Below are 64,288 nucleotides of genomic sequence, written 5' to 3' on the forward strand. Positions count from 1 at the left end.
AGCTGGAAAGGGTCACTGGGCTCCTGGCAGGCTGAGCCAAAATGAGGACTTTGCTCCATAATCATGCTGGTCACTTCTGAAGCATACCAAAACCCATCTGTGGGTTTCATTATGCTCACTAGCTCCCCTGCTTGGGAAAACTGTCTGGAAGGCACAAACAGCACACACACTAAAGGTCAGAGACATTCTCAGATTGTGTCCTTACGGCTGTATGACTATTTGGCAGCCAAGGGAAGAGCTACTGTATCTTGTGTTATTTGAACTAAAACAAGTGATGGAGCTAAAGCTGAGCACAGATACAGCCAAGACCTGTGATCCTAAATCTACCTGAAAGCTTGCTTTAGGAGAGAAGCCTGACTTTTAAATGGGTTGGTTCCACTGAAGTCATTGGGAAGAAGTGGTGGATGAGCAGATTAGAAAATCAGATCTGTCTTTAGAGCAGGTATTTTAACCTGGGCTTATGTTTCTAGTTTTTGAAATTTTGGTAATTTGAACACCTTCTCTGTGAAGGTAAGCAATATTTTCATTATGCACATTTTAAATACATTTAGTGCAACTCAGGCCCTGATCCTGCAAGATGTGAACTAGGCTCTTCACTGACAGAAGTTGTCTCAATTTTTCTATTGAAATTGTCTTAAAATTTGGACATGAGTGTTCAGTTTCTGTTTGGCTGTAGAATGTTTCACTGAGTCACAGTGACCTCTTTGTGAGACCTTGAGCCAAATTCACCCAGATTCTTTGACGACAAAATCAACCATCCAGCCAGGAACTGAGGACAGACATGAAGAATGAGATGTTTCAAGAGGGCTGTAGGAGAAACCAAGATTAAAAACCATCGTGATTGCTAGGAGATAACCCTTGGAAATCTATTCCAGCTTTTTCGGTTTCAAGGTTTTTTCAAATGTCTCAGTACTTCCGCTAGAAGCAGCTTCTGCTAAAATACTTCCTTGTCTGAACTTCAGAAAACAGCATAGGAATAGTTCAGATAGACACAATTCTGTTCATTAAGGAAGTCTTGCTCTCTGGGACACCCTCTCAGTCTTCTTCCCAGGTGAGATATTTTCTTCTTTGTAAATGGTAATGGAAAGCTTTTTCTTTCTTCTCTCAGTTTGCTTTATCCCCTCCTCCAGGAGCTGTTTCTTCTTTCCAAAATGTTTTTGTGTTCCCACTACAGGTCCCTATTTGACACTATAGCTGGGAAAGACTAATGGTGGAAGGAATATTGTTTAGTCAAATACTTTCTGAATTTTTAGTAAATCGTTGTTTTTCTAGACAAGAGATTTTAGTGGTGCAAGTGCAGCAAACAGCACAATAAACACCATTTGCAGTGGTGACATGGTGAATGAAACCTTTGTGTGTAAATTTTTGACATTTGAGTGCCTGCCATAAATTTATGAAGTTGCAGCAGCAGGATGTATTATTTCTCTCTCCTCTGTTTTTCTTTTTTCCTCCTCACCAAAAAAATTCTGTTACCAAAAAGGACAAAGAGGTTCTTTCAGCTTTCAACTCCTCATCCTTTGCCATTTCAGCACAAATTTCCTGGTAATATATGGAGATGAATTTCACTCCAAAGTGCTTTCAACATCACTGCTACCAGTAACATCCTTCCTGGGAAGGACTAGATGGCTAAAACTTTGTTCTCTGGCACATCAGTGAAAAACTTCTTTTCCTTTCAAAGATAAGGAATGGGAAGCTCTCAACACTTTTTTTTTTTTTTTTTTTTTTTTTTTTTTTTTTTTTTTTTTTTTGTGAGGAAAAGCACAACTGGAACTTGGATGTTTGGATGGATTCTGTGAATGGAGTGTTTCTAGGACTCTTCTCACCTCTTGAATTCCACCACAGACCCCAGTGGTTCTGTACAGAGCAGCTCTCCACTGGCCTTAATGGCAGCTGGGACGTCCCAACAGCAACATTTCAGTGTCTGCAGTTTGGATCTGATTCCCAGACAGGAGGCCAGTAGCCGTGGACACGGATCCATGTCATACCTAGATCATGAGATGCCACCTAATGTGTGGCACTGCCACTTGCACCACGAACCAATGGGCAGCAACTCAAAGTGTGTGGGTGACTGCTCTGCCTCAGGGCTCCTTCATCCATCACTAAAATAGCAGTAATCACTTTCTGACCAACATATGGAGTTGTCTTAAAAAGATTTCCTCACCTGCCCAAAGGCTTTAATTTCTGCCCATGTGGAGGTAAATAGTTCAAGGGAGAATCTTGGAAAAGTGTTCTTGGAAAAGTTACTGTGCACAGGCCATCTGTTGCTGCTGCAAGTGCTCAGGTGTTTTTGGATTTGGTAAATAGGTATTTTTAGAGAAAATGAGATGGCAGGAGCTACAGAATCCCAAAATATCTTCACTGTCTTTGGCAAAACCCTGTATATGACATATATACCATGTGTTTTGTGGAAGGAACTTCGGGCACCTTCCAGTGATGAATCAAGCCAAGTTTTGGTTACAACTCCATTTTTTTAAGACTCAGCTGTAGCAAAAAAAAGGACATCCTGAGTTCTCAGGTTCCATGTCCTTCTTTCACAGTTGCTCCATTACACCATCACCTTACGAAAGCAGTAATATGATGGAGAGAGGTCTTTCCATGGCAGCCTTCTGACCCCTGCACACAACCCTCTCCACACTGTGTGGCCTCACTGCTCCAGAAATCATGAGAAATCATCTAACAAGCCTACTCCAAACACATCAATGCCAGCAGAAAAAACCCAAACCCTAACAACCAAACAACAAAAAACAAACAAAAAAAACAAGCCCCAAAGTAAGACCTTCAGTTGGTTAATTGAATGAATTGAAACTTAGAGCAACTGTAGATGATCTGATGTTTCAGACCAGTTTGTTCCAGGTCAAATAATGCATCTGGTAGTCCTCTCAGCCTAACAAAAGACATTTTCCATAGGTAATGAGAAGTCATTTCCTACCCTTGCTGCTCTGATGGTTTAGAAATCAGATTCTATTTAATGGCCCATTTATACTCACTTGATCTAAGTCTTTTATCGATTATTAGTTTGCATAAGCAATTCTTTATCCTTGGTATATTTAAATGGATTAGGTTTATGCCCTTAGTCTAAGCTAGCTGAACACTGCAGATTGAGCTAAAAAACCAGATTTGCCACACCTCTCTTTTTTAAATGATCTTTTTTAATGCCCTGGCAGCACTAATCCACCACTCCTCATGCTACCCCTGTGAGCCTTATGGCTCGTTTCAGTCAAAGAGGACTTAGGGAAGTGCTGCCCCAAGGAGACAGTGTGGAAACAAAAGACTCCATATGAATGGTGTTGCCATCTGATGTGCTCAATGCATGGAACATGCTGCTTCCCTATTTTTCCCAAGAGCTACGCTGGAGGCGCTCAGAGCCCACCCAATGTGCAAGTGAACATGACTTTTATCACTGTCCCCACCTCTGAGTGTAGCCTGATTGGAGGCATGCTAAGGTTGTGGAGGGGGAGCTGCAGCCCGCCGGGTGGGTCTGGGAACTTGCTGGCGCATCTACACACCACATGAGCACCTCCACACCTCCTGCTGGGACACTTGTCCTCCCCAGGTCTGTCCTGAGCCTGTGAGCACAGTGCCACCTGGTGAGACGTGTCTGCAGCCCAAATAAGCCTCGCTTCTCACTCACAAACCCCTTTGGATGGGGAAACCCAAACCTGAGCCTAAATGCCAGCACACCACTGAGACATAAATTCACCAGGAGAAGCAGCAATAGGCCTGGAATTTCACCAGAAATGGCTCATTTGCATGAGTCTTCTTGCTCAGGTATCAGCCAGAAGCTGGATTTGCTACAGCCCCAAGCTGAGCTGCTCCTAATCCAACCTTCATCCACTGCAACTAGGTCTAAAATTGAATCCTTTGGAACCTGATGCCCAGGATATGAAAAGTCCTTGAAAGTGATCCCAAAACATTGGATTTGACATACCATTGGATTTGTTATACTGTAACAGCTGCCTGGATAACTGCTCCCACAAAGCTCTCCTTGGCAGAGGAAGGTCTTGGGATCTCCAGGATATTGGTTCTTGCTCAAATAGAAACTGGCCTGGAGGGAAACGTCATTGTTGAATAATCTGACTTCTTTACAAAGTGCTTAGAGCCTGCTCCAGATGCCCTCTTGTCGAGCCATGAGATGTTCTGTGCATGGCAAGACACGGCTGAGAGAAGTCATGGCCTTGGCTGCCACCTACTCACAAGCATCCCCTGAGCACAAACTCCCACCTTGGGCCTCTCACCTGCAGCCTGTGGGCAGGCCTTGTGGGCAGGCAATGATGATCAGGAATCAATGGGGTAATTTCTAATTTATGGGACTTGGAGTGACTGCATAAAGAAGGATTTTACCTTTCAAAGTAGAGATTTTAATGCATTACCTAAATATACACATGTCCAGATGCACAGAGGGGAGGGTTGTTTCTCCCTTGTGCTAGGGACAGCACACCCCACCTCCCACCCCCAACACAGCCCTTTAGAAGAAAGAAACACAAACTTAACCAACTCCTGTCTTTCCTGCCTGCACAGATCACAGGGATGACTTTAGAATCCACGCTGCAGATAACTAAATGAGGCTGTCAGCAATATGGGCACCTACAGACGCTGCAGGTGTCCAGCCCCACGTCACAGTGCAGGTGGAGCCAGTGCTGTTTTACCTGAACTGTTCAGGTAAATACAGGCTCCTAGAACTGCTTGAGGTGCCCTCAATGACCCCTCTATCCAGGGCTAGCAAGACAAGACCTACATCCTTCTGTGTGGGCCAGGTGGGATGCACTCAGGGAACCATATCAGACCATGCCTCTCTGCACACCCTAACGGGAGTTCCTGTGTAAACACCTCTATTTGACTCTCAGTTGATCTGTTGGTGAGAGTGAACAAAATCCTGTTTCTCAGCTCAGCTGCACAGCAAGCTTTTTTTTTTTTTTTTTTCCCCAGAAATCACATATTCAGACAACTGCAATGAAGACTCTTCATTCGACATGTTGATACTGCACTGAACTCCAGCTCCTAGCTCACTTGTGGTCACTCATCTGTCCTATGGTATTCCTGCTTTTTCTCCTTATCATTCACCATAATTACTCTACAGCAAACACATGGTTCTGCTTCCCATGAATTAAGGCTACAAGTAGGGATTGTGCTCCTCCCTTTTGGAGGATTCGAATTTTCAGCTCTGTTGAACAGATACGGTGTTAAATATGGTTCACTATCCTCCAGCTGAGGAGGACAAATGCACTGAAAGGTGGCAAAAGGCATATTTCACGAGTGAGGAAATGAAATAACAAAAATGAAAACACACAATGTTATCTTCTGCTGTCAATGGAACAGCACTTTTCATTATGTCTGTATGCAATGGGAATATTAACTCGGATGTGCGGAAGTGCAAATTAAGCTGCAGATTTAGATTATCATATTTCAAGAATAGTAACTTTATAGGCTTTTTAAATTTTTCATTCCATGTAAAACCTCTGTGAGTTATAAGCCTTTTTTGTCAACTATATCTTATAAGTGAGAGGTTTATATTCCTGCTATTACATTAAAGGAAGCGTTTTGCTGCTAGGAGAGTTTAGCATTTTATAGAGTTGTGGTAACTTTCCCTTATACTCTAGCATGAAGCACAATTAAGACAGAAATGTTCAGTAGCTTTATTATGCCCCTGTGTGAGGAGCTAATCTTTTTATCCCCCACTTCATTTTTCAGGGACTCTCAAAGGGTTTTGCAAACTCTACACATTTGCCTAGTGCACTCTGTAGTGGCATAAACAAAGAATACATGGACTTCAATAGGGACTTTGGCTTTTACATTTTTAGTAATTCTACTTTCTCTTACTGCAAGTTTCAAGAGTACTGGAATTTCCCAGTTAATATTCTGGGCTTGTGGGTAAATTTTGCTCACATTAATTTGGGCTACTTGTTACTTTTGTGGATAAGCAGGGGAACAGAGGACTAGAATTTTTAAAGAAATGTATTTATTATTTAAAGGAAAATTTTCTTTACGCAGAACAATACACAGGTTCTCCTCCTGAACTACCAGTGGGAGACAATCTCTGATGAATGCCACTCAATAAAAATGAAATAAATGGTTTTTTTGTTTTATTTTTTTTTAATTTTTTTTCTATAGGAAACCAGCAAACATTCCTAAGGAAGTAACTCCATCATTACTATCTTTTTCGAGCACTGGATTTTTGATTTAGCCTGGCTTTCTATGGACACACACCATGTGCATTTGTTGCCCTGGGTTCTGCTGTCTGATTGTTCCTTCTAATATCTTGCAAATCTATTTGCCAATTTTGATTGAATTTGATAGAGTAATTGAAGACTCAGTGATACAAGCAAATGAGGTGAGGACATCTGGCTCATTACCATGCCTTGGATGGACAATGGCTATGGACCCAGGGAACCTGGGTAATAATTGTAATAGAAGTAATCTATTGTTACTCTCCCAGGATTATCCTCCGGCATCCAGGGCTGGAGGTTTGCAGGGATCCCAGGCCACAGCTGCTTCCTTTGTGTCTTCTAATCTTTCCTACAAAACCAAGGCAAATCTTGTCCTATTCTGCTTGTGTGGTACATATTTAAAGTAGAAAAAGAGACCCTCTGAATAACCTGAGTGAGTGAAAGCTGCAACACCAGCAGTTATCCCTTACGAGACTTTATTAAAGTTACTCTCCCTGGAGGTTATCCAGCATGCTTTGTCTTTTGTCTCTCTACTCCTTAGGCCTCAATTACATTGTGATAAATTGTCCTGAGTAAAGGAAAGTGTGAAGCAGACAGTCTGATATTTTCTTATTTTCTGCCTTAACTCTTGGGCATTGCCAAGTAAACTGCCATGGAGACCAGCACATAAACATCCCTTCCCCAGGACAGTCTTGTGGGAAGAAGCCAAGGAACTGAAACATCCACAGCAGTAGGCTTCACCTGGCGCTGTAATTTATAGTGACAGCCACACAAAACATTTTCTCAGTGATACACATGAGAGGAAAGTGCCTGGTCTGACCATGTGTGTGTCAGCAGGTGGAAGCATTTCACAGCTTCTGCCCTGCACCAAGCTCTGCAGCTTCCAGACCATCCCAGGGGATGGACATGGTCACCTGGTGGCTCTCAGAGCCTGGGGGAGTTTGGGCTGGGCCCACAGTGATTCACTGCATCAATAGCACTTCTAGTCCCAGTATCTTCTTAAGGCTGCCTTAAAATTTCCCTTCAAAAACACCAGAATCAAGCAATGTAATGGTACTACTAAATGTCACTGTCAACACTGGCTACACTTGCCACAGGAGCTCTTGGTCCCTGTTATTTTTTTCTATGATCTTCTTGTGATGATTGAATGTTATAATTTCCAGGATTCCCACAGGCGATCATTAAAATGCTGGCAAGTTGGTATTGATGATTGGTTCCCACTGCACAAGCAGAGTATTTCTCAGCAGATAAGTGCACATTTTTTGCCTTGAATGGTGAAATAAATGTACACTGAATTTCTTTCCCACTGGCTGTTTATATTTCAATACACGAGGATAATTTATACAAGAAAATATAACATTCGTGATTGCATCCAGCATTTACAAAAACAGCCAGGCTCTTCCAATTTGAAAAGAAAAAATTATGTAGGAGTTGGGGGACTATTTCTATGTTGATTTTGACTTCTGAGTCATCAAGTTAGGAGAAGGCCCTGTGGCAAAAGTGCTCACCCTATACGGAGGGTGGAAATGAACTGAACATGAACACAAACTGGAAAGGAGAGAGCATCTCTACACGGCCCTTTCCCTCTCCATGCTAACCATTTCGTACCCAGGAAATTCATGGTGAGGTGCAACCCCTTCCAAAAAGGCACCTGGTGAAAAAACCCCAAATGTGTATTATGTGGGGATGTAAAAATCCCTCCTGGTCTGAGAGGGCCTGCGTTTGAGGACAGCATTCTCTGGCTTGTGCCTTTGGTGGCAGCAGTACAGAGTCCCTTTGCTCAGCTCAGCCCAGGACCTCAGCAGTCACAAGAAGAGCAGCACAGAGGCTGGAACGCCCTGGGTTAGGATGTGTGACCCTGTGACATCACCTCAGCAACCCACACTTGCCTCAGAGCTTCATGGAGGGTGAGAAAAAGCACCCCAAAAGCAGGCAGTGATATTGAAACTGAAAATCCTTGCTGATGTCTAATGCCAGGCACTGGCCTGGGAATAACCACTGGGAAAAAAAGCTTTCTCTGCTGGAAGAAGAAGCTCTATTACACTGAAGGAAAGAAGAACTAGGAGCACAGAAAGCCCAGCTATCCAGTTTGGCCACTTGGATGGTGTGTCTCAGTTGCTTCCTGCTGTGCCTCTTCCAGCACCGGTGGAGAGCACCAGACTCTTCCCGAAGTGTCTCCCTGCTCCCTTCATTGCCATACAGAGTGCATGGCTTCCTTGTCTAAGTGCTCAAACAAACCCCTGCTCCAGTGCAATGGATAAAGGCCACAGTTTCTCCTTCTGCTTCACTGCCAAACTTGCTCCACCAAAATTTTCACTCTGCAAGGCTACAACAATCAGGCAGTCACACCACCATGAGGTCAGGGCTTTTGCCAGCATATTGGACCTTGCAGCAGGGCAAAGCACAGAGAGTGTAAGAACCAGCCTGTGGCTGTGGCTGTGCATGTGCTGGCCCAGCAGCATGCAAAGTCACCCATCAAACACCATCATTTTCTTTACCTCGTCTGACCCAGAGCAGACCCATTTTCTTAATGCAAAGCGTGTGGCAATGGGAGTTATATTGGTGATGAACTGTGCGAACCTGGCAGCTGAAAGCAGAATTCTTCCTTCTGAGCTGGAGCAGGCACTTTGTCAGCTCCCTGCTGCTGACTAATGAAGCAGGTAACCTTTTCTTTCTTGCAGGGCTTTCCTGAATGGACTCAAAATACACATCAATCTTTATTAACACTGTCACTCCTCCTGCAGAGATGCTCTCCCTCAAACCCACTTTTTCTTGTGCAGAAACAAGGGCTTTCCAGCAAATTACCCATACCTATAATTACACCTGAGATGCCAGATGGTCACCTGCTGATGGGAAGGCGACCTAACAGGTAACCACCTAAAAAATAGGTGATGCTCTGCCAGGGTGACACAGGACATAAATGAGACAACAGCTAAGGTGATACACGTGGCAGTTTGCAAAGAGCCCTGTCAGCTACATTGATGGGGAAGGGGGGGGAAATGCATGAAGAATGAACCAAGTACTTACCTCTCTCTACTGATTTCTGAAGAAATAATTTTTTCCCCTTCCAAAATGAAAGACTTAGAGAAATAAATTTGTTGGTGGTTTAGTTTTGGGTGGTCACAGTTGTGTAGGGTCCTTTGCTTCCCCCTGCTGTCACCCTGAAACGGCACAGGGTGGGCTGAGGCTGCAGCCAGCCGTGGGAGTGGGGGAACTGATGAGGATGGGCTCCGCCGGCAGGCGCTCCCGCATCCCACGGCTCCCACGGCGCTGCGGCCGAGAGCCGTGAGAGCGGGAGGCAGCAGCAATAAAAGCCTCCGTGCAGCGTCCCAGCGAGCCGAGCACAGCTCTGGGGTCCCACCGGAGAGGCTCTCCCAGCTGGCTTCCACTGAAGGTTGGATTTTGCCGTTCCTCTGCCCGGTCTCCCACACGAGCAGGTGAAGGGATTTGGCACCCACAGCGCTCTCAGGTAAGAGGGGTTTGCTGGGACGTGGACAGCGTGCTGGCTGAAAGCCAGTGTGGGGCTTTGTGGCTTGTTAGGAACCCGGATCTGGAAGAGGACTTTGCTCGGAATATTTCAGAAAAATAAAAAGCAATTGTTCCCTCTAGCAGTCCTTAGGGAAGAGCCCTTGCTCCGGAGGGGGTTGCTGGCCCATGTACACCTCCCGTGTCCCAGCAGGGATCCCCTGGCAGTCAGAAGCCATCAGGTGGCAACTGGGATCTTAGGAAGCCCCACCAATTCTGCCTGCTCTGGCTGCCAGCACTGAGTGGGGCAACCTGCATCTGGGAGAGAGAAGAGCTCAATTTGAAAACTCCGAACATCATAGTACAAATGTGGATGGACATGGCTCTTGTTTGGACTGACACATGGTGGGGTCAGCCTGAAGTTCTCTTTTGGCTTTGCTGTAGGTCAGGCACGCACCAGTCAGTGCTCACCCTCTTTTGACTCCTATTACCTAAACATTTAGGATGAAAAGAATGACCACAAAAATAGTTTAAAGCTAAAACTAGCTGAAATAAGGAAGGAAACAGGCTGGAGGGTCTGTGCCACACACACTTATCACACTGCTGCTTGTAAGGGACAAGGAACTGAGTTACACCAGGAGGCAGCAATGTGAGACACAGCATGTGTTCCGGGTGGGCAAACCTGGCTGCCCAACACCAGCAGTGAGAGCACTCAGTGAGGAGTATCAGACAGCCTGGAAGAGGCACAGGGGTGCTGTGACTCTAGTGTGGCTCAGCTGCAACCTGCCATCCTAAAAAGCAGCTGTATGGAAAGGCTCCAGCCTCCTGCAAGGGGTTCGGAGACTTCTCCCCACTGCTTGCTGACCCTTCTAATCCAAGGGCAGGTCCCTTTCCACCGGGGAAACAAACTCAGGGAAGGACTGATGGGAGGAGGTCCAGAACTTGGCTTTGGTCTTTAAGTTTTTTTTCCTGGCTGAGTTTTATGTTTTTCTTATGACTTTCCCAACTCACTATCAAACTGGGAGCAGGTACACTGGGGCAGGACACTTTCCTGCCCTTGTATGCCACCACTCTTTGTGCTGTGCCAATTTCAGTTTCCTGTGAGTCTCAGTGAAATTTCCCTGTTTCAGCTGTGACACAAAACCATTTTGCAGCTGCCTGGCTGTTGAATTGGCACAAAAGAAAATAATTCATCCTTAACACCCACAGCAGCTTCTGCAGACTCACCAAAGGTGTGCGGGAAAGGGCAGCACCTCTTTATCTGGCAAATAGAATTAATTCTCTGAGGGATTTGTCAGTCCCGGAGAAGTCCAAGCCAACATCTGAGGAAGGACTGAAACCATTACCTGGTAGTTATGTGTGTTGTGTTCTTGTGTGAACAGGCTTTGTGCACAGCCATCATGAAATTGCTTTCTTTTTCTCACCTGTTAGAACCGCGCACACAGAGCTCTGAAACACGGTCACTTCTGGGCTCTGTCACTAGGTGGTGACATGCTTCCAGATATCGAGTTCTCCTTCAGTTTGACTTTTTATTTTAGTGTAAAAGAGCAGTAAATAAAGACAAAACCCGTCCGTCTTACCCTCTGCTTATGGAAAAACAGCATTCCCAGCTACAAGAAATTCTGCTTCAGATAATTTGATATTTAATTGATTTTTAATATGGCATTGGATTGATTAATATTGTTTCTGTAAGAATTGCTGCTATAAAAGTAATTTTAGTCATAAACATTTACACAATGACTAATATTCCCAATCTATGCACAATTTAGAACACCTTTGTCAGCAGACATTGCCAGATGCAAAATGAATGCCTGTTTGTGCATCTTCTAGAAACAAATCTGCACCGAAAGCTTTAAAGTTAATATGTCATTTGGCTGGTAAAAGTACCAGTTTCCCTTCCTTCTTTCTGTTTTCCCTGAGCATGCAACAGTGCTTATTTTTTTTCCTTGAAATGCTCATCAATAGTTGCAGCCCACAGGCACAGTATTTGCTCTGCTGAAGAAAGTTTTGTGGCTGGTATGAGACACATGCACTCACCAGAGGTCAGGCACTCACATATAATTTCCACTCCAGTCCACCATTCAGTACTGATGGAGATATCCTCTGGGATATGAAAATGAGGGCTGGAGAAGGAGAGCTAAATTCCATGAGACATCTGATGAAAGCAGGCACACTAGAAAGCTGGATGTATGTGTTGGTGGCTGGCTGCTGCCTGCAAAGGTTACTGATCTGGTGGGATGTCTGTGAATGCCTCAGTCCCTGACTCTTGCTTGGTCATTCACCCACAGGTAAAACCACACCAGCCTCTATTAACTGCCAGCAAACAGAATCTGCAATGCCAGTGTGCAAGGATCAAACCCCATCCCCTTTCCCACAGCAGCAGAGGGTCCTGTCTGGGCTGTCTGAGACAGCCCCCTCTGCTCAGCCATGACTAGCAGGGCTTGGACAGACTTTGGAGGGGGGTATGGCCACGGATCAGGTGGATGAACAAGTCTGTCTCCATCTTCAATACATGCCTGGGACCCCGTGGTCCCTAGTAGGCTCTGGGCCAAGCTGGACACAGCATTGCACAAAAAAACCTAGGGTGGATCTCATGACAACTTAGTGAGGCTAAGCTTAAAATGCTGGTCTTTAATCATTAAGAAATCTAGAGGCTATTTTGAGGTAGGTGCAGGAATGCAGCTTCCCTTATCCTGGTCTCCTCCATACACACCTTCCTCTGTCACACAGCTGCTGGTGGTGGCAGACTTGTGGTGACCCTGGCCAGAATCCAAACCTTGGAGCATGTGTGTGTGTCTGTGTGTGTGTCTGTGTGTGTGTCTGTGTGTGTCTGTGTGTGTGTCTGTGTGTGTGTGTGTGAGCTTTCCACACTCCCATTGATGTGGAATGCTGCTTAACTGCCTGGTGCTGTCTGAGGCCCAAGCTTGGATGCCTGGCCGCTTGCTCATCCCTCACCCCACGTTGTAAAAATTCTTTTACAAGGAGCTACTTTCTAATCCAGCTACTTTTCTGTCAAAGGCATGTTGTTCTGGGCTCCCTGTCGTTTGCAGTTTTTATTCCATATTCTTCTTCAGAATCCTCCTTGACCTTAAAACTCTTTTCATCTTCTCTCCTCCTTTTTTTCTTTAATTCATTTTTGCTCACTAGTCAATACTTGCTGAGGTTTGTGTACCAAATCCCACCTGTTTCCCTGTGTTTTCTCCTAACAGTTAAATACTCTTTGTTCTGCCCAAAACCCAATCAAAGTGAAGATAGAACCTTTCATAGCTTTCAGGAAGATGGCATTAACACTTCTCCCCCAGCCTCCATGTGAGCCCAGGGCTCGAGCATCATCACCAGCAGGCAAACCTGGAGCTGCTGGAAGGCATGCCTGCCTCTGGGTGTGCCACGCTGCTGGCTGGGTTTGTGTGTGCTTGGGGCTTTTGAGGGTAGTGAAAGACTGCCAGCACGTGTGAGAGTACTCTGAGTCAAGATATTTAGTAAGGTAAAGACACTTCTCATAGCCATATTAATTTTTCTGTCTCCACAGGCACCCCAAAAGGCTCACCACCATGGCTGCTGGTCTGGAGAAAGCCTGTCACCGGTGCATATCGAAAATTGCCAGCAATGGTAAGGCACTTCTGGTAGCCATTGCCTCATGTATTTAAGCAGCCCTGTTGCTAAGCCAAGTATATAAAGGAATCACAATGGTACCAAGTCCCACCTGAATCTTCCACTGAAGTTTCTTTTCCTAGATAATTTTGGGAACCGATGGAGTGTCCAATAGTAACTCTACCCTAACAGCAGCTGCCTGCTGCAGTATTTGAAGTATAGCAACCAGCACAAAAGTTCAAACAAACACCACCATGAACCTAACTATGGGCAGCAACAGACAACCTAAGAAAAACAATGTGTTTGCCTCCTCTCTGAAGTGTTACCTTACACTAGAGCAGCAGAAGCATCCACAGAGAAAATCACCTCATGAAGAGCAGCACAGCAAGCCTGGGAACAAACTCTCCTAGGAGCGATTCCCACCAAGCAAAACTGCTGCCAGCCTGTGTGATGGCACAGGGGCACACATCTGGGGAAGGAATATGGTCAGGAATATCCCCCCTTTCACCCAGTGAGATCTGGGACAGGTTATTCTTCCCTCTGCTTGCCTGCTCCCTGGCACTGCAGGTGGGGGTATCCCCCAGAAGCAGCCCCTTGCTGGGGTTGGAAGCACCAGTTATCTGGACAGAGGCTCTTTTGCAGGACAGCCCGGGCTTGCTCTGGTTTTAAAGCAACTGGTTCTCCCCACCCAGGCTGGAGGACACAGAGGGCTGTAATGAGCTGACAGCTGGTTGAACAGGCTGGTTCCTGCTCTCCGAGGAGCAACGCAGCAGAAAGCTGACCTGGGCTAAGGCTGTGCAAGCTGCACAGAGGCACAGGAGAAATACACTTCAGAGGTGGGGTTTTGTAAGATCAGGGAAGCAGTGTCCTCAGCAGGAGGTTAAAATCCATGGGTTTTAAAGCAGCTTACTCCTGCTGACTGCATCTCCTTTTCACTCTTGAGTTGCAAGTGCCTTTTGCTTTCACTTCTAGGCAGTAGCAATTTCTAATTCCGCTCAAATACAAGAAGCAGCAAACCCCTTGACCACTCATCATAACTGATACTTTACCCACACTAATTGCTGCATTTGCCAGTCTAGGGTGTTAGACTTTGGAGTCTTCTCTATTCCTGATCTTTGCTTTGCTTGAAAGGCTCTCAAAGCAAAAGAACGAACTTTTATTAATGATTAAACCCCTCAATGCCTTGCTGTCTTACAACCTGGCAGAGAAAATCAGGCCAAAGGGACAGAAAACTCAATCCAGGCCTCCCTGCAGAAACCTGGCACAGATAGGGAAGGAGAGGATATTTTCTGGCCCAGTTTTTCATGCTCATCACTGCCCCAGGGGAAAGGAGGGCTGGGGAGTGATGGAAAACAAGGGGTGCAGAGCATGCACCCTCATTACACCCTGATGAGGGCCTGGGAGTGGAATTGGGACCCAACTGGTCCCAGTGGGATCCCTCACATCCTGCAGGAAAGACATGCAGGGAGGATCTGGACTTAAATTTAAAAGGTCAAAAGTGGTATTTTCTCTGATTTTGTTCCTAGAGTCTATAAGCAAAATGTTACCATTCCCTGTTATTAAATTACCACTGGAACTTCAATGATGAGAGAGAAAATAATTAATCCTTTAGAATTTTTTTTTTTTGTTTTAAGATTGGGATTAGTTCTGGTCTCACCTATGCTCTTCTACACCAGAAACACCCTCTTGGGCAGCTGAAAAGTTACCCATGAGTGAGGAACTCAGAAATACCATTCCAGAAAAGTATCTTCAATTCTTATCATGCTTAAGTTCAAAATAAGCTCAGCTTTAGCTACGGATCAGCTAATGCATCCAAAATTGATTTTAAGTTCATTAAAATGCAAGCCCCTCATGAAATGCAGTGATGCTTAATTTCACTCTTCCTCATCACACTGTATACACTTTTCAAAGAGCTTTTCAGCAAAACCCCACACTTGTACCTTTGGTCTCCTGGTATTTAAATAACTCCCAAGAGCCAACCCACCTGTGGAGCATCTTTTCATTCTTGGTGTGGCAATTTAAGTTCAGTTTTCAATTTACTGACCAAAATAAACAAGCCTAATCCACTACCCTGGGTCCACTGCAAAGCAAACTGAATGGATATATATATAATGCCTAAATATTGTTATAAAATTACTTCTGGAAATTATTCACAAAGGGCCAAATCCAGAATTTAGACCATGGCATAACTGTAGTTCAGTATCCAGAGGCATAATATAAAATCCAGGCTAGACACTCTGCAATATTGCTCAACCCCCAAGCACCTACACCTAGGACATAAATTTTAGGTGATGTGATGTTGATATCTGGGTAGCAAAGTTCTATATCACAGTAATGCAACCCTGCCTAAGCAAAGAGTGGTGGAACACAGCAAACAGCTGGTGGCCCTGAGCTGGGATTTGGTCAGTTCCCTTACACTTTCCCTGCCTCAAATGGTTTTGCACTGGAACTAGAGGCCTCCATGGGAATGGCTGTTTCTTATCCTGAATCCTCCAGCTTCTTAGTATCCAGTCTGGTCAAGGGATTAAATCACGCCAGGGATGGGATTCCTGCCATTCATCCCCAGAGACTGTTCCATCAATATATCTCCTTGCATGGCATTTAGCCTCATGAACAGAGCATTCCTTGGTTTTACTCAAGGATATCTCATGTGTTTACTCTTTGGATCACTCACAAGTCTGGTTTTCAGTACTCAAACCTTGCTGTTATTTTCTTATGTGGTGGTGGCCAGCCAAGCTGAACAGATTTAATTCCTTTCCTTCATGTTACTTCATTCAAGTCTTTTCTGCATATCCTATCTGAGATAGTGACATTTTCCTGTGACTTGAAAGCACAGAAAGACAGCCAGTAATCACAGCTACCAAAATCAGGGGGAGATTCATCCCTGGTCTGTAAAACATATGATCTTACTGGGGCTGGTTCCTCAGAAAGATCCATCAAGACTTTCTCTGCCACCACAACACCCCCACAGGCTGCATCTTTCTTTTCTCCAATTACCTGTCAGTACTGCAGGGGATGCCTGCAGATGCCATGAAGGAATAAAACATGGATGAAAATACCTGCTCCCCATCTGCACACCAGCCTGTTACACCACCCCTGCTGCAGTGCAGCACACTGTGACACTGCTTGCTGAGCTACTGCATTGCCATCTGTGTCTGCCTCAGGGCATCAGCAGGCATGGGGCCCTGCCAACTGAATTTGACACAAATTTCCTAACACCCAGACTGCTGGGAGTCAGGTCCCTTCAGAGCAGCATTCCCACAGGGTATTGTCCAAAGGGCATACTGTGAATTTTCACACAGAATTTTGCTCCTCAGCTTGTTCATGCAGATAAATCCTGGGGTAACTGCAGACTTTGTTTGGAAGCTAGTAGTATCTCATGTGAAAAAAAAAAAAAAAAAAAACTTGACAGCCTACAGAACAAACAACACCTGGGAGTGATGGCAATATAACCAACACTTCATTTATTACTGTATTTATTGTCAGAGAGCTTAGCTTGTCACTCTACTGAGCAGCTTGCACTACAGCTGTATTATCATACTACAGAGGAGAGTAGGTAGATTGAGATTTATATTTATAAATCGCTTCTGAAAATCCTGTGAAGACTCTTACCTTTTCTCTCTCCTCAAAGTAAATAGGGACAGCCTGAGCTAATCTGTAACTTTCAAGTGCTCAGAAAACTCGTGGCAGCAAAATAAAGTCTGAGGAGCCCACGGGTGAATTGGTGTCACCTCCAATACTGCCTCCAGATCCCAAGCAAATGCCAGAGGGCAACAGGCTGTGTGTCCTGAGGCCAGGACCAACAAGGGAGTGGCAGAGGACTGGGAGGAGAGCTGCAGTGCAGGGGCATGGCTGTGGAAAATGCAAAGGCTCAAGCACAAGACAGAAGAGAGACCATGACATACAGCCAAAATGTCAACAGTGATCTCAAGTGCATTTACTTCTGTGGGGAAATCCTGACAAGACGAGCTCAGCCAAACAGCAGATTTGTGTCAGCTGACTGTACTGCTGGGCAGGAGACACAAAACCTGCACCCACTGATCTAATCTTTGTGACCACAGATTTCAAGGAATGCGCAAGGTATTTAATCACCTGTTCTCTTCTGCCTCTGCTGTGATCCCAGACACGAGCTCTTCCCTCCATGCATTTCCCAGCAGGTTAGGATCCCACAGCAGGACTTCCCCAGTGCCCCAGCAGGCGCTGCCCTGCTGGTACAGAGCAGTGGGTTCAAAGGCACCAGATACCCTTTCGAGGCATGCCTGGAAACACTTCCCTAGTTGTGCTGTGTTTTTAGAGACTACCAGCCTTTTTTGCTACTTATTCCAGGAATGGGGCCAGGGTCTTCTCTGACCACTTGAGGCGATATCGCCGACATAAAAACACCACAAGCCCCACAGGTGGACCTGCCTGCAAAGCACAGCAGCGTCCTCTCTGCTGAGCCGTGCTATCTGCGGCAAGTGCCATTTTCTGAAGCGATTTGTCTTCGGACCAGAACGGGGCAGCACAGCCCAGACAAACCCAGGCAGAGGATGCGTGTATCCCGCCTGAGCAGCATTTCTGTGAAACCCCCACGCATTTAGGGAATATCAGTCTTTAGCGCTGCTAGAGACAGAGCGTGGCTGCAGAGCCCTGCCAGTTGTGTAGGCAATTGTTGAAGAGTCTCACTTTGTTAAACATGGATCTGGAAGCCTTCCCAGACTATGCATCTGCCCCTCCAATTCGAGACCTAAGAGGCTGTAGCTGAATGGGGAGATAATGAGTAAATACATTCCCAGCGACTGCTTTGGGAGCGGAATTAATGACCCATTATCTCTTTCTCTTGAGCTCTGAGTGGTCTCTGCCTCCCACTTCTCCCTTCCAAAAGCGGGCTGTTGGGCAGATGTCAGACACAAGCAAGCACGGACACCTGTGTGCCAGATGTGCAGCCTCGCATGCACATGAGCCCCCTGAGCTTTTTTTTCAGAGCTTACTGCAGCGTCCCTCCCCGGGGTCGGGCAGAACAGGCGCTGCACAACTAACAAATGACACGATGCCTCCTCCTCCTCCTTTTCCCGGGCTCCTGAGCACCTCCCGTGCAGGGGCAGGAGGCAGCTGCGAAAGCCCAGGCAGAGGGGTGACGTCGCTCCGAGGGCTGCGCTGCAGTGACAGCACATGTGGCCACACCAGGCAGTCGGTGCAATGCCTGCAGAGCGGAGCGGCACCCCTTTGGGCACCAGATAAACGAGTTGCCCAGCCTGTGGGCACTGTTTGCCCAAAAACGATGCTGGAAGGCCAACTCATTTACAACACCATCACTTCTTAATATGAAAGAACAGTCTAGATAACAGCAAGAGGAGCTAGCACAAAATGTGACATGTGGTGAAAAGGGAGGCTCTAGGCTGAGTTGTTCTAATGAGAGGTTGTCAGTGGTTGAAAAAGCTTAGTCAAGTGTAGGACACTATTCAAGCAGAGGAAGAATTTCTGTATTATGCAGCCCTCAAGAGATAGGAGTCTGAGCAAAAATGAGAGAGAGAGAGGGAGAGGGGGAGACTGGCCAACAGGGAAAGGAGGAGGGGGCGGCACAAAGGAACAGAACTGCTTTCTTCAGCTCAAAATACCCTCAGTCTCTCCCAGTTCATGGAGATAACAAACATGCTGCTTCTGAGAAAGATGTCTCTCAAGCACTTAAGTGTAAGATCCTGGTTCTCTGAGGAGAAAACCAGCGTGTGGGGGATGGTGTGTTCCCATGAAAAGTGTCTGCGAGTCAGAAAGCCTGGTGGATCTGCTCTGAATTTTGATGCTGCTCCTATATCCTCTCTGTTTCTCCTTCTGTAAAACAGAGGCAGTGATGCTGCCCTTTTTCTCTAAGGCAGCCTGAGGGTGGTATTTTGTCAGCGCTGCAGAATTTTCCAGAGCAGCACTGTCCGCAGGGTTCTGGCAGTGTCCCTGCTCCTGCACGGCCAGGGGGACACCATGCACCTTGCAGAGGTTGCGGTTCCCTGGCATGGGGAACTGCAGGACACAGTTTACCCGAGGAAAGGGCTGGTCCCAAGCCAACTCCAAATACTTGCTCCAAGACTTTTTTTGCAAGCCTCCAAGGAGACCTACTCCTTTTCTTATCTGTGGTCTTCTCGGCCCCTCTGCAATCTACGCTCACCTGCACTTTGGCACCCTTAGGCACCCACTTGAAGCCTGAGCCATTTCTGGAAGGGCTCTGAAGGGACACTTGCTACAGAATGTCCTCATATTTTACTCTCATTTGGCAGGGCAGCATTTCACTTTAATGTTGCCAAGTGTTCATAATTAGGCACAGAGGTGACAGCTCTTGTGCGACAGGCTGCTCACACTGTTCTAGACGCTAGTGTCCCTCACCCACTGTGAAGGTAAGCACTCATCCTCTGCAGCACCTGGCTGTGCAGGGGAAACACCAGGGCTCAGATACACCAGCAACTCTCTAGGGAGTAAGTAACCCCTCAGGTCCACTCACCTGCAGGGAGAGTCTGTGTGCACCCCTAAGAGCATCCTTCCACACAGCTTAAGCTGATCTATCCCAATGACAAATCCCACTCCTTGCAGCAGGGCTGCTGCCTTTGTGCTCGTGAGCTAAGCTGGGTCAGGGAGTTAGACCAGCCAGAAACTATTCACATTTGTGATAAAGACAGTTTATTTAGCTATCAGTGAAAAGTAAGTGGAATGGCATTAAAGCTGCTATTTGCTTAGCAAACAGATATGGCTCATCAGTCGCCATGGATTAGCTGATGCAAAATTACTTGTTACTGCACAGTCGCCTGGCAGTGCCTCTGAAAAGGATGGAGGATAAGGCAGCAGCTGATGACTCCTCACCCTTGGATTAAGACAAGCTGCAAGCAGTAGCTGAAAAAGCAGTTTGTATCTCTCACTGCATCCTGGAAGTGATAAAACATGTGCTGGTCTCATCACCACAAATGCTGCACCACGCAGGTGATATTCCCACCCCATCAATGCACCGCATTTCTTCCTGCACAATTGTGTGAATACAGAACATCTGTAAAGAACTGGATGGAAATGCTGGACTCTAAACTTGAACTAGACCAAAATAACACTTTCTTTTCTCCTTCACAGTATGCTTTATATTTGGGCTCCTCGCTTTCCTTGCCTTACCACTGTCCATGACTTTTATAGGTAAGTTGACTACTAAAGTAAATTGAAAATAGAAACTTCCTGGCACTCTGTGGCAGGTTAATATATCTGGTGGAAGAAAGGAACTGGAAAATTCCGGGTTTCCAACTGTTAAACCCCTGTCTTGGTACTTTAGCTTCAGACAGAATCTCAGCCCACACTCTGTATCAGAAGGAAGAAGTACTTGAATTCTGACTCTGTTTATCTTGAAAAACCCCTCCAGTGTGTTTTACCTCAAAATCCAGCTTTGTCTGTGGGAGGAAGCTCAGAATCTGACACATGAGAAGATTTCATTACTCAGGATCCCTCTGTATTAACTACAGTGCAAAAAATTGTAGAAGCATAGTGCTGGAAGGGAAAAAGAGATGCTGTAGGCTGCTATTTCTCCACCTTTTTGAAAGTCAGACCTGTTTTGGCTGATCTATCTCTGTATAACCCCTCAAAGGCTGGATTTGTGAGTAGCATTTCAAGATCAAATATTTAAGAAAGGAAATTCCTTTCAGCTGTAGAATTTTATACCTTTTTAAACTGCATAAGGCCCCTCTTTTCTTAAGCATCACCCTTCCCTTACCATTAACATAGATCTATTTTTTCTATAACACTTCATTGCTCCCTTTGGCCCTTTCACATCCTCCGTATGGGTTGTGAACCCCACTTGAGAAACATCAGTGGAGACACCAATCCACCTCTGCTTTCAGACAGGTCCATGTGCTCACAGCATCCCTGACAGATGTCTAACTTGCCCTTGCTCAAGGAAATTCCATGGCTTCCCAAGGAGGCTATTTCAACATTTTATTGCTCTCAAAGACAAAATAGTTCTCCTCATATCCAACCTAAATCTTCCCTATGGCAAATTAAACAGATTACAGCCAAAACATATTGGTCACTGTCCTACTCATGAGGTCTTAAAAACCTAATTCTTTCATCCTGACCTCACAGGTCACTGTTTCTGTAGTTTTTTTTTTTTGTTTTTTTTTTTTTTTTTTTATCCTTTGAACTGTTTGAAGGCTGCTATTATAACCCTGCTCCATCTTCTCTTTTATTTTCCCAGAGGTCTTAAAAACCTAATTCTTTCATCCTGACCTCACAGGTCACTGTTTCTGTAGCTTTTTTTTTTTTTTTTTTTTTTTGGTGTTGCGTGTCTCCTTTGACCTCTGGCCAATGTAAGTATTTTTCATTATTAATAAAAAATGATGTAACACTGGCCTCCAGCTGAGACCTGAGGAATGAGCAGTGCAGAGTAATTAGCTCCTCTGTTTAACATGCAGGATTTCTGTAAACACACCTCAAAATGAATTGTGGTCTCTCTGCACCAACCCACTTCCTTCAATTTAGTTTATGGTGCATTGTAAGCCCAGATGGTTTTTGGCAGTGCTGCTCCCTCCCAGACATATCTCGTTTTTTATTTACCTTGAAGTTTCCTCTCCTGCACACAGTGTTTGGCTCTATCAGTTTTCGTCTTGTAGATTTTAAATGCCTTTTTCCAGTGTATCCAGATCACTTTGAATTCAAAGTCCCCAAGAGCCCTTGTCTTTGACAAGTCCTTGTCTTTGCCCACCTGGTGCCTCGTTAATCATGAAGGATGGTCCAAAGGAACTCTAGGTACAGATGCTGAGGGCACGCTGCATCCCACCAGGACTCAGACTGTGTGTATCCACAGCCAGGCTGAGTGCTGGGTGTTGTCCTTGCAGGATGTTAAGGGAAATGGATGTTCCTGACTAAAATTCCCACACCCTCTCTTAGGTGTCTACCTTGAGATGAGGTGACTTTTAAAGCAGTTGGGACACCTGGACCACTGCCATGGATAGTTATCCAAACCCACATAATAACTGTTCAGCTAAAGGTTGGTGTTATTCCCTTAATCTGGGGCTTTCAAAGTACCACTCATTACTATGGTGGGATTCTGATTAGGATGTCCTAATTAGGAACCAGGGAGTTCTAACGAGGGATTGGGGAGCAATTACAAAGTAGGGAAATGGACTGAACTGTTACATCTCAACACTTCTGCTCTTACATTTATCCATGATTTAAGACTGCTATTTATCCCTTAAGAAGATTCTAGCTTTAGCTTTTCCCCAGGCTGAATATTCCTGAACTGTGAAATAGGGATGGGAAAGTATAATACAAAATGTGGCATGGTTTCCATGCATACTGACATCCTGCCTTCTGGAAATGAATTCAGGTCTGGAATCTGACCACGTATAATTTCTCAGGAATATTTCACAGTATCTTTAAGATCAGTGAGAAGTGGAAAGTCTATAGTAAGATATTAGCCTGGAGCTCTGGATATGTCCTGCATCAGATACAGAGCCCTTTTTTCCCCTACAACTTACTGAAATTAAGAGATAATGTCACTGTAATATAGTGTTGTCAGATGATATTGGTTTCCTGCAGCTCCATATCAGCAAAGGTATTTTTAGGAAAATGAAATGTCAAGGAAAATGCAGATATTTATTTTCCAAGCAAAACGCTATGATTTTCTGATAATATTCTGTTACCATGATCTCAGAAAAAAATCTTGCTGGTGTGCCTCCAGTCATTTTGGCTCTTGCTTCCTACAGAGGAAAACTGTGAGATAAAATATTTGTTAAAACTCAGAGATTAATAACAGGCAGCCCTGGTAATAATTACATGCTAACATTATACACTCTTAAAATTCGATAATGCTGTAAATCACAGTATAATTCAAGATACATGAAAAGGACTCACCATATTTTCCAAGCTGCAGACTTGTGACATCATTTAAGCCATAGATTGTTTAGCAGCTCTTTCACTTTTACTGGCAGAGAAGATCCCTTTTTTCACTAAACACTCCAAAGATATAGAGATTTATTTAAATTTTTTTTAGTTTCCAGGGCAGTGAAAGATTACTCTCAATAACCCATTCTTGTATGTTGTCCTGAGTGCCTTTATATACAGAATTCCCTAAGGGTAGCTAAATCACATTTGAGAGCTGATGACATGCCTTTTTTTTAATAAGCAGCCTAAAGTGCCCTCTGTTCAAATTTAACTCAGTACTACTCCTCACACTCATCACACCAAATAATTCCTCAAATCTCAAATGCTCCCAAGAATTGTCTGAAGCCTATTCTCATACTCCGTGCCTTTACATGGGAACCAGTCTTGTGCTTTAGCAGTTGTTGTTTAACACAGTCTTTCCTTGCACTTCAGTCCTTCAGCCAGTCCTCTGATTTGCTGATATGCTTTCTGATAAAATGGTGCCCAAAAGCAATTACTTCAAGATAAATTCTCTGCAGCACCTAGATCCAAGTGTAAGGCCCACAGTCAGATCTTGACTGAGGTCTGTGCTAAGTGATGACAGCTGCAGCCATCTAGGAGGAACACCTGAAAATGGCCTGGCATGTTGAGGTCTCTGCCTCCCATTAGGAATAAAGCTGTGTAGTGGGCACCAAACAGCAGATCAGCCTTGCTATAGAGCAGCCCTCCTTTCCTATGGCTGTACTTCAGCCATTTCAGCTGAGAAGAGTAAAGTAGCTAAAAGAGGCCAATGCTGTATTAATTTTTATTCATCCTGACCCCCTCATCCCATGGATAATCATGAGTCAAAAGGACACTTGGTTGGTAACAATCCTTTATGGGCTATGCCAGAACACTGCCCTAAATGGTGCCCTTAGAGAAGGCATTGTCCTGTTTGCTCACAAATGCCCTTTCCACCTGCTGATCCCTGTGTCCTGGATCCCACTGCAGTGTTGTTCTGTGGTAGCCAAGAGGTAAAATGTGCAAGTACCTCTGCTTTCCCAAGCCTCCCATCTCTTTTTTTTTTTCCCCTTTGGATTGCGTTCAGGCTGTGTCTGATCTTGCACAGGTCTTTGGTTCATTCATTTGGACTCCTGTGCTGGTCTATGTTGTGGTCAGGCTCAATTGCTTTTCACTCTGAACCACAGATTGCTCTGGCTTGCAGGGATCACTGCAGTAGAAGCAGATCTTTGATCTCTCACGGTCCATATACCCCACCTCTAGCAGTCAAAGGAGAACATATCTGTTGCTTATGGGAAAGAAGAGCTAGCACTGATGCTTTCCAACTAGTTTTGTTGCTCCCAGATAAACAAAACACGTGCTGTGTGAGAACTGATAGGCACATTCACTGATTTCACTGTAACAAATACCAGTGCCCATCTGTCAACTGTAGGTCCTCATTTCCTATTCACACCTTGGGGTGTACTTTTAAACTTACTACTGTATCACCTGCTTTGACCTACTCTTTTGCTGTCATATCTGTCTGCAATATTCTCCCAAAACCTACAGAGTGCTGCTGTCACTCAAATCCTTCCCAAGACTGACTGATGTCATGTTATACATATGAAAGGATTCCACAATAGATTTGTCTGCGAAAGAGAATCAGAGCTGCATGAAAAAAAAAAAAAAAAAGAAAGGCATTTTTTCCCGACTTTATTTTCCCCTCAAATTGAAATCTCAGTTAACACACTGGAAATAGAAATTGCCTAGGTTCCTAAAATGAAATATATTCCCAGTGATCCCTGGCCAGCTGCTTTTGTGGCAGGCTATTAGATGGCCAAGAACTTTGGAAACCTTGGCAGCAGCTTTCTGATGAACATGATGTAATTTGTGACAATTTCCCTGCTGCCCACCCTGTAAAGCTGGGAGCCTGAGCAGGTCTCATTGTTACATAGTGGCAAAATGGACAAAAAAAATACAGCATTGTAATAAGGAATGAAAGGGGAGAGAATCCAAATCCACCTAAGTACAACCTTTTTCATTTATACAAAGGTTGGTAATAAACACTTAGTATAGACGAGTCCACTGGACTCCACAGCCCTTACACACAGGGGATCACAAAACTGCAGAGGACAAAACACTGTCCCGTGTCCTGTGACTAAAATCAGACCTGTAGAAAGCAACCACAATCCAGAGCACCGGTATTATGCCATGCAAAGAGTGCAGGAGAGGTTCAGGACATCAGCAATGTTCTGGACCAGCAACAGCAGGGGATTTGGTGGGCAAATTGACAAGCTAAAGAGGATTACAGCTATAGAAAAGAAAAACCAAACCAAACAACAAAAACCGCCAAAACAACACAAAACAACAACAACAAAAAAACCCCCACCAAACCCAAAACCCACTGGTACTTCTTTCCTAATTCCTCCTATCCAGTGTAGTTCTGAAAATGGAGGCAAGACATTTCATGTGAGAGATGTTTAGCACTAAGACTAGCACACTTCTTTTGGTATCCTGCAACTAGGTAACCCCAGTTATTCAGAGAAAGGTCGGAATATCTCCTTGCAAACTATGTATATAGCAAGAAGAAAACAGAAAATCCTTTCTACCCTGTGCAACTGCTCCATCAAAGCCCTGAAACACGGGATCAATACCAATAAAATTACAGTGTAATGAACTGTTTAAAATTTCTGAAGATGCCATTGGATAAGAGACTTGGGCAGGGGATTTATCCCAGCTAACTTATAGGTATCTACAGCTGGCAGTCTGGATTCCTTGTATAGCCATGGAGAGACAGAAGTACTTTCAGGGACCGATTCACCCAACCCATTTCAAATGCCTATCTTAGGATAAATGAATTGCATTTTGCAAGTGCCTATTTCTCCCTATTGACTAAAGAGTGTAGAAAACTAGTTCACATATGGATGCCTGCATTGCAGACATCTATATTTGGACAGATGAGTTTCACTGCCACAGACCTGTATCACAAGCTTCAGTCTCTACTGCCAGGAACATCCTTACACAGGCATACACTCTCTCCCCTAAAACTCACCCAGCTTTCTCTTTCTTGCAGTAGATCTGAGGGTTGCCAGGGTCCTCAGCTCCATAACAACCAATTCTTTTATCCTTTGGCAACCCAAACAGCTTGGAAACTTGAGCTTCTACAGCTCCCTATCAGCTGCCTGGAAAGCTAAAACAGTTCCAGGTGCACCCACGGGTACTGGCTCCCAAGCTTCCAGGCATCTGACTCAGGAACATGCCACACTCATGGGAACTAATGAGCAGGAAAATCCTGGGGGAAGCTTATCAGAATTCCTTCTTTTCATAGTTTTGATTCTCAGTCAATTTTCTACTGCTGATGAAAATTTCCTGTCCAGCTCAGTCAATGGTTCATTTAACAAAGAGCTGTGGCTGAAACTAATGATCTCTATATGTGGCTGCAATTAGTATTGCCAGAAAACAGTAATGTTGGTTTTGCCTTTGCTCTCTCTCTTTCTTCTCCTGCCTTTTGCTTGTTCATGGTCCTCACTCCTCTAGTGGGAGGTGCAGCCCCCTTTTAATTCAGCCCCCATTTCAACAGACACAGGATACAAGCCTTGGGTGTAAGCAATACACTTCACTTACAGCATCTGTAGTTCTCACTGTACAGCTTGTTGCAATATCTGGTCACTTAAGATAACAAACATCCATTTTTGCCGTTCAGGAATGAAGTTTTTGGAAGACTGCCCAGTTCAGCCACTGATTCCCTTATATCTGTTGGTGGGTGGTGTGATTGGCAGCTTAAAGGTAATGTGCCTTCTATGTGTGAAAAATATTTTGTGTGACTCGACTTTGACTTGCTAGTTAAGACATGATGACAGCTCCACACAGCCACATGCACCCAGTACTGGAGAGCTATGGGATTGGGCTGTGCTTGTTCCAGCACCAAAAGCACCTGTCAGTCAAGTGAGCTGCTAATGAGCTCAGCATTGTCCCACACATTGTGGTGTGACTTTCTCCTGCACCACAGCATCTGTTCTACCATCCCTACTGAGGGAAATGACTACTTAACGTGGATGCCTGTGGTAAATGGGGTCCTTTTTCCACAAGCAATCCTCCAAGCATGTCAAATCTTTCTCCATTATTTTCATAGAGACAGGACAAAAAGTTAAGTTACTCCCCTTGCATTGGGAATACTACAAAACCACTTGTGCTTGTACATAGCCCTTCACAAATTCAATTCACTCCCACTCTGACCTGGCCAGAAGTAAATGACTGCAGCAGAATCACTTCCTTCCAAAGTAAATATATCCCTGCAACACAGCAGGGCTTATTAATCAAGATGCACCATTTTCTAACCACAACTACCTGTCTTCTAGTGGACTGTGCTCACTTTAATCTTTGCTGAGCCACAGTCTGGCAGTTTGACAAGTAGAGGCACTCTCATAGCTGTGATAAACCCTGGTCACTATAAAGCTATATAACTCTGCATTGACTCTAAAGGATCCACCCTGTTCTGACAGTCCCTTTGCAGGTGGTGTTAACTGGATTTTAGGGAGCATGAAGAGCCTTACCACAATATTTCTAGCCATTTTCTTTGCCAGGACTGAAAGAAAGGGGAAAGAATCCTCCTCTGCAGGTCTCTGCATTCACTGCACTCTTTCAGAGTGGTAACCCAACAAAACCACAGCACATCACTGGGATATGAATCATGCCCTCCAAGGACCTTTGGTCAGTAAATAAGAAAATGGAAAAAAAAAAAAAAAAGAAAAGAAAGTGCAAGTGCTTAATCTTGTTACAAGGAATTTGCTGTGTTGTGAGTTCTACTGGCAAATGCTTAGTCATTTGATCACACCAGTGGACTTATCTGTATAATCAAAGGTTCATTTAACAATAGTTTAGAAAAGATTAGAGCAGAACTGAAAGGAAATTTTGAGGCTAGTGGACTGAAGCTTTCATAAAAAATGTTGACTCATTCTTAGCTATTTCTGGTTTAAAAGTCAGGTTTTTTCACTATAACTAAGGTGGCAAACAGATCAGTTAATATTCATGCTGACATCAAATAATGGTTTGAATTTTACTTCAGTTGACAGCAGGACTGCTTATTTTGCAGTTTGGCAATGCATTTGGTCAGAACTTGATAAGCTTCACTCACGTGTTATTTCAGCGCTTGGTCTGCAGCCAAATTCAAGTTTCTCACCCGTCTGAACTCTGCCCTCTGTTCTGTTCACTGGACTGCACTGACTTCATCCAGCAGTGCCCTCGATTGAGCTCTCAAAGTTAAAAGGTCAGAGGATGGGTGCAGGATGAAGTCTGAAAGGATGCTGTCCTATGATGGATGGCATCTAATAGCAAGTCATTCTAGCCCAGATCTGTGCAGTCTGTAGGCTCCTCATCTATTTCTTTGCCACCTCCAGTCTTTTAAAAAGCAATGGTAACTGTTCACCAAGGCAACTGAACCATTCTAGAGCACCCAGAGAGGCCTGTTGAATGCATGCCATGCTGCTCCATAAATGTATGTTCAGCAGCTAGTAACAATGTGAGCGACTGCCAGCAATTTCTTCAATCACACTTGGCAAGGCAATATCCATAAGAATTAAATGCGCATTCCGTGAACTACTTAGATGCAGTTGAGATTCATAAATCTACCTGGGAGGTCTCTCTGGCTGCCTCAAACCCAATACTCATCTGCCATTTACCCCATTCTCACTGCTGAGCTTGATGGAACCTGAGTGCTGAGCTGAAAGCTAAATGGACTGAAGCAGGCTTCAGGTCCAGCCACAGGCACCCTCATGCAGAAACCTCAGAGCCACTAGCCAGGCAGGTTTATCCCTCCTGTGCCCCATGAGTCTGTGTAAAATAAGTGTTCATATGAGAAGATGATAGTTTGAGCAAGCCTGTTGCTTTGAGTGCTCAGCTGGATGTGAGACATCAGTGGAAACAGCATTTTTTGCCTGTTTTGGTGCTGGGACTTTAAACTGTGTTTCTCAAAAACTGGTATCAACATCTGGGCTGGAAAACCAGTTGGTTTTGTGAACAAATGTTTAATAATTTATATAGAACCAAACAGTTTTCCAGAGAAGAGTAAGAATAAGAGAAAACTCTGGATTCTCTTGCTAAGCTTTTCCTCTTGAAAATGGGGCACATGGAATAAAATCTGAACCTGGAAAAATATACAACCAAACAGGTTTTCCTTGGCCAGTGTTCTAGAGAAAGAAGAGTGTAAAATGAGGGATCCTCTTCTCTTTCATTTCAAGCAGTAAAATGAGCACAGATTATAACTCTGTGAAAGAGAACATGACCGAGAACCCCAGTGAATCTAGCTGTGTCCTTTGTATTGCCAAGACTAAACGAGAAATCCAGGCATCACTGATGAGTCCTACTGCATTTCCCTGTATACCAGACCTTCCTAACCACCTGGCACCATGGTATTCCACATATTTCTCTGCTAGTTTCAACTGAAGGCAGGAATGGGGCAATCTAGGAAAATGACACTTAATTGAAGAAAATTTGACAACAGTACATTGCAAGTATCTAAAGCAATTTCTTTGAGGTTTAAGTCATAGACTATATGCTTCATAATTTGATATAAGCTGATTCAACTTTATAACCATAGAAAAATAGAGTTAGAAGAGAAAAATGTACCCACTACAAGGCAGGAACTACACTACTTAAATCATTTAGCAGTTACTGTAATCTGTTCTTAAAAGTCTCCAGCGTGGGAGCTGCTGCCATCTCCCTACACAATCTGTTCTCATGCCTTTCCATCAGTGACTTTTTTCCATTGTATGACCCCCACTGGTGAATAACCTACAAGGAAAAAATGCATTATTTTCCAGCAGTACCTGCCTCATTTGTGGCTCCTTAGCTTTCTCTTAACACTATTTTCCCACATCCAATTTTGTTTGGCCCAAGAACTGGCAGTGGCCAGAAGGTGTTCAGACTCTCTGCATGCAATTTACTTATTCCCTTTTCTCCCCCAATGCCTCCAGGTGACTCTCCTGCTGTACGACTCAACCAGGATGAGGCAGCTGCTTTCCAAGTCTGTTGTGATTGATGATGATGATGACGATGAGTATCCCTGGAGGCAGAATGCTCACAAGTACTACGTCCATTTAACCCTCAGCCTTTTCCTCTTTCTCTGGTTCATTCTTGGGAACTACTGGGTTTTTTCTGTGTATCTGCCAAATTTCATCCCGCCTTTTCATCAGCCTCAGGATTACTGTGACAAAACCCTGTACATTTTTGCTGTTGGTGTTCTCATTATTAGCCATACTGTTCTGTTTCTCCTTATCTTTTGTAGCTGCTGCATATACTGTTTTTCCAGGCAAAGATTCACTTCTGAGGAAGACTAAATGCTACATAAATAAATCTCCAGATGTTTGGAAAAGCGTGTACAACAAAGAACAGGCAATAATTCACCCTTGTGTACATCTTTGTTGCATGGTATATATGTGTGATAGCAGTCAACTTCAAGGGGAAATTAAAAAATACAGTGCCATCTGGAATTAGCTATGCTGGAATACAGCATAGTCTATGCAAAAATGCTGCTGCCAGTGCCAGGGTGTACTCCTGCTAACTTTTACATCCCATTTTTTAAACTCTGGATGTTTTACCAGGAGCGGGCTCTTGCAGATGGCAAACTCCTTTAAAACCAGGTCCCCCTTATGTTGTATATAGCACAGTACATCTTTGCCTATAAAAGTAGCCATGTTGTTCTCTTCACTGGGATCTGAACATCTCCCCATAGTCTTGCTGAGGTTTGCTATTGTCCCTGAGTTACAGATGAGGGAGCTGAGACAAAGGGTTGTATTCAGGCCACTTTGCAAAACACATGGACTCTGGGAACTCTGACAGTAACTGAGATGCTCACTAGAGAGCTATTCAGGCCACTGTCAGACTGGCCAGTAAGCAGCTGTGATAGCAATACAAGCATGTATAAAAGGCAGCCTGAATATGGCCCTCAGATCTCTTCTGAACTTGGACTAGGAAGCATCTATATCTAACCCTGGGGCTAAACCAGATAGTATGAATACATCCACATATATCCAATACATCCAAAGTGAGCCAAGGCTGCTTTACAAGTCTTTGACAGAACAAAGAACTGAGCTACTGAGTGTCAGATTGGTGCTTCAACCAGGGCTCAGCATTTCCCAGTCAGGGAATACACTTTTCTATAGCAGTAATTTGTCAGTACCACACTAACACAAAGATTACTGTCAAACCATTGTGATCAAGTTAGTAGAAAAACTGATGATGTTACCTTGGTATTTTGGATATAAACCACAACAATAAGACATGGGTGGGGATGTGAGAATTTCAGGCAGATGTGTTCTCTACAGCAGTTCTCTGGTTGTGGTGTGAACGTACATTTAATTTGTTCACCTTGGTGCTGTACATACAGAAATCTGTACTTAATGGACAGATGTAATGCAAACAGCTTTTCAGTCAGCAGCAGCAGCTTTAAAAGCACCAGCATGCAGAGAGATAATTTTTTTGTGACATGTAATGGAACAACCCCAGAAGCGGTCCTGGTAGATTGTTTTTTTCATGTGTTGATGAATGCAGTGTAAAAGTGCTCTTTCTGCTTTTGCTCTTAAGCACTTATGTCAATGTGGTCAAAATGGAGGGGTTCCCCTCTAGATGAGCTTGAGGGTGGCCCAAGGCACAGGAAAAAGATGTGTGTTTTGTGTATTTTGTCTGTTAAAACCTGCACAGCTGAAACTTGTGTTTTAGAGAAACCCAAAAGGATTATAAAATGCCTGTGAAAGGGTGAGATATGCAAAAGAGCTCAACAATATGCCACAGCTGAACACGGTCTGCTCAACCATCCTTCCTGGGACTGAGCCTGAAAGCAGTGTAACATCTGTGGGAACCACCTGTCTTCAAACAAGAACATTTATCTCACCGGCTACTGTATAGATAATTAAGCCTGCCTTTGGTTTACAAGGATTTTAATTCAAACCTCAGATTTAAGAATTGTTTATTTCCAGAGAACTAATCTTAGAAAGAAGGTAGGATAAAGATGAAATAATCTGACATGAGGGCAGCGTCACTGTAGCATTCCCCTGCTCTGCAGCATCCCTTCAGGACAGGTCACAGCCACGCTGCCCCATTAAGAAATCCATGGAATAGGTATTACCAATACTGCTGGCTTAGGCCATGCACAGTTTTATGTAGGGAAATGGGACCAATGGAAGTCTTTCCTTTTATTTGTGGGCCTCAGACTGGATCTGGGAAAAATCAGTCTCTGTTTCCCAAAGAGCTGCTCCACCACACACCCTCCAATGCCCCTCACTTTTCTGAAATATAACTGCTGCCAACGGTGAAATGCTAGAATTCCTCTTTCCCACCACAAACACTCAATGGCTCACCACTTGGGCTTCAGGATTTCAGGGTTCAGTTCTGAACTGATCTATGGGATTTTTACCTTCAGCGGAGAGCATCTTTCATTTGTTAAGAACTCAAAATGTTTAAGAAATTGCCTATCAGAAGGCATAACTCCATCCATCACTCAAATGTAACAAAGCAGCTGTTTATCATCACACAGGATCTTCTTCCAGAAGCCTGGAACAGGCATAAAACCAGAAAATTATAGTCAGTGGATAATGCAAAAGAAATTTAATAAGAAAGTAGCTCCACCCACAGGGTTCCAGTACAAACTTCCCTGTTCTTGCAAAATACTGCTAGAATCATTCTCAATCATGAGGAATTAAGGACTAATACTCCTGATCTAAGTCTGAATTGATTCCAGTGACCTCACAGCAAGTGATGATGTCCTCCTATCGGAGCAAATAAGAGGAGATTATAGTTCAGCCCAGAGGAGAAGAGATGTAAGGTGACATTGCCTTGTGTTTGCTGTGTGCTTTCGTGAGCATAGTTACAGCAGCTCAGCAGATATGCAATGATTTGCCAAACTTCAGCCACACAACAGTAAACCTGAGACCTATGCCTCATTAATGGAAGCTAAAACTGACTGATTCTCTGCAGTCTGACATGGAGGATTAATTCTTCAGATATGAGAACCCAGTACATCCACTGACATCTTGGGAAAGTGCTGCAAAGTCACTGTGCTAGTGTTCAATACCTAGTTGGTACAAACACAAAATTATAGAGGTGGTATTGAGGCAAAAGACATTTGTGAAATATTTTGTAGTTATACAAAGTAAACAAAACACTTTGCTACAACCAAGAGAGAAAAATTCTGCATTGACAGTATTTACCTTTCCTTGTATACATCAATACACTATGGCACATGCAAGTGAGAACATCAACACCTCCAAAACAGTTTGAGCCATCAATTCTGTGCCCAAAGGGATCTAAGCATGCCTTCTGCACTTTCAGCAGACTGGAATCTTGCAGGACTGGAGCAGCATACTTGGTTTGGGTATGTGATTAGATACACCTGAGTCACAGTGACTCTTCTGACCCACAAGCAGCTGCACAGTTTTTCTCAAATTGCACCAGTAGCACTAAAATCCAAAGGAAAGTAGTTTAATTGAAGACACTTTATCTCACTTAGGGGCAAGCTATGAACATGTGCATGGGCCACAGCACCTTAACTTGCAAGCAGCAGCATTTTGAACTGCCACAAACTGATGGTGTCCCAGACAAATGCTCAGCCCCTACAGAAGTAGGTGTGGCTCCTCAGCAAACAGCTGTGGGGGAATTAAGTCATTACAGCCCAAAGGTCAAGTGGCTGAATAAACATTTTAAGGTGTAGACTGTATTATTTGAATTTTGTCACTAGACTAAAATTACAAATTGAAAATGTTAATTTTCTTCCAAGTTATATAAATGTTTACTGAAAACTGAACAGAATACACCCTTAAGCTAATTATTATGCACTCAGTGTTGACTATAATGCAGGAAACCAGCTCTGTTTCAGTTATATCAGCTCCCCTTTCCCTTAGAAAGAAAGGTCTATTTCCAGTATTTAAAGGAAAAAAATATAAATTACTTCAACAGATAGGATAGCCAGCTCACTACTAGTTGTGAGTACTACAGAAATCTAATAATATGAAGACCCAAAGACAATTCTGTATGCACACACTGACTCTATACACATACATACAAGTGCACTGTCAGGAGCCATGAAATAAGTTACACTTATTAGAGTTTATTGCCCACAGTATATTTGTCCTCCCACTACTCCACCTTCTTTAGCAATAGGCGTAAGATTCCAAAGCTCTAGAGAGTAGCTTTCCACAGCTATTTTAGCAGCAGCAGACAGACAAGCAATCCTTCACTCCAAATGTTGAACACAGACAGCTCCTACCTGCTGGCCCAAAGAAGAGAGAAAAGAAGAGCATCAGACCTACCACAGACCTCATCTTCTCAGGACTGGAAAGCAGAAAGCTGTGCTGTCAGAGGAGATGATCTCTCTCGCAGAGCACTTGCTCTGAGCTTTATGAGGTCCCAAGACATCAGGCTTTAAAACTACAAGGTAACTGCAGAAAAAAAATAACCTAGAATAGCTTCTGCTTCTTTGTGCCAAGAGCTGTTTCAAATGTCCCAGATCCTGAAATAGAGCAGTTGGTGTAAAAGATCCTAAATGCTTTGACTTTACAGGCAAAGGGATACAAAGATGAAACTGATGATAACTCATATATATTGTACAACATTTTACACTAGACCAGCTTCTGTAAGTTATCTTGAATCTTTTCTCAGATAATTAATATTCTCCAAATTCTAGTTGATAGCGACTTTGCATCACAAGGAGGACCCTTGTATGTTCTACATGTAATACGGAAATGATTGTTACAACAGGACTGCAATTTGAAACTGTTGCTTGGTGGCATAGGATTCTTCAGGTTCCTGTTCACTGCTGGAGTAGATGCAAGTCCCACAGGTATCAGCCATAGGAGGGAACAGAAAATGTTTTTAGAAAGTATAGTACTTGAGGGAAAATAAAAAAGGCTGGCAAGTGCCATCTGATATTGCACAGTAAAAGGAAACTGCTGAAAAGAACAATGTCATATTGAAAGATTTCTGAACAAATTGTATGAAATTCTGAGAAATCATGTGTATATGTTTGTAACACTGAATTTCTACCAAATGTCTCATTTGAATAAAAATGAGTGTAAGTGCATAAGCCTATGTGACTGCAGTCTAAAAATTAAGGCACTTTACATTTACCAGATAATTTTAATCAAGCCTGCTGCAATTTCACTGAGATGAATAGTTACATCAGAGACTGATTTCACCCACAGATTTGAATCTCAGCCATACTGACTCTTCTTTATGATTAGCAATACTCCAGCAAAGGAAGAATCCATTATTCCCTTCCCCATGCTGCAGTACAGCAACTCAAATGTGAGAGATGAAAACTGTGGGCCTGCAAATCACCATACAAGAAAGCTTTCTTTTTACAAGGTCCTCTTGATGCCCAGATGAGTTAGGTACCTGCATATGGAAGGGAGTCTACAAAAAAGATGGAGAGGGACTTTTTACTAGAGCATGTAGTGACAGCATAATGAGGAATGGCTTCAAGCTGAAAGAGAGTAGGTTTAGGTTAGATAATAGGGAAAAATTCCTCACTCTATGAGTAGTGAGCCACTGGAACAGGCTGCCCAGAAAAGTTATGGGTGCCCCATTCCTCAAAGTGTTTAAAGACAAGTTGTATGGAGTACTGAACAACCTGGTCTAGTGAAATGTGTCCCTGCCCACACCAGGGGGGTTTGAACTACATAATCTTTAATGTCCCTTTCAACGATATCTTATGGATTTGATTGTCAGTCCTTTTGAAAAAAATTAGCCTTTCAATGGAATATGAAATGAGTACACAGGATGCAAACAGTGGAGAAAAAAACCCCGCTATTCACTCTTATTCACAAGCTATTGTAGACAACACCTTTTTATTATCACTGTTTACTTTTGTATTGCTATTCTCCTTCTGCAAGGATTTCACAATAGTAGTTCATAACAGATACTATTTATTTTCAGAATGTATGAGAAACAAAGAGTTGCTTCAATATTTTTTGTGAACTTGTTTGTTTTTTTAAAACTTGTCCAGGAGAAATAAGACTTCAAGTAAAGAAGTCTGGTGCTTATTTGCATGGGAAGGTTTGGCTCCACAGCTTTGCATGGACAAATTTCACATATCTCTGCAGGTTTTGTTACAACAGCACAGGGAATGCTTGAAGACACAAACTTCACACTATTCCTTTGGCATTTGAACAAAACAGCAACCATGTAAGCAGGTGTGTGTGTTCTCCTGCTTGTAGATACCTCTTTGAGGATACATTCTACTGGGTAACATCTTCAATTTGGTAACAACTGGGCTGGAATAAAATGCTAATAAGCAGTAAGATTTGCAGAAGAATAAAAAAAGTGTAGGAGGACTCACCTGAGTTAATAAGCCCATACGCATTCCTGTCCAACAGCTGGTAGTAAGAACAGTAAGATCCAGAAGAGCAATAAGAAGAAAAACAGCTGAAGAAAATGTTGGTATAGATAACTGCATTAGTTCCACAGCCTAGAAACAAACATGTATGCATTCAAGTATGCTGTTTACTGTAAGAATAGAATGAATTTTTCAGTCATGGAAATCACAAAATTATCTTTTACTGGCTAAAAAAATTATTCTCTAGGATGCATATCAACTATAACATTTTGGGTTTATTACTTTAAAAATATCCTAAGCCATCCTATTATTTTAAAAACAATTACATACACTTCAGCTTGCAAAAATTATTTGATATATAGGAGATTAACTAGGTTAGCAACAGATTTAGCTGCTTCTTCCAGCCAATTCTTTCCTCTTTGGGAGGACACTAAGCAGCCCCTCTCTTTGCCAGGACATGCCTAACGCTGGGAAGCCCTGCAGACTCCCAGAGACCAGGGCCCTCAGCAGCTGATAAAGCAAACCTATAATTCTGATAAGTCACAGCATGAGATTCCTTTAACTGGCCCCTGAGAAATGAGTGATAAATATGACATACTGCCACACTTGTTCCCCAGTAATAAAAGGCTATTTGGTCTGGGGAAAGCCTGACTCTTCGCTGGAAACAATACTGCTGATGACAGCAGCTGGCAAACTTGGTGATGACTTGGGTACACAACAAAGAAAACACCCTACTGTTCACAAAAACACAACACAGGCCAGGACTTCAACCTTTCCCTCCATTCAGGATGAGCAGCTTTTGCTTCTCTCACCCTGCTACTACCACAAGCACTTCAGACATGTCCCTGAGACCTCAGGGACTTAATGTTCCTCTTCAACCACTCACCAAGCCCTCTGCTTCATCCAGACAACAGGACAAGTGTCAACTGCCTCTCCCCAGGCTGCTGACAGCTCTTGATTGCTATTACACTGACTGGGGCTGTGCCAAGTTTCTAAAGCAGAGTCTTCAAGTGTTCCAGAATCCAGAGCTGAGGCCAGCGTGGTAAAAACAGGGTTGGGAGCAGCTCCCACCACAGTGGCTTACACACAATTGCCACTTCCTTTGGAAACCTGGCCCCAGTTATGGATGCAGAGCTTTCCTGCAAACCTGGCCCTTAAAGCCTGTGCCTGTTCCCACTGCAATCAGTGGCAACTGAATCAGTTCTGATTGATTTAATAGGGGCAGGCACAGAGACTTAATTAGAAAATTATTAACTGCAAGGAAAGGAGGGAATGCCCAACAGCCTGCCAGATCCCTGGAAGGAAGCAAGCAAAGGAGCCAGTTGTCCCTAAGATCAAGATTTTAGCCTCTCACCAAAAAATAAGAAAAAAAAGGATAATAAAACAGATTGGCAAAATGTCCTTGAAGCTGTTTTAAACATCTTGTATAATATATAATTGCTTTCCAGCTCTTGAGTACTCTACTTTTAGATCTGTCCCCTGGGAAGACAATATGAAACACACTGAAACACACAGCCCTGAACAGCAATCAGCATTTTCAACTTTCCTTTGTGCTAGAAGTAATTAAAACTTTGCTTAAAACTTCTTGCTGTTTGACAGGTATGTTTTTCATGTTAGCCCAGCTGAGTGCCAGAGAGGTATTTTTCACCAGCTCTTGTGTTTTAAGAAAATTGAGATTCTCAACTCATTACTCCATGAAAAATCCTGATGTCTGGAGGCTCACAGCCACAACACTCCAGAATTTATATGTGCTTGGAGGATTACCTGCAGTCATGTAGGGCTTGCATAACAGGCTTGGGGGCTATTTGTGCACTGGTAAATGCAGGCACCAGAACACAGGACCACCAGGGCCAAGCCAAGCTGTGCAGTGTTAATCCTGGTGCACCCTCATCTGTAGTGTTTAGGAAAAAAGTACCCTTTGAGCAAACTATTCATGATGACATTTGAGCTTGTTTTGGACAGAAGTATCTGCTTAATACCTACTGTGACCTGGGCATCAACAATCATTTGCCTATGGGCAATAAGAGGATCAAGGCCTGGGAATATGCAATGGAGTATCTGATAGCATAGACACAGGGTAAGAATTAACTTGGATATGTTTTATCAGGGACAAACACTGAGTTGTGGTTATTAGCCTGGGTGAAACCATTTTGTTCTGTCCTCAAATTAGGAGCTCAAGAGACTCTGGCTCTCCCTCTTTCAGCTCCATATGACAAATACACCAGTTGCTGGCTCTGATAGGGGTCTGAGATGTAGGATGCCAATCCAAGAGAAAAATTCTTTGTCAAAAAAAATCCCTCATGTTCAGAGCAGTGTCCTGTTGGAGTTAATTGCTAAGCTACCAGCAGTCAAGAAAGAAACCAGAAGGTGTAACTTTTTGAATTTCCAAGTCTCCAGAATAAGTTCTAATTCAGCTAACAAGATGTATCAATCTAGAATTCAGTACAGAAGGCAAGATATGTGGTCAACTTTTGAAGTGGGCAGAAATTTTGCCTGTGAGAATACTGAGATGCCGGCCTTTCATTAGCAGCACCCAGCTCTTGGAAAAATTACATCTTGCCTTTCTCCTGCACAACCTTCATCACCGTGATGGCTCGGTAGGAGAGAGCACTTACACAATCTCTACAGCCTCCTGCCTCTGGAACAACAGGACAGAAGCAAAACACCACAGGGATGAGGCAACAGAAACATCTAGGTGGCATTAGGACATGTGCAACAGCTCACTTTTGATGTGAAGGTTGGACTTGATGATCATGGAGGTCTTTCCCAACCTTAATGATTGATTCTATGAGGCTGCTCAGACAGACAGAGTGCTGTGACAGTTCATTTCTGGGTGCAAGTTTAGCCCCTCAGTACAGAAAAAGCAAGAAATCTCGCAGCTGAATGTGCTCATGGATTGGTGCACTCTGGCAAGGGCACAATTCCTGGGCATTTACAAAATGTCCTTAAAATGCCATTTGTTAGAAGGGTACAGCTAACATTGCAGTAGGGGCATTGCAGTATTTATATAATATTCTCTGAGAAAATTGTGTATGTACCAGGATGACACTGGTTGCCAACACTACATTCAAACATCTTCTGTAATCTCAGTATGAGTAATATGCTGTAATTGCCCATTACTGCTTAACCCCCAAAATATTATGAGCTGCTCCCATTCTCTGCCTGCCATAATCTCTTTTCGTGTCTGACTCATGGACAGCTTCTGCCAGGCATAATGACATTGGTTAGCACCTCAGGGCTGCATCATCCAGCATCATGCTGATCACAGTCCAAATGGTTCTGCCTGTGAGGAATTCTGTGTATCTGCATGCACCCCATTTAGTTTCAGAGGTTGGCAGACTGCAGGGATGAACTTCGCAATCTATGAGAACACAGGCTGGAACTACAAACAAAACACATCAGAGCCATCATCCCATTTTGCTTGTACTAAGCCATAATCACAGTTCTTAAGAAATAAATAGGGCAAACACAGAAATGACACGGGAATAAAGCACAATCTGTATTACTGCATTTACATTTTTTAATAGAGTCTTTCAGTTGCTTTAAGAACAAGCACTTTTAGAGTTCATGAAAAGGTACAACAAGCTGGATGGCCTCTGCATGGAAGAAAACATCAATGTGAAAATGTGTCTCTTTGCCCTCTAGAAACTTTTACTGCACATGTAATGTACAAGCAGACAAGGCTGAGTTCAAAAGTTGTAACTTCGTGGTAGGAAGTGCCTTTTGTATGAGCCTAACACTCACATATCATGCTGAGAAAGTGGAAGACTTTAGGACAAGGCCTTTGCCAGAGCAAAGAGATTTAGAAAAAGAAGTATCAGGCTATAATACAGGCTCAAAAAAGAGAAAATATTCCCATTTCTCCACTATCGGTGCTATTGAAATCAGGTAACTTAAGCTCTTGAAAACTTAGATAGGGTTCCCAGAGCAGCTTCTCTGCATGTGGCCCTGCATACGCTATAAAATACATGAACTTATCCAATTTGTACACAGATCTTTCTAGGTGCATAGACCTTTTGCATAATTAAAAGTATAATTGTACCTAAAATGACAATTTCCTTATGGCTAACATGGGCTATTCACATGTGCAACTCCAAGTGCCTCTCTTGGGCTTTATAGGTCCAAAGAACATAAAACCAAAAACATTTTGAATTTCACTCCCCTTACTGCAACAGCCACTTGTGTATCCTTTCCATACTTCACTGCACCAGTAGGAGACAGGCATTTAATGGATTTGTTATGTAAAATGCTACTTCATGTAGCATGACATCACTTTTTATGTTTGTCTGGGAGCATCCCTTTGGCAGCTTTCCAGGGCAGAGGATGCAGGCCTAGGTCTTGCAGCACTGCTCCCCGTTCCCAAAACACAACACCCCGTTTGCAGCCCCGCCTCAGCCGGCAGCAGCATCTGCCCTAGGATGCAGCCCTGGGAAATTCTCCATCCTTCATCTGCCACCACCTCCGCCAGGCACAGCCGTCTGCAGCGAGGCGGGGGCTGGCCACAGCTATCCTTCATGGCTAACGAGGAAGAGGAGAAAACAGAATGGATAAGAAGAACCAACCCACGAACTGGTGCTAAGGAGGAAGGTGGCACCACTACCCGCCTTGTCACACTCGCTGCGCCGCCTCGCAGCCTCCCTTTACCACGGCCGGGCCGGGCCGAGCGGGGCCGCCCCTCAGCCCTTACCTAACGCGGCCGGGCTGGCCGGGCGCTTTATGTAAGGGCAGAGGCGGGGCCGGCCCGGCTGCGGGGGCGGTGGCAGCAGCAGCGCCATGTCCTGGTACCGCAACACCGTGTGGTTCGTGAAGGGGCTGCGGGAGTACACGAGGTACGGGCGGCGGCGTGGGGCGGGCGCAGCGCCCGGGCTGGGCCGTCCCGTCCCTGTCTGCCCGCGGGCGCGTACCCGCGGCGGGGCCGCCTTGGTTTGGTGTTTTTATGGGCGGCTGCCCGCCCCCGCCAAGGCGGGCGGATTCCAGCCCCGCTCGGTGAGGGCTGGAATGGTCGGGGCTGCGTGGTTTGGGGCGGCCGAACGCCACCGCGAGTTGTCGCTTTCATTGCAAAGCACTGGAGCAGGCTGCCTAGGGAGGTGATGCAGACACCATCCCTTGAAGTGTTGAGAAAAATGTCTGGATACGGCACTTGAGGCCGTGGGTGAACGTGGTGGTGGTGTTGGGTTGATGGTTGGACTTGAACTTAAAGACTTTTTTCCAACCTTATTGATTCTATGATACATTGCTGTTTGCAGTGTCACTGGCATTCATGGCCTGTCGTATGGGTACAGAGAATAAACTGGGCAATTACTGGATGCTGAGCTGTGAAAGTGCTTTTCAACCCACACATGTATTTATTTTGGAAGGGCTTGCTTCTGGTTTCTCACAGGTGTCTCTTGATTTGTTCAGGGGTGGTTACGAGTCCGCTTCCAAGCGCTTCAACCCAGCTGATGTGGAGGTGGATGTGGCTGGAAGATCCTTCCTGGTCACTGGTGCAAACAGTGGCATTGGCAAGGCCACAGCTAAGGAGATAGCGAGGAGAGGTGAGTAGGGCTTCCATGGAGCTCCCAGGAGGCTTACAGAGAAGATGGAAGGAAGCAGGTTTGGCCTTCCAGCACTTAGACACAAACACAAATCTCTGGGATGCAGCTCATTTCACAGGGGTCTTAGTGTGGGTTAGAGGCTTAAGCACAGGCAGTGCAGTGAAAACCAAAATAGCAGTGAAAACCAGTGAAACCAAATTAGCAGAGAGGAGCTGCAAATTGTTTTTCAAGTGCATATTTACCAAAACTATGTGTATTATAGTGGTATCTAAGGATGTTGGTGACATATCAGTGTCTGTTCAAGGTTAATTCAGTACAAGTAGGAGCCTGGCTGAATTTGAACTGAAGAATCTGCAAATGCATCGTATGATGAAAGAAAACAATTGTCTTTACAAAAAACAAGATGGGAGAGCATAAAAAAACCCAATGTAGCTGTTCTTGATCTTAATGATAATACCCTGGAGTTTGTGCCCTTTGGCTGATTACATGTAATTATGTTTTTATGTTGCTGTCTATATGCAGAGACATGGTATAAACTGGGCCTAGCTGCTGCTGAAGGATAAACCTAATCCCTTACAGAGTTGACAAAGTAATTCCTGTTGTGCAAGAGTGACAGGAGTTTTGGCACATAGAATGAAGGGGAGGAGCTTGTGGCTCTTTTCTCTCTTTGTGTGCTTAGGTTTTGTAACTATCTTATGGAGGAAAGTGGCGACTCAGTTAAACGAAACTAATTCAAAACTGTTAGCATCAAAGAGTCTTTGGGTTTAAGATTACATCAGTGCCAGCATGTGATTGATTTCAGGTTCCCACCACTGCTATTGTACATAATCACTTTATGTAAGTATTGCTTTGTCAGGTGACTGTTCTGCTCACAAATGAATTTCTCTACCAGGTTTTGCAAGCTGGAAAGCTGGCTGGATCTGTATGGGATTTGGTCACCATGTTTAGCAGAATGACCTTGGGCTCAGACTGCGTGTCTGAGATGTTGTATGGGCATTGCTGTTGATATGAAGTTAAAATGACTTCCTGGTTCCATCCTTGAACATCTCACTTTGAAACTCAGTGTCAGCTGTTGGGGCTCTGGCTTCTGGTTGAATCTCTTCAAGTACGCCGCGACAAGCAAATAAGGAGTTCCGACTCAGCAGAGGAATAATCAGGCTCTGTTTGCTTTACCTTCAAGCACTCAGATATTTCTAACTAATGGTGATCTTGCTGACAATTGCTGTAGTCCGAGTTCAGCTTTTCTCTGAATTGGTGTCTTATGGATATTTGGATTTGGGCTTTTCTCTATGTCTTGTGAACTGCGCTTCCAGCTTGATAACAGTCTTCTCCCAACTACTCTGATTATTCCCATGTGTTAAGTTCAAACAGTTTAAGTCTTTACCAAAGCAAATATATTTAAATTCATTTCCTAGTGTGTCAGTCACACCTAAACTTTCCCCCTGTCCTGGTGCTCAGTGGAAAAACCTCTCTTGTAGACAAAAGGTTTCATTATCAGATCCCAGAACGGGCTGTGCAGTGTGTGACTGTATCGTCCCAAGGTAGACTTGGTATTTTGCATTTGGATTCTGGGCACTAAAAATGCGACCCGACACAGTCATTGTTTCTATTATGGAATAATTATGTTTCTATTAGGGATTAATTCCTTGAGATTTCTAGAAGTGGGCTGCTAACAATCCCTAAAACACCTTTTAAGGCAGGCAAAAGTAAAGAGTATAGATATGCCTAGGACTGAAATTAACGCATCACTTGTAACAATCAGAGAACATGAAGCAAAAAAAAAATTTGCCTCGTTGTACTTTAGTCTTGTGTTTGAAGGCTTTCTTTAATATGATGAAGTGATGAGATTGTGTTAAGTATCCAGGGCTCTGAGAAGAGCCTTGCCTTGTGTCTTCCTTTCATGGAAAAACTGGTTGGAAGAGACCTCTAGAGGTCACCTTGTCCAGCATCTCGCTTGGAGCAGGACTGTTGGCAACGCAGATCAAACCAGTCGTTGCTGTGTTTTGCTGCTTGATACCCACGAGGATGCAAATTATGAGTCCTCTTGAGAAAGCCTGTCTATTGAGAAAAAAACTACTGAAAATTATTTTTCTGATGAAAACTAATTCAGATGACCTGAGCCTCCCAAGCTGCAATTGAGGCCATAGTCTTTGTCTTATCTCCCACTGCTGAGATTTCCAATAGCTGGCACTTTTATTTCCTTTCTGCAGAGCAATTCTTGTCACTTGTGTTGTTCAAGCCTTTTAATGAACTTCTTAAGGCACATATTAAAAAAACCATCTATGATATAGATGCCTTAGCTCCAATTTCCCATTTAGCTCTGGTGTTTCACCCACTAAAGATGATGTACAGACTTGACAGAAATGGTTTGAGCACAGTGCTTAGAGTGCAGTGGCCTTTTCCTTGAGTGATGACCCTGCCTGCCTTCACAGGAGCGAGAGCCAAGCAGAATTATTCCAGCTTTTTTTCTTATATCTAGTATCTCACCTAATTAAAATGTTGGTGTCTCCCCCAAATGCAGTTAGTAATTAATTATCAAATGCTTTTCTTGTTGCAATCCACCAGGTGGCACAGTTCATCTAGTTTGCCGAAATAAGGAACGCGCTGAAGTTGCCAAAGAGGAACTAGTGACAGAAACAGGCAATCAGGTGAGTTGTTTCTTAGTCTTTTGTTTACTTTTAGAAAGGTTGTTAATATTAAAGACCACAGAGGCCTTGAGATGCTCTTCCAACATCTTGCTGTTGTTTTTTTAAGTAATTTCATACAGACATGGAAACATCTATCAGTTTATAATTTAAATGATTTGAAGTGATTAACTTCAAACCATTTGAATCACCTAACTTCATTAGGTGATGTATTCTGTGATTAGTAACATCAGCAGCAGCATGCTGTTTTATTTAATGTTTGTTTGTTGATTTGCTTTTTGATGTCCTACTTATTATTCCTAACTATGTGTCTGAGGCTTTTAAAAGTTAGTGCATTGCAACACTCTTGCAACAACATTTATGAGTCTACAGCATTGGAGCTGAAGGTTTTATGTGTCTGAATAACATGCTCTTGATTTGCTAAGGTTGGCTGCTTTGTGAAGTCCTGTGTGTGGCACTAATTCTATGCTCTATATGCCTTTTCATTTCCTTTTCTTATAATACCTCTTCCCTCTGCTACACATTCTTTTTGTTTCTGTATTTATCACTCTGCAGTATACCCCTGTATCTGTCACTGTTGCTTTCATTAATTGTTCAGGAGGGTGTGCTTATGGAGAAGTTCACTAGTCATTATCTATCTTACTTGGTACCCTGGTTTTGGCTGGGATAGAGTTAATTTCCCTTCTAGCAATTCCACTGGTGCTGTGCTTTGGATTTGTGACCAAACCAGTGTTGACAACCCACGTTGTAGTTATTGCTGAACGGTGCTCACATAGCATCAAAGCCTGTTCTTATTCTCACACTGCCCCACCCAGTGAGCAGGCTGGAGTGCGCAAGAAGATGGGGGGGGACACACTGGGACAGCTGACTCCAGCTGACCAAAGGGACACCTCAGAACATTCGACTGCTTGCTCAGCAGTAAGAGCTGGCAGGAAGAAGGAGCTAAAGGGGGCATTGACAGATATGATATTTGGTTTTCCAAATCACTGTTGCATGGGATGAAGTCCTGCTTTCCTGGGGATTGCTAGATGCCTGCCTGACAATGAGAAATAGTGAATTAATTAATTGTTTTATTTTGTTTGCACAAACAGTTCTGCTTTGCTTATTAATGTCTTTATCTCAGTCCACAAGTTTTGCCTGTTTTGTTCTTGTGATTGTCTCCCCATTTCCACTGGGAATGGAGTGAGTAAATAGGGTTTTGTGGGGCGGAACTACCTACCAGGGTTAACTCACAGCACATGGATGGAAACCTGTCTTCATTTTAAATAATGACTTGGCTCTTGTACACTGTATTTTGATTCCAGTAATAGGTTTTAATGTGGATCAAAAATCCTGAAGAGTTTTTTATGGTTGGAGATGTCATATTGACTAAATTTCTGCTCTATGATTTCAGCTCCCTAGTGTGATAACCAGCATTACTCTTCAGCTCTTTAATGGAGGTGAATTAGATCAGTCCTTATGTAGAAATAAATACTTTCCAGCTGTCTATAGCTGTGTGATCCCATGGCTATAGTAAGGCTGGTGATTATCTGTGTTACCTCCTTCTCTAACTGCCATCAGGCTGCCTGGGAAGAGAGGTGAGTTTGACCTCTGAAGGTTCCTTCATGTTCTCTTTTCTGTCACCTGGTGAAAAAAACTTGAGGCAAATAATATTCTTCCTCTAAAGGCAGCATAATTACTGCATTCCCACTTTTTGGTAGGCTGCAGACCCGTCATTTCTGTAGTCATGGGAGAGTGTGAGGGCACTGCAGAAATTGTTTGTGACCCTGGGGACAGGATACTTGTGCAGAGAGCAGCTCTCAGTGAAATGTTAGATGAGCTGTACAAGAGGCCCTGTGGGACATGTGACTGCACTGGGAAGAGCATTTTAATAAGGAGTCCACAAGAATATCCTTCTTTATAAGTGCTCATTCAGAAGCAATCCAGAGAGATAATAAAATGCTTTATCTGCAACTTGACAGGCTGTATCCAGGCTGAACTTGCTCTTCCTGATAATATGGATGGAGATCCTGTTATAGTATACACCAAAGATTTTTTCCGTCTTCCACAGTACATGCTGGAGAAAATTTTTATTTAATGCAAATGAATATAACGGAATAAAGACCTGAGTGCTGTCTAGGAGCAGGAAGACTAAGTGCTGTCTAGGAGAAGAGTAGGAGTTGATGTGCCTTTGTATGCTGGTAAATGCCACTGAAATGGAGTTATTTGGCAGTCACCTGCCCCTAGATCTGGGAACTGGAAAGTTCTCCTAATTTGTTAAAATAGATCAAGTCACGGATATTAGGTGTACTTTGAAAATGGCTTTGCTATCATTGAGTACTTTTATAGGGAACAGGCCTGAATATCCCTTTCCTGAGTCAATGTGACAGTCTTCAGCAGATAAGTGTTGATTTAGATCTTTTTCAATCTCTGAAATCCCTTGCAATACTGAACATCTGCCCAAAAATCTTCACCTCTTCTGTACCAGTAGATAATGGTATTAGTTTTAAAAGTAGAAAGTTTTAAAGAGGTATCCAGCTTGAACAAGTAGAGCAGTGTCACGTTTTTGGTCAGAAGTGATTGACAAAATGGATACGGTTGGAAGGGACCACAGTGGGTCATCTGGTCCAATCACCTTGATCAAACAGAATCATCCTAGAGCACATTATTACAATGAGAAAATTCTGACTGAAACTCAACTAAGGAGCTGAAATCAAATGACTAGAGAGAAAGTCATGTGCTTTTTATCTTCAGGGAAGCAGAATTACAGGCAAGTAATAATGCCATATCATTTCTTCAGCTTCTTCACTTTTCTCATTTGCTTGTATAACGAGCATTTAAAGAAACAACTTGGAAAGAGAGGAGGCCCTTTAATGATTATTTGTTGTTTTGCAAGAGAACACATCCTCTGCATAATTATTTTAAAACTGCCTTTTCCTGGCATACGTCATAAGACTATCTGTGGTGTGTCTTTGAGACTAAGTGCTGTCTAGGAGAAGAGTAGGAGTTGATGTGCCTTTGTATGCTGGTAAATGCCACTGTGCTTGTACTATGTAGAACACAAATCTGCAAAAAGCAAAAGAATTGTCTGTAGCAAACAGCAAAAGGTTTTTGATGTTTTGGAGGGAGGAATTGTTTCTAGCTTTAGTGGTTTAGAGAATGATAACATTGTCAAGCCTTTTTTTTTTTTCTTATTGCATCCACATTGCTGGCTACAGTAATCAGTTAATGCAGCAGTTAGCATGCAAGGGGATGCAGAAGGCACCCAGCACTCAGACAGCTGCAGTGGGTGCAGTGCTGCTCCTGAAAGCATGCTTTACCACCCTGGCTGGAGCAACTGTGCCTGGCACGTGGGACACTAGCCCAGCCAGAGCTCTAGAGGGATAATGTGGCAGATGTTGGATTGCAGGGAGTGACTGGGACTTTCCCTGAGCCTGGGGCAGCACAGGATTGTGGCTTCATCTCTTGGATTCTGCTGTCCTCAGAGTGCTGAGCTGCCAGGTGATGTGACGGCAGGAGATGAGCAGGCTGCAGAATCACAGGGAATAGAAACAGGAGATTGACAGGGTCTCTACACAGAGTAGAAGAGCGTGTTGCATGGAAGGAGGGACAGCTAGAAGCTGCATTTGAATAAGTAGTGGATAGAGACTTCTAAGATGAGGAGGAATTGAAGCTTGTGAATGCTGGCAATAGAAGGCAGCTCCTTCTCTGCCTGCAGATGTGCATTTATAAGATAGGTATAGTGCCATGGAAACAGATGAGGGAGAGCAAGCTCTGTCAGGGGAGGTGTTGGAGACAGATGATCCTGAACAGTTGTTGACAGTGGGAGGAAATTGTGGGTGATGATGGCTGAAGGCTCCTTCCTGTGGGGGATGGAGGCACCCGTCTGCAGTCTTGGCTTGATGACTTGAGAGGTTTGTCACTTGCTGGGAACTCAGATGTGAGGCATTGCAGAGAGTCTGATGAGGCTGGTCTGGACCTTGGCCTCCGTACCTCTTGTTGCCCAATCACATGGGCACCCATGACATTGTGAGGGGTAACCTGGAGTTCATCAAGACTGTTTAGAGAGTCAAGGGCATGGAAGCCCTAGCAGTGGTCTCCTAAACCCGCACATTGAAAAAGGGAAGGGTTTGGGTAGGAGCATATATGCCCTGCAGATCAACACCTGAATGTTCAGCTGGTGTCACTTTGACCTTAGCCTTTATGGCCTCTTGGACCTTCTCTGTTAAATGAGCTTTGCTGAAGAGCAGTGATGTATTAGAGCAAGAGCGCCCTTGCCAACAGGTTTGCTAAGCCTAGTGAGGAGGTTTTAAAGGGGTTTCATTGGTTTGTAGTGACCAAACCCAAAAGAGTAGAAGAGTCATGGGAGTAGTGAGTATGTGTCTAGGGGACAGCGAAATGGACGAAGGTTTCACCGTTTTCATGAGAGGGTAGCATGTCTGGGAGCCCATTTCAGATGCCTGTTCATGCGTACACATAGCATAGGAAACACAGGAATCCATGCATGACTGCAGAGCTGTGATCTCACTGGGATTAGGCAGAAATAGTTGGCATGACTAGAGTGCTGGAGAGGATGTATACCCTTGCTCATTGTACTGGTTTTGGCTGGAGTAGGGTTAATTTTCTTCACAGTGGCTTGTATGGATCTGTGTTTAAGATTTGTGATGAACACAGGGTTGATTTGTGATGAACACAGAGATGCTTTTGCAATTGCTGAACAGGGCTTACGTAGAGCCAAGGCCTTTTCTACTTTTTGTGCTGCCACACTGGAGAAGAAGTTGGGGTTGCTTTGGAGGTTGTGAAGAGACACAGCGAGGACAGATTGACTAACTGACTAAAGGGATATTTCAGACTGTATGATATCTTGTGATGAACACAGAGATGCTTTTGCAATTGCTGAACAGGGCTTACGTAGAGCCAAGGCCTTTTCTACTTTTTGTGCTGCCACACTGGAGAAGAAGTTGGGGTTGCATGGGAGGTTGTGAAGAGACACAGCCAGGACAGATTGACTAACTGACCAAAGGGATATTTCAGACTGTATGATATCATGCTCAGTATATGAAGCTGGGGGAAGGAAAAAGGAATGGGGAGATATTTGGGGTAGTGGCTTCCCAAGTAACTGTTATGTGTGATGGGGCCCTGCTCTCCTGGAGATGGCTGAACACCTGCCTGCAGTCAATTGGAAGGCAGTCAATCAATTCCTTGTAAAATGTCTAAAGGGCCTGGTATTCCCAGGCAGTTTCCCATCCAAGTGCTAACCAGGCCCAACCCTGGTTAGTTTCTGAGATCAGACAAGATTGGGTGGTCTGAGGATTGTATGCACATGGGCTTGGGGTTTTTTGCTTTTGTGTGTAGCTTTTGCTTTCCCTATTAATCTGTCTTTATCTCAGCCCACGAGTTCTCTATCTGTTACCCTTTTGATTCTCCCCCTAATCCCTTTGGTGAGATGACTCTGGCTGTGGACAAGAGTGGAGCAGTGCTCTCCTTAACTTTGACAAGGCTTTTTACATGATTTGCCGTGATATCCTTGTATCCAGTTTGGAGGGATGTGGTTTGAAATGGTGGATGAAAAGTGGGTGGGAAACTGTCCAGATCATGTGGCTTCGAAAGTAATAATCAGTAGTACAAAGCTGATCTGTTAATGATTTTTAGTGGCATCCCCCATGAATCAATACAAGGGCAAAACCTGATGACATCTTTTTAAGAGTGCAGGTGACAGAATGAAGTGCAGTCTTTGCCTAGCTGGCTGGAAAATAGATGGCAGAAAGACACCTGGGAGTGACAAGTTATCCCTCTGTGTGCAGTGTCCTGGGGTAAGGGAGGCAAACCGTACCCCAGGCTGTATGAACATGAGTCTAGCCAGCGGGCTGAGGGAAGTGAATCTTCCTCTTGATTAAGCCTTTGTGAAACCACAGCAGGAGTCCTGTGCCTGGCTTTGGGCTCCCCAGGATGAGGAAGTCATCAGTGTCCTGGAGTGAGTCCAGCAGAGAGTGACTAGGGAGATGAGACATGTGATGTATGAAGTGACTCTGAGAAGGCTGATTTTGCTCAGTGTTGAGAAGGCTCAGATGGGTCTTGCTGCATTCTACAGCCATGTGATGGGAGTGTGTAGGGAAGGCACTACCATGCTTCTCTTGGAGGTCTTCAGTGGGAAGACAAGATGCAGCTGACGCAGATTGGAACAGGGACAAAATTCTGAGTAGACAGTAGGAAAAATGTTTTCACCATGAGGGTGGTCAAATGCTGGAGGCTCAGAACAGGGGGCTCATACAGACTGGTGAATCTCCATGTTTGCCAAGCAGCCTCCAGTGGTCTCTTCCAACCTAGATTATTCTCTAATGATGTGATCTTGAGCATTTCCTTGGAAAGTTCAGCCAAAGAGAAAGCTGCTAAATTGTTTAAACTGAAATTTTGCATGCTTTACAATATTTTTCTAGTACTCTGTTATGCCTGACTGTCACATATATTTATCTAAGTAGGACTCTCTCTTAATAACTTTGGCATTAAAAGTCTGTGTCTCAGAAGCAGCTGAAGAATGACTAAACGTGTTTTAAGGACTAGAGTTAAATTTTGCAGTTGTGCATGTTAGCCTGTATTAGTTGGCTTCTAGAGACACTGATTTTTTTCGTACTACTTAAATACCTTTTCACCTAGACAGGCCTAAACAGGATTTCTCTTCACTTTCCCTGTTGATTGTGACTTAGTTTCTTTTCCTTTAGAACATCTTCTTGCATATTGTGGATATATCTAATCCCAAGGAAATATGGAAGTTTGCTGAAAAATTCCAAAGTGAACATAAGCTAAATGTGTTGGTAAGTTCATGTACTTTAATCATCTGTGTCTGTCTTGGGAGTGTGTAGCCTGTGAATTTGTCTGACAGGTCATGTAGACTTGACAGTTTGGCCCACAATTCTGTCCTTATTTTTTTCTAAATGCTTTTTTCAGGAGTCTCCATGGTTTGCTTGCTCTGGTCCCTTCTCAGTTAATGCAGATGTGCCTCAGAAAAAGAGAAAAGCAGTAGTTTTATAGCTTGCTCTTTGGAGACACCATACATTTTCTCTTTGACTTTCATTGCTAATAACATTGTCCCTCTTAAAGCTAGACCTTCTGAAAGATTAAACTTCTGCAAAAACTCCAAAGACTAAAACAGAGCCAGGGAGGGACCAAACAATTAATCATAATGGTTGGCAAAGGGCTCAGTGCAGTTCCCCCTTTATTCAGCAGTGAAAATTTGCTTGGGGGCTGTACCACAGCTGAGGCACCTGGAGCAGCTCCATTGGTGCTTACTAGATGAGGAACATCTGATAAAAAAGAGGAAATAACTTTTGAGGAGTGCCAGTGAACATGCAGGAAGGTGTGTAGGGGCAGATCTTTTTTTGAGGTGGAAAAGAAAGTCTGATCTCCTTCTGAAAGATAAGGCAGAGAAACAAATGTGTCAGAGACTGTGCTAGCTACATACAGTTTGCAATCATGTTTTATTGAACAAATAAAAGCTACACAGTGTATCTTTGTTTTGTAGTGCCAGGAAACAGCAAATTAACGTGGGCTGCTTGTATGTGTGGATTTCTTTGTAGGTATTTGTGTTGATTGTTTTTGTTTAAAGGAGTTGTTTTACAGATCAACAATGCGGGATGTATGGTGAATAACAGAGAGTTAACTGAAGATGGACTTGAAAAAAACTTTGCAACAAACACTTTGGGTGAGTATTGAAGGTCTTCTTCTGGAACATACTTATTTTGCTTACAGAAGTGTGTTTTTATAGCTGGGTTAATGTATGTACTCCTGCTCAGAGAAGGATCATAGCATTGCTATGCCAGGGATGGAACCAGGAAGGAACAGAAATGTTATAGCTTGCTTGGAGTGTCATTTTTTAATTTCTCCATTTTCAGTTGTTCTGATATCAGCATCTTTATTTATCATAGCAGAAGTGAATGGTAGAAGGGAAATGGTAGGTTGATTCTGAAATTTGCTAGGGAACTTCATTCTGAGCATTGCTGCTAATGATGCTCTTTGTAATAATTGTGTTTCTGGGGTTTGGATGGAGCTTGGAACACGTTCAGATGTTTAAAGAGACATTCAGATTCAGAGTGGGCTTGCAGAGCCCTGTTCTGTGTGACAGAGGTGCTGTGTGGGAAGCCTGTGCCGTATGCAGTGCCCTGGATGCTCTCAAGCAGGTGCAAGCTCTAGTCAAGGGATTGAGCAGTAATGGGCAAGCCTTGGGTGCTCCATGTGGAAGGGGCAGTGTGTGTGAACTGTGTGGCAGTGGTGTAAGAGGGACAAATGATGGGAAACAAGTCAAGAGGGAAAGTGGAGATGTGGAAGGGCAGGGAAAATGGCAAGCCAAGTGGAAAGTTTGCCTACAGAAGCTGTGGAAAAGAGGTGAGCAAACAGCCAGCCAGCAGAGAGAAGGCTGTCTGACACTGCTGATATCTGTAAGGCTGAAAGCTGCACCTCTTGCACAGAGACACATGGTGCTTGCATCAGCCCAGCAGTCCTGACACTCTTCTCCCTCTGCCTCCATGCAGGGTAGGTGGATTTCTCAAGAGACTGTCTTTTATATATTCAAAAGTGACACATTAAGAAAGAACTGTGGTGCTTTGTTTCTGTGTTTTCCTCCTGTTCATCATTATCTGGAATGAGGATGAGGAAAACCTGGTCTATAAAGATAAGGCATTTATAGAACTAGTATAACCTGGAAACCATTGTTGGTTTTTATTTTTAACCTTTTTCCTGTGTTGGTTCCTTAAATCTGATTTATGTTTGAAAGCTAGCATTTTAGTATAAATGTCTTGTGCTTCACTGTTATGGTGCATACAGCTCATTTTTTCTGCAAGTCTGAATACATTAAACTGGCAATTAAATCAAGTATAAAGGCAGAGATTCATTTGGTTCAGACTATTCTTCTACTAACATTCTTCTGTTTCTCATGGTCAAAAAATTCAAAAAGAGTTTTATATTGCCATCAATTTTCCCTTGGCTGCATGAGTACCAGAACTTCTATCCTGAGGGATCTATTCACCTTAAATTAGTTTTTGTCCTCTTGCAGACTTTCAGACAAAAACCCAGCAATGTGCAAAGGTACAGTTCTTCTAGAGAGAAGCAGAGTGAAACAAACACAACAGTCTGAATACAAAGGCATGTTTTGGGTTAGTTTCAGACATTGAGGCTATTAAGTGCTGAGGAACTGTAGTAGTGCATCACTTGAATTATATTTTATCACACAAGTAGAAGCAGCAAATTCTGCTTTTCCAGCTGTAAATCAGCCTTACTAGTGGTATACAGCTGCACAGAGGAAGCTGAATTATAGTTGTAGCAAACTAGGAAAATGCCTGTATTGTCTTTTGTGGATGTTACTTATAGATCTTAGTTATTCATTCGTGTATCACTTGCTGCATGATTGTATAAGAAGTTTAAGGAGGTAAATCATCCTCTGTTGTCCAACTTCTTCAGAGTTCAGACAAGGACTGGGTTGTTTGCTTGCGGACCAGACACACATGAAGGACTAAGGCTACAAACCACAGGTTTTTTCTTCAAAGTCAGGGGGATAGGGTAATGAATCATAACTTCTGGAGCCACAGTAGGAGAAAGCTGTGTGGAGAAAGACCTGTCAGAGTAGATGCTCTGTTATTTCCCTAAGTACTATGTGCCTTTGGGTGTGTTTTTCTTGGAAGAAGTTATTTCTGTTTCAGTAACTATGTGTGGTTATAGGTTCTCAGAGAAAATCATGGCTAAATTAGATAAGGCTGGTATATAGGTTGGCTGTAAATTTGAATGTGGTCTGAAAGAACAAACTAAATTCTCCTCTCTGCCCCAGTTATGCTAAAGCCTGAAGGGTGACATGGGCTCAAGGCCCTTGTTTGGAAAATGTGCAGTTGTCCCTCACTTGACTAAGATAGAATAATATCAATATCTTTTGCAGATCTTTACATGTAGAGTATTCCTTCCATGTTTCTTTCAGTTTTTTTTTTCTATCTTGTATCTCTGGTCTAGTAAAGGAGTGTGTAGGTTGTAACTATCTAAAAATGCAAGACTGAAATATAACATGCTTTAAATGCACACGTCACAGTTTTTGAATGCTGTATCTGATATCTGATTAACATTTCTATAAGCTGTAAAGTTGCTCATTTAGGTGCTGAAATGCTGCGGAGCTTTTAAATCTAGTCTAGGAATGTTTTCCTCTTGACTTATCTGTTAGTTCATTTTTGAGCATAATGGATGTCAGTGTTCAGTTCTAATTGATGACCTGACTTGTGAAATATACTTTATATCCTGATCTTTTCTTGGACTACATGGGACAAAAATGACTGCATAAGTCCTCTTGTACAAAAATAACAGTGGTTAGAATAGAAAGTAAAATTCCCTTAATGTAAAATACAGCTGTCTGGCTCATTGAGGATGGCAACTGAAAGAAGAGGTACAATAGTCCTCTCTGGTCCTGTCAGAGTATGCAGATGGATGAAGTTCATGAAAATGTAAAATGCAGGTTGATAGTTAAGGCTTGGTATGGTTTGTTTAATATTCAAGTTCAAACTGTGAAGTGCTTTGAGCAGGTGGTAGCAGCTGCATCTGTGCTGGTGCCTGTAGTACCCTTACAGTGAGTCTGAGGCACAAATGCTGCATGGCTTGTTGTGGTTCTGTTGTTGCTGTTGAATGAAACACCTTGCCTGTTTTCCCTGCTAGAGGCTCAAGAGCTGTTGTCTGATTGCTGGAGCTCAGTGAATGTAGAGAGCAGAATGGAACACTTAGACTGTAATGTGGGAGCACTGGCCAGGCACAAGTCTGGAATAGCACTGTGCTGATTGAAAGACACTTTCAAATAAACCAAATTGAGTGACTTGCTTAGGGTAATGTGGGCAGATTTCCTGCAGACCTGCCAGTCCTGGTGGGCAGATTTTTTTCTCTGTCTTCTAGTTTGTGTGATGTAGCTCTTATATTTCTTCTTGTGGGCTGACCATGTACTCAGGGTTGTACCCAGGAGCTGGGCAGCAACAAGCAGTCATTTCTTCTGATGAGTCTTGTAGACTTCTGAGTCAAAACTTTTAATTTTATTTTATTTTACTTTTTTTTTATTATAACTCCCAGCAAAGACTATTAAAGCTGGTGGTATTCAGTCATTTTGAAAAAAAAAAAAAACCAAAACCTTCAGCATTTATAAGCAAGTGGAGGCAAAAGCAGCATGTTCTTATTGAAGCAGGCATTTAGCTGAAACAATCCTTTTTCCTCTATTTTATTGCCTGCCTCACTTTGCTTTTACTCAACATATCTTCCTATTTGACATGGAAAAATGACATATATGTTACTTTTTTATTGCTACTTACCAGGCAAGGGGATGCTAAAACACACTGAAAGATAAATGATGCTCCCAGTATGCATCTTTTCCTCAATCTAATGTGCTCTCATGTTTTAATAATATATAGACATACTTCCACTCTGTACAAGAAGGGTTAGAGCCAGAGGAAGTGAGATGTTTATCTGTCATAGTGATACTATAGCCTCTCTATGGCAAACTGCCTGACCTGGTTGCATGTTTGTCAGTCTCTTCCCTACGCATGGACTGTATCTAACTGGTGTTAACAGAATCCAGTGCAGCCTGGTCTTCTGAATCACTTGGAAGTCAAACAACTTGACAACAGTCAGCTGTCAGTCTGGTGTAAGTTCAATGCCTGATCTTTGGCAAGACAGCTTTATCTGTGAAAAGGAGGCTGTGGTTCCGGTTTTCTTCCTGAAGAGCTTTGAGACTTATGGATCAGAGGTGGTATGTGAAAGGATAAGGTTGAATATAATTGCACATGCAGAAACTGTACTGCAGCCTGATTCCCAGGAGACAGAAGAGCTCTTATTGAGATGAGCTTTGTCATTTGAGGGAAATGTAAACCTTTATTTTGTGTTTCATGTTCATTAACTCTTCCCATACACTCTCAGTTATTGCTAGTGCAGTGGAATTGGCCCTCAGAGACAGCACAATCTTCATTCCTGATCTCTTACTCAGGAGAAGAGACTCAGGGATGTCTCTTACTGGGAACTGCATAAACCGCAGGAAAAGGTAATCAGGCCAATGAAGAATGGAACTTTTTTTGTTGGGTGGTTTTGTTTGTTTGTTTCTGTGGTTTGTTTTTACTTGCACTCTAGCAAGCCAGTTTAACTGATTTTTTCCAGATGAATGAGACATTGAAATCTGTACAGCGAAAGTTTTTTTGGTGGTGTTGGGTTTTTTGTTCGTTTGTTTAGGTTTTTTTTGTTCCCACTTTTTTCACAGTTAAAATAACACTGTTCCTAATAATACTGCAGTGCTCAGGCAGATGAAACGCTTCACTTAGTGTGGTGCTGGCTGCCTGCCCTTATCCGAATGTTAGCAGGGCAAAAACCTCACCAGCAATGTGTCACTAATTGCCAGATAGAACATCAAGCAAAAAACATTCTGGAATCCACCAAGACACTTGGGTCCACAGCAATTGTATCATCAATTAATTTGATGTTATAAGCAGGTAGTGGGTTTACAATATTACTTCTGCTGAAACCATAATTTTCTTCAAAGTTGATTTATAAAGTACAGATTTTAGGGTCACATTAAATCTTAAAGCAAATCAGATTATATGTTTGTGTACTTTTATTTTATGTGATATCCTGTTAATTTTCAGTTTGAACTATGTGAATCCTAAGGAGTCTTCCAGGTTCTGGCAGACTGATCTAAACCACCAGCAATTTGGAAATCTGCATGCACAGTGTTTGTTTATATTTTCTGTTAGGGCTATCCTGTGTTTTGATTACTTTTATGTTTTAGTATAGCAAGACTTGCAGTTTTCTGTAAGAAAGACCAGTGTCTAATACACTGGAGGCTGCTGTCCTGTGCAGTAGGACAGATTTCATTTTGTTCATGAGACCCACAGTGGAATAACTGTTGCAAGAACATAGAGAGCTGCCTTTCCACAAGACCTAATAATAGTGTCTTACATAGAGTCCCCTCAGCTTCTGCATCATGTCATAGGAAAGGTAGCAGAATTTTATTTTGGAGTTTGAGGCAGTTGGGCTGATTTTTGTAGTTTTTGGTTTTTTTTTTTTAAAAACCAACTTACTGTATGAATCAAATGTTTATCTCCATTACGGTGCCTCATTTTCTACACATATGTCATTAATATTTCACTCTGTGATGGTGAAACCACTGAATTTGTGCTTATCCAGGTTGGCAGAGGAGTTCACTGTATGGGGTCAAAAATTTGATTTGTTAGAGCACAATATCAGATTACTTGACTGAATTGAGAGGATCTCAGGCCAGGTGTAGCAATTACTGGACAGACCACAAGGGAGTGCATGGTGATTCAATATTTTTGGTGGGTTTTGTTTTTATATTTTTAGAGTAAACACGAAACTTAAATATTAATGTGCATGAACAAAGTATGTTCTCATTAAATGCCACCTCATTACTTTTACTGGAATGAGCATGTTTAATGCATAGACTGGCAACTCACCCTGTCTACTTTAACGTGTGATAAAGTTAGTTTATGGTGTGTAATGGTGTTGCTCTACAGAAAAGCTTTAATTACTCTGTATTATATGTGATCAATTATGGGAGATCATCTCCAAGGCATAAAGCCTACAGAAGTTTTTCCAAAGAAAGCTAATGTTAAGAGACTGTTTATCTTTGAAATAAATTGTACATCTATCCCAGGAACCTTTTTGACTAGAGGAAACACGGCCAGCCAGTACTGTGTCAAACCTCATTACACAGAACAGGGCTCTAGCTTGTCCAGTATGTTTTGCAAGTCAACTCTTCACCTTACAGAGTTCAGTAAGGGCAAGATGAAATCCTTTATATGGGTGTGATAGACTGGGCTCACCTTCTTCTGCATTCCTACTGTTTCTGAGCAAACTCCCAAATTCATCATGCTGGACTCTTTTGTGTCACAGCAAATACTTCTCATCAAAGGGAAATGTTGTATACCATTTATTTCACTGATTTTTTTCCCCCCATTACACCAGTGGGAGGCAAGCGTTCAGGCCATGTGGATAAAGTACCTTCCAGTGACAGGAAATGGTGATGCACAAATCTGGCCCCTGTCACACAGTCCTAAATGCAGGTGGTACCAGCTGTATGTTCAGCAGATGCCCAACAATTACTGCTTTCAGTGCAAGGCACAGCACTGTTGGATGTTGCCTTTCCTTTCGTGTATTTTTGTGTTAAAGCATTAAAAAACCCAACAAAACAGCTCAATCTGTACAGTTCAAACAGTGATAATTAAGCATTAAACACATTTGATATGCCTTATCTTTTTAAACTAAGCTCTGTGGGAGGAAGTTTCTCCTTTGACAGACAAAAATTTTTTTGCATCAAGTGTTAGAATACTCAAGTGCTCCTTTTGGAAAGGCTGATATCCAGTACATTGGTATTAATAATCAAGTATTGGCAAAAGGACATACAGTTTGGATGTTGCCTTGATTTCCTTACATAGAGGCAGACATAAATGTAGTTTCTTCTATCAAATTAGTCTTACTTTTCCTTGCAAAGTTTTTTTTTTTTTAACAAGAAAAGTTTCCTTTTTTTTTTTGTTTTCATAAGGGTGGTGGCTGGCAATGCCTTCATTTGATACAGCTGTGCTGGACAAAGTACCTGCCGTGAGGTACACAGCTCTGCCAGGCCCTGCAGTGACCATACTGAGCTTTCTCCCAAGCTGTTTGGACGGCACCATCAAACTACAGGCCAGCTTTTGCACTGAAAAAAGTTTCAGTTGATGATAATGTGTTCTAAACTGTGCTGATAAAGTATATCTGTTCTGCTATTACTGTTCTAAATTTCTTTTCCAGGCTGTTTTGCCTGACAGAGCAGCCCAGGCAAATAAGAATGTGTAATACCCAAGTATTTTTGTCAAAGGAATGAAGAGTTTGTGTTCAAACACTTAAAATGGGGACAGTAGTTGGTGAAATATTTAGCAGTGGGAGAAATTAAATGCCGCAGCCTTAATGCCTGATGCATTGTGTCTGTGTGTGTTTTCAAATACAGCTGCTTGCCATAGGAAGCTGTGATCAAAACTGCTCTGTGTTGTCTCAAAGCAAATGAGCAAGTGGTCTTGTGGGGCAGAAAGATGGAATGCTCTGGCTTTGTGGGATTTACTGAATTCTAAATAAACTTGAGGAAGAGAGGAGATGTGGGCTTTGCAGTTAGTTTGTGGTTATAAATAAGCACATAAACTTCAGACAAGCTGTAGTTGCTCTAAGCAGGAATTTTGGCATTGAGCATTTCTCTTATTTGGCTGGAAAACAAAACAAAATTCGGTTGTTAATGAGGCAACATTAGTGCATTCATCTTTGGAGCTCTTTAGAATTAACAAATCAACATGAAGCCCCTTAAAAGTGTAGATTAATCTGCAGGACAGTAAAATGGAGCATCGTCAGAGCTGGTGCATTGCAGCTCTGCCTTTAAGAGATGCAGCTTATTTAACCAAGACATGATGTTACTTTTTTTAAGAATCCACAGCCAAACAGCATTAAAACCAGGCTCTCAGCTTGTACTGAAGTAATTTTTTTTTTTTTTTTTGAAGTATTTTTCCCCGACATCGCGGCAGCCTCCCCTGACAGTCAGGGGAGTTCTTGTACCAATGATGTCATCGCCCAGTCTCCCCGCCGCTACCAGGGGACACAACCGGGCTCTCGTCATTCTCTGGCAACTGCCTTGCTCACATTTTCTGCTGAGGACAGACTGCATTTACTCATCTGCGGTGCATCTGCTTAGTTTGATTTGCCAGGGTTTTAAATATACTGTGTGTGTATGGACGTATCTCTGATTATATAGAGAAAGTGAAGGCTGCTGTGACTGACAGGGGAACTGAACAGTTTGTTCACCAGGCATGTAACATGTTTGATTTTGGTACCGTATTTATAAATGTGCTGTATTTTAACTGGGTGATCTCATTGCCTGTGTGGAAGAGTGGTTATAAAGACATGCTGAAGTCTTCATGCCTAGTGAAAAATATGGCCTCGGTAGCTCAAGGAAAAAAATGTATTTATCACTGATAAAATTGTTGAACTAGAGCCATTTGTAAAGACATGAGAGGGAAGTAGATGTAGAAGCTCTAGACTAAATGGGGTTACATTCATTTTGAATTAGATGGAATTTAAAAAAAAATACATTTTAAACAGAAAAAAGATCTCTGTATTGCACTTGGTTGCCTGAGACATCACTAGGTGTGTCTGTGTCAAATACACTGACAGCTGGACAGTGTTTGTAATAACAAACTTTGCTGGTCATGGTAATGGAATATATTTGTGTGGTGTGTAAAAATCCTTGCTAAAGGGACATGATGAAAAGCAGGGAAGGACTCAAGTTTCCCCAAGTAATCTTAGCTCAGCCTTGGGCAGACAACATTAATATTTTTTCCCCCAAAGATTCCTTATCTTCCATAACGGTCATGCTGGGGGTTTAAGGGGTGGGTTTTGTGTGCAACACAAAAAGTGTCAGTGTACTCTGAGTGATTTCATACTGAGAAGGGAAGAATGGACATATCTTAAGTGCATATGCAGTGCCCTAAGAACTGTAAGTATGAAGTACAGTTTCCTTTTCTATGCCAGACTTGCAGGGAAAATGCATTCCCGATTTCTTCACTGGCATCACCTTCCCACACCCAAAGAATTCCATACCGGAGCTATTTTGCCTTCAGATTCTCACAGATGAATGTAGGGAGCTGTTTCCTTTATAGATAAAACAAACATGAAAATCTGTAAAATAATCTATGCCTTTTGCTAAGTATATGGCAGTGTGAACCACTACAAATTGAGCTGGCAAACTGCAGGTGAAACAGCAACAAAAAATTGTCATTTTCAGATCAGATTTCAGAGATAAAGAGATTTTGGGTTTTGGTTTGTTAAGGAGGGTGGAGAGAGAAGAAAGCTTTTTTTAAAAGGAGAAGTTAATGTTGGTGCTTGTCTGTCTTTTAGGTACATACATCATGACAACTGCCCTGTTGCCCCTCCTGGAAAAAGCAGCTGATGCCAGAGTGGTGAGTCTGTGATGCTGTTTAAAAGGGATGTTTTACTATTTTTACCTTCTGGCTTGTAACAGTAGTTCTCTGACTGTGTTAGCAATGCAGGATTACTTAAAATGCTGTAAGGATCTCTAAAATCCTCTTGGATTTTGCTAATAACAACCTTCTGCTCTAAGGCAAAGCTCCTGCCTGCTGCTCTCAACCCTTCATTGGAAATCAGAGTAAAATACTTCATTTGGGAACTTACCCTCTTAGATTCCCTAGGGCAAGTTTGCTCCTGCAGCAGAGTGCAAAATATGCACAGCAGGAGTATAAGCTTAAAAGAACTTTAAAGATCTTGGTGTAAAATAAGACAGCAGGTATATTTTTAAAAATGAAATTTCCCAAGTTTTATATGGCTTCTAATTAGCTTTGGTAAATGATAAACATACAAACTACAAATAGTGCTATTCTGCTATTTGCTTTCTCCCCATTACTTTCCAAAAGGAAGAAGCACAAAATTTCTGAAATGAATCAACATCAGGTTGAATGAAAATCCCTTCTTAAAAACCTTATGTGTCTTCCATCTCATCTCCAGGTATGCTCTACACATGAGCATAAGCATAATGCAGAGACTATGCAGAGGAATCCTGCTCCATAGGGACTTCCAGCTGTGGCCTGAAGACTACATTGCATGCATGAGTGCATCTATGGGGAGTTCCTAGCTTTGCTTTTCATTCATTTGTTTTTCATTCATTTCATTACAGATCACTGTCTCTTCTGGGGGCATGCTTGTTCAAAAATTAAACGTATCTGACTTGCAGTCGGAAAGTGGGCCATTTGATGGAACCATGGTGTATGCACAGAACAAGGTACAGCCCATGGGAGTGAAAACAAAGCCCAGCCCTTCTTTGCTAGGCAGCTCATACCATCTGCTTTGCAAAAAGCCTGTTGGTCACTGTTGCTTTCCCATTGCATCCAACCCATATGCAGATGCACAGGCAGTAATCTTCAGGAGTGCAGTGGCATGCCCTTAGGAGTGCATACATCTTGCATGGAGGAGAGCACAGCTAGACTTTGATTTAATATGAGAGAAGTCCCAAGGGGGAGCACTGTCTTTAGCTGATGAACCCTGTCTGCCTGCTTAGTTCTTGCCCACAGTCTGCAGCAAGTAGATAATGGTCAGTAAAAGCAGTGCAGCTGCTTTAAAAGTAAATTTGTAGCCAGGGTATGGATGGCAATGACTGTGGAAGTCTCTGATGAAATTACCCAATAAATCCAGCCAGGATGAGCAAGGGTATATTTCTGCTGTACATAAATGCTCTGGTATTTATGGCACATTTGATCTAGTTTATTTCCCTGGGAACTAATTTGGTGGACGGGCTGTTGAAGTTGGTGCTAGCATGGCTCTTACTGCTCTATCCTAGAGACAGCAAGTTGTCCTGACAGAGCAATGGGCAAAGGCTCACAGAAATATCCATTTCTCTGTGATGCACCCCGGCTGGGCAGACACTCCAGGTAACATCTCCTTCTCACTCTGACAATATTTTTTTTCTTTTCAGGATTTGTTTAAAAGCAAAGAGAAATGAAACTTCCTAGTATATTTTTCCAACAGGTGCAATAATTTATTTTCTTCAAACTGGTGCCTGAAGTAGTTTTATATCCCCTTGGTGGCTCTATTCTGCACAGTGTCTATATCTAGAGAATAATAATGGGCAGTGAAATGCTTCCAGCCCTGCACAGATGCACAGCAGAGACACAGTTCTTTAAGGTAACCTTTAAGTTACATTTGTAGTGGAACTGTTAAACACACAGATGGAGCTTCTGCCTCTGTAAGTACCAGTGTGCAGACACTGGGAATTTGTGAGGGCATGTGGGAGAATGCACCACTGTGCAAGCCCTCTGCTCTTCCTCTAAACATTTACTGCTGTTGAGAAGCAGTTTGGCCATTCAGCCTTTGTCTGAGCTGCAGCTGTTCTTCAGTGATTGTGCCTGAGCAGGTGGGCCAGCATCAGTCATGCACTATGCTTGTTGCATTCCCCAATGTTTCCAGCCCCCAGTGCCCAAGCTTGGGATGCAGAATAGCAGTTACATCTCTAGGTCTTTTATAGGGATGCAGTTTCCAAAATTTGCTTCTGACAACAGAAGCATTTACCCTCTCTACTTTATGCTTGAAAATAGCCCTTTCCAACTAAATATCCTGGTATTTCTTTTTCTTTAGAATACATTTATTTTTGCACTTCCTTTACAGATTTCAAAATTAATGAACCATAAAGTTATCCCACCTTAAAGTTCAAAGACTCTCCAACCCCCAAAAATAATCACCTGCATTGAATGGGCCCTCAGTCACCATCTGTTGGACAAAATAAAATTAAACCAGAGTTTAGACAGGAAGTAAGCAATTTTTAAATACAGGGCTGCAACTGGTTTTCTAAAACTGGTGAGAAAAGAAGAGTTAAAAATCCCATTACAATACTGCTTTTTGGAATTTGTTTTCCCTGTGTTTGTCATCTTTACGGTTTAGAATGGAATTGGCAGAGGAACCTCTTACAGATCCTGTTGTCAATTTTTTCTTGTAATTTGACCCAAACAAGTGGTGGATCATCTGGTGGCTTAGTGCTATTCTCCCACAAGCCATCCTACTGCCAGATAGGGGGAAATACTCATTTTCTTCCATAAGCTCCAGAGATGCCTTTTCTCCTTCCTACACACAGAATGGCAATTTGAAGCTGGTTTGTGGTTTTGGTTTTTTGGGGTTTTTTTTATTGTTGTTGTTTTTTTGTTTTGGTTTTTTTTTTTC

At 43.0% G+C, this 64,288-nt stretch overlaps 2 protein-coding genes across 4 annotated transcripts in view; both read left to right on the forward strand.

The window, feature by feature from the left end:
- Positions 1-13,180: 13,180 nt before the first annotated feature.
- TMEM272 (transmembrane protein 272) lies at positions 13,181-30,388 on the forward strand. Its single transcript, XM_041467094.1, has 4 exons — positions 13,181-13,238; positions 20,301-20,360; positions 26,758-26,840; positions 30,026-30,388. Exons 1-4 carry the CDS (start codon positions 13,181-13,183, stop codon positions 30,386-30,388), a joined length of 564 nt encoding a protein of 187 aa, XP_041323028.1.
- Positions 30,389-41,124: 10,736 nt separating this feature from the next.
- Positions 41,125-64,288, forward strand: part of DHRS12 (dehydrogenase/reductase 12) — a 29,299-nt gene continuing 6,135 nt past the window's right edge. The window contains exons 1-8 of one of the 3 annotated variants that reach the window (XM_041466971.1): positions 41,125-41,207; positions 41,779-41,912; positions 44,478-44,560; positions 51,256-51,348; positions 52,154-52,235; positions 61,463-61,524; positions 62,256-62,360; positions 62,916-63,006. In XM_041466971.1, coding sequence (XP_041322905.1) covers positions 41,152-41,207; positions 41,779-41,912; positions 44,478-44,560; positions 51,256-51,348; positions 52,154-52,235; positions 61,463-61,524; positions 62,256-62,360; positions 62,916-63,006 — 706 coding nt within the window. In that variant the 5' untranslated portion in view covers positions 41,125-41,151. Of the gene's footprint in view, positions 41,208-41,778; positions 41,913-44,477; positions 44,561-51,255; positions 51,349-52,139; positions 52,236-61,462; positions 61,525-62,255; positions 62,361-62,915; positions 63,007-64,288 lie in introns of those variants that run through there. The other 2 variants (XM_041466972.1, XM_041466973.1) reach the window with 2 other exon arrangements.

Source organism: Pyrgilauda ruficollis, unplaced genomic scaffold (assembly GCF_017590135.1).
Source record: "Pyrgilauda ruficollis isolate IOZ18807 unplaced genomic scaffold, ASM1759013v1 scaffold20, whole genome shotgun sequence".
NCBI classification, from domain to species: domain Eukaryota; kingdom Metazoa; phylum Chordata; class Aves; order Passeriformes; family Passeridae; genus Pyrgilauda; species Pyrgilauda ruficollis.

Excerpts from the sequence above, each read along its gene's own strand:
- TMEM272 (XM_041467094.1), top strand. The coding sequence starts at position 13,181 with ATGGCTGCTGGTCTGGAGAAAGCCTGTCACCGGTGCATATCGAAAATT. Across the intron at positions 13,239-20,300 it reads ATCGAAAATTGCCAGCAATG|TATGCTTTATATTTGGGCTC; the intron begins GTAAGGCACTTC and ends TCTCCTTCACAG. Across the intron at positions 20,361-26,757 it reads ACTGTCCATGACTTTTATAG|GAATGAAGTTTTTGGAAGAC; the intron begins GTAAGTTGACTA and ends TTTGCCGTTCAG.